At 39.6% G+C, this 72,089-nt stretch overlaps 2 protein-coding genes and 1 long non-coding RNA gene across 3 annotated transcripts; all 3 read right to left on the reverse strand.

The window, feature by feature from the left end:
* Positions 1-8,159: 8,159 nt before the first annotated feature.
* LOC124255010 lies at positions 8,160-9,148 on the reverse strand. The gene is made up of 2 exons (XM_046688849.1): positions 8,798-9,148; positions 8,160-8,449 (listed from the first exon to the last, which is right to left on the reverse strand). The coding sequence occupies exons 1-2, from the start codon at positions 9,126-9,128 to the stop codon at positions 8,337-8,339; spliced, it is 444 nt and encodes a 147-aa protein (XP_046544805.1). The 5' UTR covers positions 9,129-9,148; the 3' UTR covers positions 8,160-8,336.
* A 6,492-nt stretch (positions 9,149-15,640) lies between these two features.
* Positions 15,641-16,214, reverse strand: LOC124254976. Its single transcript, XM_046688818.1, has one exon. The coding sequence runs from the start codon at positions 16,188-16,190 to the stop codon at positions 15,711-15,713; it is 480 nt and encodes a 159-aa protein (XP_046544774.1). The 5' UTR covers positions 16,191-16,214; the 3' UTR covers positions 15,641-15,710.
* Positions 16,215-33,693: 17,479 nt separating this feature from the next.
* On the reverse strand, positions 33,694-57,997 carry LOC124254998. The gene is made up of 4 exons (XR_006892603.1): positions 57,886-57,997; positions 53,123-53,125; positions 42,709-42,716; positions 33,694-33,704 (listed from the first exon to the last, which is right to left on the reverse strand). It is a non-coding gene; the product is annotated as an uncharacterized LOC124254998 (long non-coding RNA).
* Between the last annotated feature and the right edge of the window lie 14,092 nt (positions 57,998-72,089).

Genomic DNA, 72,089 nt, shown 5'->3' on the forward strand with positions numbered 1-72,089 from the left:
AAGTACTCTTTGCTTTACCGCATGTTTGGCAGACATCCAATACTCCAATTTCGCTCGCCGTAAGGGTGTTGGGACAGGATATTATCCCCTGGAAGCTTTCCACACCATGTACATAATGTGTCAAAATGGTGGCTGTTATCACACTCATTATATTGATTGAAACTAGTGGCAAAATTTTCACAGTCATCACAAAACTAATGTTTCTGCACTTATGTTGCAATGGTGATGCAAGGCTGTCTGACAAGTCGCCTCAGAAATCTCTTTGATGGTGTACTATGGAATAAGAGTTTGCATATTTCTTCTTGGAAGGAGGCCCTTTGTCAACCGGTTCACTCATCTGAATATAATATTCTTTCGAGAAAATGCCAAAATTACTTAAAAGATCACATTGATAATGACTACAAGGTATTAACTAGGTGCTTATTATTGGGAGTCATTTGAAGTTTTAGTATTCTTTTCAAACAAAAAACCTTTTTTCGTTGCCATGTCAAATATAGTCAGCAGAAGACGAAATATCCATTGTCTCTCACTAAGTATACAAAACAATTTGAATGATTTTTTACAATTATGACAATCCTTGCCATACCACAGAAAGTTTTTTCGACGACTTTTAAGATTCCGCGTTTGTTTAGACGAGAACAGTTTGACGACTTTCCATAAGTAACTGAATTCAAGTAAGAAGGTAAATATGTTTGTCTATACAATAGTAAAGCTTCGCATTTAAACAGATAATGGAGTTCATCAGTAGTAGGGGTAAGTAGCATGGGAGTTACATACATGTGACGCAATTATGGCGGGAGATAGCATAATGCGGAAGTAAACACTGTACATGTAACGCGGAAGTAATTGCAAAGGAAGTAAGGGCATGGTTTTGATAACCGCATTTTGTGTCACTCACGAAATGTAAATACTGTGAAGAGCCCACGTTTTTTAACTTGATCGGATTGATTGCTCCGGCGTGTTTTGGAGACCCTCTCAGTAGGTTCATCAGTAATCGCGACAGATCTATGAGGTAATTTACCTTTTCCCTAGCGACTTTAGTTGTTTTTGACCTCTGTATTTTGTAAACTCGACGCTCCGCTGAGAGTGTAGCCATAGCTATGTCTCCGTAAATATCGTTCCACAGAAGACTTTAATCCACGAAGGGAATTGGTTTCGAATTCATTACTATCGACCTTTTGGTACACACGATAAATTTGCACATAAAGTTGTGAAGATCCACTGGGGGTATACCACAGAGGCCGTGTTTCGCCAAGCTCGACGAGAAACTGGGACACCAGATTCGTGTCACGAAGAGTGTTTGTACATTCTTGCATCTGTGTCAGATTGTCAACATCATTGTCACTCACTTGTGCGAATGTTGCGTTTACACAGTTGTGGTTAGAATCCTGGTGCGGTAGGGTGGCATATGACATGTTGTAGCTGATATTGTAGTTGTAGTACATGTTGAGGTTGTAGCTAACGATGTCTGCTGACCTAACGTTGTCAATGTGGATGGGGCAATTAATGCTAGTCGAGGTTCCATCACTTCCGCTGACCAATCAGCAATTTTCTCAAAAATTTCCAAACCAATATCTCTTAGAGATATCGCTTGATCTTCTCCAAGTGATATCTCCTCCAGTAACCAGCATTGGATGATGAACTACTCGATGAATGACAAGGGGAAATTGCTGTGTGTCAGTTTTATTGGCTAGACATTGTTTCACGGGATATATGTTTATCATCAATCACCAGCGATCAGTCGGAGGCGGATCTATGGGTTTTAAGCGAAAACGGTGTTACAGAGATAGCCAAGTAATAGTTACTTCATTCTAACATGAGAGCATGGTCCAAATATACCATGGCCTGGTCGCTGGCGATTGATCGATAAATTGTCCCGGGCGTAGCATCTTATGCTTCTCCTAAACTCCCTGTGGAGTATACAATATACCTGACCGTTAGAAACAAAGTATGCATACAAAATGTGTCCATAGACACACCTTTCTGAGAAGATTAATTGCTTACGTTCGACAAATATTTAACAATAAAGTATTTTCTTCACCTGTAAATTTCATTATCAAACTTATCTTACCTTGTGAAGCTTCAACAGATGGCCATGACCGCAGACAAGGAATCTTTGTGACAGCATATATGTCAGCTGATTCAGAGTGCTCTCCTCTATGACCTTCAGGCTGGGCAGCTACCTCTCAACTTTCACATCCCGAAAACTTCGTAGTTCCAGAACTTCCCGAAGATCCTTGTATTGGCTTAAAATACAATCAGTTACAGTGGTACAGAATAAATACACCAGATCTACAACATATCAATTTAATGGTATAGTAACACAGTATTGACAATTGTTTCAATATTTTCCATTCAAGTAAAATAATTATTCACCAACACTTCAGTCAAGAAAGAACTTGAAGAAAAATCATCCAGTTTTGTCTTGCACTTTGTGTCCCACTCGTGTTGATTGAAATAGTTTCTAAATGATGATGTAGCCATTCGTTTTTCCCCTGCGTTTGGTAACATGCAGTTACGCGCACATCGCCATCACCAATCTGTACAACTGAAAATAAATGAATAAATAGCCTGTATCTATAAAACAGACTCGATACCAAACAAATAAGTTTATCACATGAATAACACAATTTTGTTTGGTCCAGATCCACTCGAGGAGAGCTATCTTGATCTACAAATATTACTTATGATCTCGATTATCCAGCTCAAGAAATAACAGCACTACTTCCATGTGGAAGTGGATGATTTGAATGCTGGTGACGAAATACGTTGAGTCTTTTGCTTTGTTCATATGTTGATAAAGTAAACGTGAATGACTTACCTTGGTAATATTTCCACCATTGTGACTTAAGAGTAGCTTCTCTTCATAACTGCTGAGCAAAATAATAGTAAACGTTAAAGCAGATATTTTGGTCAAATTCATGGCTTATCGTGCTGTGTCGTGAAAAACAGTCATTACCCACCCTTCAGTCCGTGGATATGCTTCAGAAAGGTATTTGTAGCCCTTTCCCATTTATCCGCGATTTTCCTGAATGGTATGTACCGTTCAAGGGAAATTTGAAACCAGGGAGTATTGAAGATTTATGGCCATTATGCGAATGTGTCCTTGCCCAATTTAGCCTCGTTTTGGTATAGATATGGATATTCATGAGGCCTCATTAAGACTGGTATATAACATCAATACTATTCAAAGCTGCCCTATCGTTGAGGTATGTCTCCAATTTCTAGAAGATCGAACTTTGTCCAGTTCACACAACCATTTGAAATCCGAAAGGGGTCTATTTTTAACTGCAACTGCATTTCTAAATAGAACTGAATTCAGCACTAGCATTATATTTAATACAAATGTCGCAAGTCATTTTCCCATCGACGAACGTCAACCAACTGTTCCCATTTTTCCATGACGTTTTGAACGTCCGGTCCCGTCGTTCATAATTAGACCGTTTCTCTGATGATTTAACTTCTTCTGTAAGTGGACGCTTCTTTGCAGGGGCCTTTGAAGGCCTAGCACCATGATAATGTTTCAGGAAATTCAACATGACCCTCCTATTTATGTCATTATACGTCGTGAATCGAAAGGTTACGGAAATCCCACCATTCTTGTTGTGATAGTGTCTAAACTAAACTTTCCGTATCATGGAATCTGATTGGTTGATGAAAAGAAGCTGACATGACAATATCCAATCAGATTGCACAATACATTAAATAACTTTGTTAGCCGACCGTGATCGATCGATAAAAATAGCATCAAACGTGTTCCACTTAATATTCCATGAAAAACAACAAAAGCCGCCATGTTTGATTTATTTATTGATGAAAACAAAATAATGCAAGACTTTTCATTGATGTAATATCCTGTCGGACACAAAAACTGGCAGTTCTGCAATATTCATCGGATGATGCTTTTCGTGAACACTGTTTCAAGAGATGGTGTTGTGGGTTCGACAGTGACTAAGTACTGTTATATCTCTCCTCTGCACATGTCTGAGGCTGGGCCAGTGGGGGGAGAAGCCCGAGTCTGCTTGCGTATCTGATAACATACAACAAACATATCAGGGTCATTGCACTATTAGAGGCCCCAAATCACTCCATAGTGTTTAGCACTATGTAAAACATTTAATAATTAATACACAAATTATTTTTTTTGCTAATATGAAAGATGTTTATATATCCTTTACTATGATTTATGCAAAAAATGATCCGGGTAAAATGTCACGACCGTAACAGGTCATTACTGTCAGATGAAGTGATGGTAATTACACGTTCTGACGGTTGTGACATTTGTTTACAAGGCAGTTTTAAAATTCACATTCAATGAACATTTTCATATTCTGCGTGTTAAAACCAATAATAATAACTTTTGTCTTCACTACAATGATGTGTTGTATAGTCCATATGATTCAGATGAGAGCACTGAACCATGAAGGCTTTTATTTGTCCTAGAAAAAGACCTAAATGTAACTACGGAGAGGTTTCACTATTTTTTTATGCCCCCGCCATATATTGCAGGGGCATATAGGCTTACCCTCGGTGTCCGTCCGTCTGTCCGTACGAAACGGAATGTATTCTATCCACTTCTCCACCATAACCGCTCTGTGGAATTCAATGAACTTATACATGGGCTTTCTTGGGACTCTAATGGTGTGCATCTCATATTTTGTTTTTTTATTTTATTTGGTTTTTTTTTGTAAGTTTAGAGACATTTGAACTTAGGTTCATTTTGCTGAATTTCTCTCTGAATAAAGTGTTGTAGGGGGTGAAGTCTATCCACTTCTCCACAAAAGCTGCTCAACAGAATTGATTGAGCTTCTACGTGTGTTTCATTGGAACTCTAAAGGTGTGCATCTCATACCTTGTTCATCCAATTTCTTAATTTTGTCACTTTTACAAATGTTTGAACTTAGTTGAATTTTGTTCTATTCAGTCTGTTCGTTCCATCCAACAGGGTGTGTACGTTATCCACTTCTCCTCAAAAACTACTTTATGGAATTCATTTAGATTACACATGTGCTTTATAGGGAGTCTAAAGGCGTGCATCTCATATTTTGATATTGTATTTTATTTATTTTTTCCAATTTTAATGCCGTTTAAACTTGCATAAATTTTGTTTACCGGTAATTTCTCTCTGAATATAGTGTTATAGGAGATGAAGTCTATCAACTTATCCACAAAAGCTGCTCAACAGAATTGGCCTTCTATGTGTGTTTCATTGGGACTCTAAAGGTGTGCGTCTCATACCTTGATCTTCCAGTTTCTTAATTTTGTCTCTTCTACAGATGTTTAAACTTGAATTGGCTCTATTGATCCAGTTCGTTTGAACTTAGTTGAATTTTGTTCTATTCAGTCTGTTCGTTCCATCCAACAGGGGGTGTACTTTATCCACTTCTCCTCAAAACCAACTGCACAAAACTCATTTAGCTTACATATGTCTTTTATAGAGACTATAAAGGTGTCCATCTCATATTTTGTTTTCGTATATTATAATTTTTTGTATGTTTAGAGAATTTTGAACTAGATAAATTTTCCTGAATTTCTCTCTGATGATAGTGAAATAGGGGATTAAGTCTATCCACTTCTCCACAAAAAACTGCTCAACAGAATTGATTAAGCTTATACATGTGTTTCATTGAGACTCGAAAGGTGTGCATGTCATAGTTGCACAGATGTTTATTGAACTTGTTCGTGAATTTTGTTCAATTATTGATTTTTATATGTCTTATGAATGTCAGCGGGGGCATCCGTGTCCCTGGACACAATTTCTTTTCTTGTTACTTTTCCACCCAAGAGATAGTGCCGTGCTTGCAGTGTGGCTACAAATGGTGAAGATTTGTATGAAGAAATTCAAAATACAAAGGAAAAGATTCAACAAATTGTGAAAGAACAAACAAAGGACAGTCACAATGGCTATGAGTGCAGCAGAGAGAGCGAGAAAATAGAGAAAGGAAAACCAGTGACATACAGAGCTGTTTTCATTCCCATGCGTCCGTCAGAACGCCATCTATCACCGGTGCAAATTACCAGCCACGTACACTCCAGCAGTATAGACAAATTATAACAGGAGATACTTCGCCCACAGGTAGAAATAATAAAGACGTATATGGGTTAAATGGCCTAGAGTGTGGGGGTGCTCGAGGGCTGCTGCATTAGTAGTAATGAAAATGCACCTGCAGCTACCGCTGCCCTAGTAACTACCGTTACTAGGAAACCCTTGGCATGGCGCTACCCGGCACCGAATGTAAAAGAATATTGAGCCAGGGCAACTACTGTTGCCAAGCCAACTGTTTGCTGTAAAGCAAACCCTAGTCACCTGCTGTAAAGCAGAGTGGATATACCTGATCCTTGCTGTAAAGCAGAAGACCCTAACAGTGCAAAATTTAGACGTGCAGCCAAATATAACAGCAGCCCACGAGCACCCCGCCACTAGCACGAAAGTGCTACCCCACACACAGGCCATACAGGAATAAACCCACCAGCTTCTCTACACGAAAATAACGTAAGGAAAAGGTGAAAACGTTTACATATTGCAGTTGCAGTTTCTCAGTTAAGGATAGAGTCCAGGGTTTTAGCGATGTTGTTAATAAAATGTCCATGCCTCTCCGTGACAGGTGTACGCCGTCGAAGGCATACAGGTCCCTGTCTTTGGCGTTGAACTGGGGATGGAGGACCTGTATACCACCAACACCTCGCACCATGTTACCAACCCTTCTGTTCAGTTTGGCTCTTGTCCTTTCCAGCTTGGTAGGGCACCTGGCCACGTGCCAGTACCGGCGAGGTAGCATATCCGACCAGATGATGGTGGTCTTGGGAGCAGCAGGCGGATCGAGGAGCATCGACAGCTCCATCTCATGCGAAAGCTCGCAGGCGGTGACTTGGCCAAGGTCATTCGACCCTAAGTGAATCACAAGGGCCTTGGGGTGGCCGGTTGCCCTGGCCACTTGTCGGTCAACCACCTGTCGGAGATCTGCCCATCGCATCCCTCCCCTCGCCAGCCAGAGGATGTTATCGCTGTCAAGCCGATGGCCCCGCTGGTTACTGACTCTCGCTAAGTAACTGGACCCGATCAGCCAAACTGAAACATGCGATCACTCACAGAAGGAGAATGGACAATACGCAATAAAGCCAAATAGGTTACTTATGAATTGGAGAGCCTATTAGATTATTATATGAAAAATGGAATGCGTATGTAAGTTTTGTAACACTCAGATCCCCACCGACCAAAGTGCTGAATTAGCTCTGAACTTACACCCTTGCACGCTGCCGTGGTAGCTGCTCCTACCCGAAAAGAATGGGAGGTATAGGAGGAAGTGTCAATCCCACTGAAAGCAAGGGATTTCTTTAAAACTGCTTGAAACTGATACCTAGTTAGTGGGGTATGGTCAAAGTGTACAAAGACCTGCTGTGATCCATTTGTGCGCTTACCCAAATGAGCTCTGTATGCCGCTACCGGGCACAGACCATGGGTTGGAGAGCTGGAGATGCTGATAGTAATACCTTTTGAAAGTCTGTCCGACTTTGAGTGACGGAGAGTAACTAACAGGTTGCCATCTTCTATGGTGACCTCTTGAGCCTGACAACCGGGGTGTTGTTGTCCAGTCTGTACCAATTCGCTTACCCGAAAAAATCCAAAGAACGCCACACAGTATACAGCTTGAAAAAGGGAAACTTCGTACGATGAAGAACATACTGACCTTAGATTTGTTACAATTACCTGTAACAGTTCCAGTGTGATTGGTTTGCGCAGGTCCCTTCTTAGACTGACTTCATACATACCTTGTATCATTTTGGTAATGATAAAATGTCCTGTGGTGTCATGCATATTGCGCAGCTTGTGGGTAGTCGCAATACCGGTGACGTACGTCCTTACTGTGTTAGGTGCAAGCCCTGTCATGACAAGTAAGCAATGAAATGAACAAGATTATCAATGGTACTGGCCATGTTTCCGGGATCCCATATGTTGTGTCCTGGATGCTCATAGCGCCTAAACCCCTGCTTGGTAGGTTGACCAGGTGTTACTCGCCAGTGATACTTGTAGCAATCTGTCCGCCTCCCTTGTCAGATGGTCCAAAGGTTGTCCGGAAGTGGGGACGGTTGCGCCTCTGCTGTTGGTGCTGCTGCTCGGAATCGGTGCCACTGAAATCTCGACAAAGCATCTCGCGATTACATTGTTTGTGGTACTGATGTATTTTGCTTTGAACCATATGTTATGGGATAGACAGAGTAGGACTAGCTGTCTGACAAGGGACATGATACGGGGCACCTTACATGTTTGTTTGTTGATGATGGAAACCACTGCTTGATTATCACAGAAGAAAAGTACCTTCTTGTTGGCGAAACAGTTACCCCAGAGCCGTACCGCTAGTACGATAGGAAACAGCTCCAGGAGTGTCATGTCCTTCGTCAGACCGTCCGGTACCCAGGCGTCCGGCCAGCACCCGTTCACCCAGCGTCCCTGAAAGTATGCCCCAAAGCCTGCAGTGCTGGCTGCGTCAGTATATAACTGTACGTGCGAGCTGTCCAACCACTGACTATTCTGAAACACAGATACACCATTAAAGCTGTTGAGGAAAGTAAGCCATATAGCTAGATCTTCCCTCAACGACTGCGTGAGGCGAATGTGATGTGACTGATGCCTTGCTGTATGCGTCAATGAATCTGCGACAAAAAGGTCTGCCCATGGGAATGGCACGGCACATAAAATTGAGTTTACCCACCAGTGATTGCAGCACCTTTCGAGTCGTCTTTGATTTGCCTGCAGAAAGCAGAGATTGTATTAACTGTGAGACATCCTCGATCTTACCCGTTGGTATTCTGACCTGCATATTCCCTGTGTCGATCTCGAGACCAAGGAATGTCAAGCATGTTGCTGGGCCGAGTGTTTTCTCGTGTGCGATGGGCACACCAAAGTCGGACAAGGCCATCAGGCATGTCCCAAGGTTCTGTTCACACTCCCCGGACCCGTGTCGTCCCCCTGTCAGGAAGTCATCGAGGTAGTGCATCAGCTGCCTATTGGGTAACTGTCTCAGGATGTGCAACTGCAAAAAGGTACTGAATTTCTCGAACACAGAGCATGATATTGAGCAACCAAATGGCAAACATTTATCAAAGTAATACTCACCCTGAAAATGCATACCAAGCAATTCGAAATCTTTAGGATTGACTGGCATGATCCTAAATGCAGATTTGATGTCAAACTTGGCTAGCTGAGACTGAACAGGCCTGGTGGTCAATATGGTCGTTTATAGACTTGCCTTGGGGATAGGAAAGATGGTGGATTAATCGAAAATCATCAGCATTCTTACCTATGGAGTCACATGCACATGTTTGCTTCTTTGGTACTAAACCGATTGGCGAAACTTGGAATTTGGGGAACGGAGGTTGAAGAAATGGGCCAGCAATCCGTCCCAGCGTTAACTCTGAGTGTAACTTACTTTCTACAATACCCTGCTTTGTGGGATCCATTGCTGAACGAAGGTTGCTGGACCATCTTTTAGAGCGTTGCCCACTGAACTCTAATTGAAAACCAAACTGAGTGAGTGAGTGAGTGAGTTAAAATTTATCGTCACATCGGCAATATTTCAGCCATATCGTGACGAGAACAATTAATTGGTACACATAGTAAGTAATAGTAAATTATAAAAGACTGCCTACGAAGGACAGTAAAATAACTAGATTATCACAAAGAATAATTTAAAAACTAGTAATTATATCTAAAACAGTTTAACTATAGTTGACAATACAATATAAAACCGGGCTATAGATTGCTAACAACTGAAGGTAGATCACCATACTAGGGACCATGGGGACTTACAGTACTTTTGCTTCCTGCATGGACCCTAGCTGGATTTACACCATCCCTCAGCTATTAGCAATTTTAGATATTCAAGCCACAAATTAAAAGAACATATATTCTACGATTAAAAAAACAGTAGATTTAAATTTACATTGAATGCTTTGGGACTTACGTACCCTCTCAGGAGGACAATAATTTTACCCTACTTCAACCCCCTTTGAGGGCACAGCCACTAACAATCTCAGTTATTAATCTAAACTACCAACAATAAAATATTTAACTATTTACAGATCAGTAAGCAAATCTAATTCTTTTAAAAATTCAATTATTAAATGATAATTAACATTATAAAAAAGATCCTTCAAAGTTTTGACATTGAAATACTTATCCCTTGTGATGGAATATTCAACACAGTCAAGCAGGACATGCTTGACTGTGATTCTTTCATCACAAGGGATACAAAACGGAGGTTCTTCGCCTTTCAGTAAATATTCATGAGTATATCTTGTGTGTCCAATGCGACATCGTCGCATAATGACCTCCTCAAATCTGGACTGACAACCCAAGTAGGTGTAACCAATGTAGGGTTTTATTGCATGTAATTTATTAATACCTACTTGGGTGTCCCACTTCTTTTGCATCAGATCACGGATATAGGATCTTATAGCAGCCTTGCAATCAGAGTAAGGAATAAGAAGTGGTGTGACAGATTTGTTGAGTGCTGCCTTGGCAGCAAGATCGGCCATTGTATTCCCAGAAATGCCAACATGGCTGGGTAACCAACAAAAGACGATGTCGCATTGGCCAGTAGCAAGCTCATTATATAATTCAATAATTTCTAATAAAAGTGGATGTTTACAAGAAATATTTTTAATAGCCTGAAGGCAAGAAAGAGAGTCAGAAAAGATGATATATTGTTGATATTTAGTGTGTTTTTTAATATATTTTAAGGCTGTTAATATGGCGTTTGCTTCAGCTGTAAAAATAGAGCTGTTATCTGGTAAACGAGAGGAGATTGTTCTGGATCCAATGACAGTGGCACATGCCACCGCGCCAACATCCTTGGACCCATCTGTAAATAAGGATTTGTATGTATTATATTTATTTTTAATTGATTATATTCTTGTTTATATTGTAATTCATTAGTTTGAGATTTCTTAAACTTTGTCAGAGTTAGGTCAACTTCAGGCCTCACCAGTTGCCAAGGAGGAGAAGAAAAAGACGGGAAGGAGCTATATTTTCCAGCTCAATGCCGGCTGCAGAAATGAAAGGCTTAATTCTGTGCCCAAGAGGCGGAACAAGAGAAGGTTTTTTATTGTATAAATCCTCATAGACGGGATGAAAGACACAGTTAAATGCAGGGTTAGACTCGCTAGAATATAGTTTAGTAATGTATTGTAAGGATAATTTTATCCAACGTTGTGTAAGAGAAGGCTCATCTGCTTCAACATATAGACTATCAATAGGAGAGGTTCTAAAGGACCCAAGACAAAGTCTTAGGCCTTGGTGGTGGACAGAATCAAGAAGTTTTAAGTTGCTTTTGCAGGCTCCACCATATAGGATGGAGCCATAATCAAGCTTCGAGCGGACCAATGATCAATATAGGTGGAGCAGAGTAGCTTGATCCCCTCCCCACTTTGAGTTGGAAACAACTTTCAACAAATCGAGTGCCTTCAGGCGTTTAGTTTTTAAGGATTTAATATGCGGAAGAAAGGTTAAATGGGAGTCGAAAATCAAACCCAAAAACTTGGCCTCTTTTACAACCTTGATGGGAATGCCATTTAAAAACAGTTCTGGGTCTTTATGTGGTTTATATTTACGGCAGAAATGTATGCAATTAGTTTTGGATTTAGAAAATTTAAAGCCGTTTTCAAGACACCATTTATTTATTTTGTTTAAACACAACTGTAGTTGCCGTTCAATGGTATGCATATTCTTACCGCGACAAGAAATATTAAAATCATCTACAAAAAGTGATCCATCAATTGAATCATTTAAAACCTTTGACAAACTGTTAATCTTGATACTAAATAAAGTGACAGACAAAATACTGCCTTGAGGGACACCCTGATCCTGATTATAATGATCAGACAGGGTTGAACCCACTCGGACTTGAAATTGCCTGTCTTTTAAAAACTGTGAAATAAAAAGAGGTAAACGACCCCTTAAACCAAAATCATGTAAATCCTTTAAAATGCCATGCTTCCAGGTGGTATCGTACGCTTTCTCGAGATCAAAGAAAATTGAGACAGCATGTTGTTTATTTACTATAGCATTCTTAATAAAGGATTCTAAACGTACCAAATGATCAATGGTACTACGATTTTTCCTGAAACCACATCTGTTATAAGGTTATTGGTTTCAAGATACCAAGTTAATCTATTATTCACCATACGTTCCATGGTTTTACAAACACAGCTAGTTAGAGAGATCGGTCTGTAATTAGACGGATCGGTATGATCCTTGCCAGGTTTTGGTATTGGGACTACAATGGCATTACGCCATGAAGGAGGAAATTCTCCAGACGTCCATATTTTGTCAAAGATATCTAAAAGTGTCATCAGACACGGTTCCGGTAAGTGTTTCAGTAGCTGGTAATGTATATTGTCATCACCCGCTGCAGTGTCATGAGCTTGCTCAAGAGCAGTATGTAGCTCATGTAATGAAAACACTTCATTATAATCTTCACCGTTATGCGAGTCAAAATTAAGTTTCGTCTTTTCCTGTTGTTTCTGATATCTCTGAAACTCAGGGACATAATTTGCCGATGATGAATTTTTTGCAAGAGTTTCGCCAATTTTATTTGCAATGCTGCATTTGTCAGTTATTAAATTGTCACCATCTTTAAGATGATGAACAGCAGATTTGGAACCTTTGCCTTTTATTCTCTGAACCATGTTCCACACCTTAGACATTGGCGTGCGTGAATTAATATTGGAGACATATTTCCTCCAAGATTGTCGTTTGTTTTGTTTGAAGGTACGACGTGCCTTTGCATTGAGTATTTTGAATTTATTTAAATTATGGACCGTTGGATGGTGGCGGAAATAATGTTCTGCCTTCTTCCTCGCCTTTCTGGCTTGTCTACAGTCTGTATTAAACCATGGTTTCCGTACATGTGGAGTTGTAGAGGATTTCGGTATACACTCGTCAGCTATTTCATTTAAAACGTCAGCAAAAATCTGAATGGGATCAGTTATATCACTGAAACATTCAGGTCGCAATTTAGATTTACATAAAGTTTGATATAAAGACCAGTTCGCCTTTGAAAAGTTCCATCTTGTATACGATGGAGAATCAGATGGAGTTATTTCTGAAAGGATAGTTGGGAAGTGGTCACTTCCACAAAGGTCATTATGAACAGACCAATCAAAATCATTCAGGAGGGTAGAATCTGCAAGAGACAAATCCAGAGAGGAATAAGTGCCAGTTGTAGGATGCAGATAGGTGCTTGAATCATCATTGAAAATGCACAGGTCATTATTGGAAATGAAATCTTCAATTACCCTACCTTTAGTATTAGTGTTAGTACTCCCCCAGAGTGGGTTGTGACCGTTTAGGTCACCCATAATAACACATGGCTTTGGGAGTTGATCATAGAGTGATTGAAGATCAGTCGGCTGAAGGTTCGATGATGGCGGAATATACAGAGAGCATAACGTAAATGCTACACCCAGAGTAAGTCGCACTGCAACAGCTTGGAGAGTAGTGTTAAGAGTAACAGGGCTGTGAATAACATTCTGCCGTATAAGTATAGTAGAACCTCCAGTAGCTCTATCACCTGGAGGGGAAAAATAATGATAGGCTTCAAACTGACGTAAGTTAAAATTATCTGTCTGTTTCAGATACGTCTCTTGCAGACAGAACACTGATGGTGTTAAATCCTGGATTAATAGCTGTATTTCATTAAAATTTGTCCAGAGTCCTCTACAGTTCCACTGCACGATATTGGTAAATAAACCTATCTTTTAGGCGGATTAATTGGGGATCTACCCGCAAGATTGCGTTTTCGAGGGCGACAAGCTATGTGCCCTAGAATGGACGTTTTCGGACACGTCCATGTCCTCAAGTGATCCGTATTTGTTAAATAACTTGATTTTATCATCTGACCCCTTGGGGGCTCTGCCACTTTGTTTCTTTGAATCTGGCTTCGGTTTGCCTTTGTTTTTAACGATTGCTTGAACGGTTTGCGTTGATTGAGACCTTTGAGTTGACTGAGAAGTGTCACGGTCATAAGATGGTTCTGATTGGATTTGGGGCGTACCAGGAAGTGGTTCTGCAGTTTGTGTAGATGTAGCAGGCGAGATCGGTTTAGGAGATTCTGTTTTGACCCAGGTTAAGTTTGTCTGACAACTAGCAGATACTTTAGTTACTCTAGATGTTGCCTCAGCCGTTGTTCTGGCAATGGAAGCATAACTGTCTGTCTGTTCTGAGCCACGGACTAGTTTCTTGGCATCTGCAAAACTAATGTTTTGCGTGAATTTTATTTGATTGATTGGCATTTGCTGTTTCCATACGGGACAGTCCTTAGAGTAAGCTGGGTGATTCCCCGCGCAATTGATGCACTTTTGACATTACTGTTACAATCTTCTGTCGTGTGTGTCTTTTCACCACAGTGAGCACACACAACAGACAATGTACAAGCATTTACGCCGGTGGCCAAACTTCTGACATTTAAAGCACCTGAGAGGGTTTGGAATGTAAGTCTCCACATTGAGGTTACAATAACCTGCCTTGAGAGATTTTGGAGCAATGGGTAAAAAAAAAAAAACAGATAGGTGTTGGTTTTGATGGTTGTATCGTTTTTACGTGTAGAAAAACGTTTAACATAGAGTACACCCTGTTCCTTCATTTCGGAAACGATATCTATTTCCGACATGTCAGCCAGCAATCGCTCACGATCTCTAACGATTCCCTTGCTCGTGTTAAGGGTCTTGTGAGCCGTGACGGTGACGGAATGCCGACAAAAGTGTCAGTGTTCAATAGGTTGATTGATTGATGTCTCTTGCCACACTCAATTAACAGTGCACCAGAACGTAATCTTTTAACGTTCTTCACATCGCCAGCAATGCCTTGGATACCTTTAGACACCGCAAAAGGATTTAATTTTAATGGCGTATCATCTTTGGTCTGAATTACAACAAAACGTGGCCAGTAATCAGTTGGTTTGGGCAGTCTGAGTTCGTTGTCAACAGGGTCATTGTCAAGAGGACGTTTGGTTTTCTTGGTTGGAGTTTCATAAGCCATGGTTATTTTGTTAGATTTCATCATCCGAGCTCCCCACCCACCACGGAGTATCACAAGGACAATGCTAAAAACAAGTGGAGTTCCAACTTGCAGCACCAAGGATACCGGATGACATACTCCAGCAGAAAAATTAAAAGATTAATGAATCCACCAGATTGGCCCATGAGCCACCGCCTTCTGGGCATACGACTCTAGGCAAAAACATACATGAAATTGTGTAGTTGAAATACAGAAATTCAAAGTTCAAAAATTGCCAAGACTTAAAAATATCATATAATAATTCTCAAATTTTGTGCAACATTTTACAGTTGTAGCACAGGGCTTGGCGTGACCAGCCGATTGATTGAACCGGGCCAGTTCAACCACCCGTCTAGGTGAAGTAAGGGGCGAAGTGGTGTGTTGGGCAAAGGAACACTGTTCCTGGAACCAGTGCCCTCAACCACCAGCCTCCCGTCCTCCACCAACACAGGGGTGCAACCCACGGCAAACGGGTTGGTGGACCATATATCCCCCCGGGTCCACAACGGGGGTTGAAGGGCGCTTAGCGTGACCCAGCACCCACCACGAGGAGGTGGCCCTTCATGGGTGCCGAAAACCAAACTGAAAGCCTTGCAAAAGATAAACAGCATGTGATAAGTTAACGGTCATGTAGGTATGCAAGTGGGGGGTAATCTTAACGAGATCCACTGGGGTTGGTGCTATGGCGGACAGGGGTTGGGTGCAGGTTTGGTGTTGCAGTCATAGGGGGGCGTTGCCCCCCTTTCCCTCGAAAGCATGAATTGGCAGGGTGGGACTGGCAACAATTGGAGCACTTATGTTGGAACTTACATTCTGACCTGGTACAACGTGACCTGTTGAAGTCCAAGCATGCATTGTTGCGAGTCCCCCCAAGGTATGGTACTGTGGCTCGTCCGCTCCTGTCCGCTGGTTGATACCGACTGGGTTGTGGAGTCATGTACTTGAGCCACAGTTCACCGTCGATCTTAGCCCACGACCTTGATGGGTCCCTTGCCATGCGATGACGGAACTGTTCATCATAAAGTGACCAGCCATCTCCCCCAAACCTCACTGCTGCGTTTCTGATGACTTCCATGTACGCCAACATACCCTGAATGGTAGACTGAGAAGCATGCTTTACCATGTATGTACTCATGTAGATGTGGAAAGCAGATGTCCAAGCACCAATGCTCAACTGCTTATTACTTACCTTGGCTGATGGCCTCAACTTTACATTACCTGAAGGATCTAATTCCAATGAAAATTGCGATTCATTATTTGAATCGTCACGGGGGAATCCGTCGTCGGTGACCTTGTCGAAAGGTCGACTATCGTGATTGCATGGGACATAGTTGGAAATGAGTTATCCCTTACCTCGTGTGTTGTTGATGCTGATTCTCAATCCACCTGATCCTGTGAAAGTGATCTGTTGAGGAGAGCTAGTATGCTCTATGATGGCGGCGATACCGGCGGAAAGCTAACGGCATATGACGTTGTACGCAAAATTGATGACGTTGGGGCATGACGTAGCATGTCTGCGTACGCGGAAGAGGAAGCGGAGATATATGATATAATTAAAGCTTCGCATCCCTGCCATAAAGACATTTAGTTTTTAGTACTAAATGCTAATACCTGAAGCAACAACTCTGGTCAGCGTACGTAACATGTTGGATGGACTCTCTTCGCTCGTATGAATTCACCTGTTAACGCTTACAATGCACACTTACAGTATGATGGATTGCTGTATGGTTTTAAGCTTAAGTTTCAGGGTACCCGGGTTTTCAGAATATCTAAAAATCTGTCATCAGCGACGGACGCTGTGGGTGCTGAGGTTGAAATGCTGAACATAGAGATCACCCTAGGCAGAATAGCTTGCCCCTTTGATAATCCACCGCTTCCTGCTTTACAGATATCACCAATCGGATTCATTCTGAAGAAAATACTAGTAGATGGTGGGTCACACAGTTCAAACTAGCTACTGGACCGCTAGCCAAATGCTATCTGATTGTGAATCAGGCCAGTAATATAGCTATCCCTACTGGCTTGCTGAAAATCTCAGATAATTTGTTCTCTATTTAATGCACATGATTATGTTGAGTATCCCAATCTGCTTTGCAGATGTGCATTTTGATATTGATAGTTTGCAGGGCCAGTGAAGTATGATGAGGGCAAGCAACATTGTTTACTTGAGATGAGGTGAGGTGAAATTTAGTTTAACGTCGTGCTTTAAAATATTTCGCTCAAGCGTGCATGGCGTGTGTATGTGTATGTGCGGCTGCTTGTACTAGCCCAGACTGAAGCTGGTTTTATAGTGCTAGCCCACTGAGATATCATGCCACAGTGAAGCATGAATACCCCACTCAGACACATAATACTGACTCCTCGTCATGTTAAGATTGTCAGCGAGATATCTCAAGAACAGTTCACTGGATTTTCTTCATAGACTGTCAAAACTTCCCTTGAATGTTTTTCAATGAGCAATTTCTTTATTACTATTTTTGCATATTTCATACACTAAGACATTCATGACAAGGTCAAAGTGAGTCTTGAAAATATTTGTGTGTTTGAACAACTACAGAGCAAGATATCAAGAAAGGTTGACTGGTCATGTTTTTGTTGACATTTAACTTTATCTTAAATTACGACCTTCACTTTCATTACTTTTTAAGTTTGATTTGATAATTTGCGGCGGGGGAGTATGTCACCTTAGTGACAATGCTTGTTTCTCTCTACTCGCGTCGTGTTGTCAACTTACTTCCAAATTCTCTATTAAATACGCTTTCCTCCGGCTTCTTTCCTGTCATCTTTTCATTCATCTAATTGACTAGATTTAGCTCTACACCACGTGCTCGCAGGCTCACCATGCCTCCAAAGCTCAGAGCTGCAGTCAACCACTCCGTAGTAAAGGGACGAGCAAAAGCGGCGAAACGACGGGCAAAGGTACGTGCGACTGGCGTTCTCCCCATGAGCACTGCCCGCCAGGCCTGTCAGGCCCCACAACCCGAGGCATCCCCTGCGGCAACCAACACCACACCTCCCCTGGAGCCAGCATTCGTCATCCCGCTGGCTCCGTCAGTCAACTCACAAGGTATGTCACCCTTTGATCAAGTTAATATAAGGAAGCAGGAAGCAAATGTACTGTAAGACGCCATAGTTCCTAGTTTGGTGATCTACCTTCAGTTGTTGGCGATCTATAGCCCGTGTTTTATATTGTATTGTCTTCTTTAATTGGAATGTTTTAGCTTTGTTCGCTAGTTTTATAATATCTCTGTGATTATGTAGTATTTTTACTGTCCATCGTCGACAGGTTTTAATCTTAAAAATATTTCACTTTATATTGTATAAATTGTTTTCGTCACGATATGGCTAAGATATTGCTGATGGGACATTAAATATTAACTCACTCAATCACTCATGTAAATATATTGCCCGAATTATTGATTCCTCGTGGTAAGCAGGCACCGGTTGAGTTGCAGCAATCTCATGTAGCTGCCCACGCCTCAGATGGGGTGTTACAGTCAACCCCTCACAAACAATACACTTGTGAACGCGGACATGCTGCCACATCAGCAGCTTAGCTTTAGGGCGGAGACCATTAGTTTCCACCTAAGACAGGCGGTAAAGGAAAAAATACACCAGGGGGAGTTTGTTGACATGAAATCTCTCTTACCATCGGAAATCCAAGCAACACAGGAGAGTCAGAATTTCACGATGGAGCTTGACCCTTCAGGCCAGGTAACATTTAGACCCAGGCAGCAGTCCACTCGTCAACTGAACATTGGGTCTTGGACGTCTGCCTTTTTGACTTACATCAGTGTAGTTATTGAGCGACAAAATGATGTAAATTTTATACAACAAGTGTTGTCATATATGGAGACAAGCCGTGGTGCCGCCGCTCGGTTTGGCGGTGACTACTGGAGGAAATGGAGAGAGATCCATCACGTTCTTGGGGCGCAATTGACCTTTTGCTTGTGGCTGCAGCTAATGCTTCCCTGCAATAAACAGCAGACGCACACACCTTCTGCCAGATATCCCAGGTACCCTCAACAGCGCGCGCCTACCGAGGTTTGTAGGAATTTCAATTGTGGCGTGTGGGATCGGGGACAGACATGTCGTTATGCCCACAAATGCTCGGCACGCAACATAGGAAGCCATGTCGCGTCGTCCTGTTTTCGTGCCAAAAAGCACAACACAGTTCCCGCACAAACACCCAAAACCCACTGCCCTGCCAACCAGAAATGCTTCGCATGGCCCCATCTCCAGTTAAAGTTATATACTTGCGACAGTGGGTGGAGCATTATCATGTTACCAACCCATTAGCAGCTCAGTTACTGGAACGGGGTTTTAGTCAGGGCTTTAGTATAAAATATTCAGGGCCACGGGTTGCTCGGGATGTGGTCAACCTTAAATCTGCGATTGAGCAGCCACTACTGGTGGAACAAAAACTACAGAAAGAAATTCAGTTGGGTCGCATAGCGGGCCCATTCTCACACAGACCAGTGGACTCCCTTATAGTTTCCCCAATCGGCTTGGTGCCTAAGAAATCGGATTCATCTGTCCAGCGTGAGGCTGCTTTCCGCCTCATCCATCACTTATCATACCCTGAAGGATCATCGGTGAATGACTATATACCGCAGGAAGCATGCACAGTGCAGTGCACCAGTTTTGATCAGGCGGTAGCTATGATTCAAACCTCGGCATTGGTGCATATATGTCCAAATTTGATATCAAATCAGCCTTTCGTCTCCTGCCGGTGGAACCGTCGGACTTCCAGCTGCTCGGCATGATATTTTAGGGGAAATTTTTCATTGATAAATGTCTCCCCTTCGGCTGTTCCACTTCAGGTGCTCTATTTGAGTCATTTAGCACTTTCATCGAATGGTCCATTAAGGCCACAACGTGTAGCCAGGATATAGCTCATTATCTGGATGATTTTATCCTGGCTGCGGCGGATTTAAGCACCTGCTCGCACATGCTCAAGACTTCCCTTCAATTCGCCAATCACCTTGGTGTGCCAATCGCACACCTTATTCTTGGAGCAAGGATGGGTTTCCACCCCACTTCTACAGCTTTATACAGATGTAGCAGGAAGCCAGGGTTGTGGTGCATACATCCAAGGCCGCTGGGCTAACACCAAGTGGCCAGACCTATCGCGACAACAAGGTTGGATGAAAGACATGACATTCTTAGAGCTTTTTCCTATAGTCATGGCGTTGAGGATCTGGGGCAGCAGTTTGGCGAACAAAAGAGTGCTAATGTTCTGTGTCAACCAGGTGGTGGTGAGTATTATCAATAGGCACACAGCAAAAGGGGAAAGGGTAATGAAACTGCTCAGGCGAATGGTCCTGATATGCTTACTTCAAAGCACGTTATATACCTTCACAGGACAACATAATAGCAGGCGCTCTTTCGAGATTTCAGTTGTCATGGTTTCGAGCAGCAGACCCTCAAGCGGATCAACAGGCCTCTGCAATCCTGCAATCCCAGCAGACATCTGGCTCATCTAACAGCAGAAGTAAGCAGTCCGGTAGCCAACTCAATGGCGGCAAACACCTGGAAGACATACGAGTCGGCAGTTCAGTCACAGCGGGGATTTCGGGCGGTGTAGTCCCTGCCTGACCTTTGGCCAGTGCCCTTAGTTCATATGCTACATTTTATAGCCTATCTCTCGTTATCAGATAGGTCTCCCGAGCACGGCCCGCTCCTACATTTCAGCCTTGTCCTCCATCCATAAGCTCAACTCCTTGCAATGCATGTCTAATCATTTTCTAGTGCAGAAAGCCATTGCAGGGATGTCCAGGACGGGCATCCGACAGGAGACAGCCTATTACGGTGGATCTGCTAGCGCTCATTGTGCAACTCCTTCCCACGGTTTGTAGGTCTTCATATGAAGCCACCGCTGTTCGAGCAGCATATCTACTGACATTTTACATTTTTTCACGGTAAGCTTAGGTAGTGGCAGGCTCAAGTAATGACTCATCACAGCGCCAAGCGAGTGTTGCTAGCGGATTTATCATTTGCTTTGCGACCAATCCTACCTGGAGGTGGTACTACGGGCAGCCAAAACAGACCAATAGGGCCGGGGCACTCATATTGCCATCCAGGCAGTTCCGTGGCCTATGCTATGCCCTATCAAAGCCCTCGTGACGGTTTTATCAGTGCAACTCACGGTCAGGCGGGTATTTATTTATACATACAAACTCCGCTCCTTTAACAAGATTTCAGTTTCAGGCAGTGCTGAAAAAGACATGTTTAGCAGCAAAGGAACCCATTAATGGTAATCTGTATTCTTCGCATTCATTTTGCATAGGGGGCAGCAACCACAGCGGCGTTACAAGGCATCCCGTCGAGTCAAATACAGGAGTTTGGCCGCTTGAGATCTAACACATACTAGTCGGATATTCGCATTCCTCACCTGAGCGCCCAAATATAATTTAAGCATTTATGGGTTGCAGGGCCAGCTTGGGTGATTGGCTCCAGCTACATGACGAGGCTATAAAACATCTAGGGCCGCAATGGAGCAGCCTGGGCCTCGCCGGGGGTGTGATCTGGTCATCGAAAGGGGGCCTCAAGTGGGCCAGCCTCAGAGGCAGGATTGATAGCCTCATTAGCGCGAGGGGCCCATGCAGATCATTCATTGTGATCCATCTTGTTTCCCACGCTTTACCCGTCTGCTTTGCCACGGCGCAGGGAAGCAATTAGCTAATATACGCATTCGGTCTCGTCAGCGCCATCCACACCGTGCTCTTTGTCATCCACACATCTGTCGTGTTTAGTCTGATTACCTATGAATACCTTTACAAGGTCATTCTCATCTATCTCCTACCATATCAATCATATCAATTTAAAGGTCTGCATATAAATAGACATGTTTTGAGACAAGAAAAGTCTTAGAAGTCGACAATTAAACGATAATCTACGCAATTATTTCAAAATGAAGTGTCCGAATGTGTTTGTTTCTTAAAGAGGAAGTGTACACGAAAAGATCCAAAAAAAATTCTTGCATTAATCAAAATGCAGTTTTAGAATTAGTGAATATTCTTGTTTGGAAATATGCACTTCGTTTTCAGAGCTAAACAGGCCTCAGTTATCCCCCTTAGATATGACGTAATTGGTGCCAACTGGTAGCTTGAATTATCTGACATGAAAGACATCCAGTTCCTGTTTACTGTTAAACAACAGACTCATCGTCTGATTGCGAAGAAAACAATTGAACCAACAAGAAACCGAACAGCAATATGCCTTTGAACCTACACTAACTAATTTCCCGAACTTCAAAGATAAGACGAGATACGGAAGCGATCGTGAAGTGGAAACAAGTGAAAACCTTTCGTTAGTGTCCTCAAACTCCGACTCCTCGAGACCACCGAGACAAGATCATATAATATCCTAACTTCAAGCTGAATATAGCACATTTCAAGAACAGAAACGTATTTGTAGAGATGTTTGTTACACTATTATTAGCGATATTGTTCTGGAGTATTGTGCGCATATTTCCAAAACACATAGTTCTGATCGGTTTTGTTTTCCAATGCACAGCCATTACCATGGACACACCGGAAATATGTTTACACTGTTGATAAATCAGACAGAAACCATGGTAAATACGCAATTTAATCATGTGAGCACAATATCTGCTTATAAAATGTGTTCATTGTATATGTCGATGTGTTTTTGTAATGTGTATTCATAATTTTTTGGTTAAATTAATTTCTGCAAAATCGCGTCTGTAAAGTCATCAGCAGTGCACCAACTTTACTGACCACAACAAGGATCAGAGTACGACTATTAACTCTTTGAACTAGTAATTTTTTAGTTGACAGAAAATGGACATAATTTTCTAGTACCATAATTTTACTCGATAAAGACACGTTACATCCAGAAGTTATGGACTTCTTATCTGGGTAACACGAAAATAGGGTACACCCCACTGACATATTTTATGTTTGTAATAAGGTACATTCATGATCAATGGTTATTCTTTGTTCTCATCTTTGAATTCTAATGAAAACATTGAAGTTAACCCTAGAAAACTGTTCAAAATTTCTTCATTCAGATATTATATATATTCGATAAATATAAAGGCAAATATGAAAGTTTGCCCCAGGAAAAAACAGCTTTTTATGAGTATATGATTCAATATTATTATATTCCAGGAAAGTTATTTCTGATCGATAATGTTACAGGTGCACTTGTGGTTACTGTGTTCAAGTGAGGTCTGAAGCATAGGAGCTGTGTTGTCTGGATGTTACTCCGATCGGGAAACAGCTTGATCATGTCTTATAGGCTGCATCACCTCCAATCCTCACGATGATGTATCCTGCAGCAAGTGCAGTATGGAGGCATACTACAATGAGTTCATTGACAACAGTGGTCCCATAGGTGATGATGAATCAATACACAAGTACTATACCGAAACACGCATATAATTTCAAAAATACATCTTTCCTTTCTTAATACATTTGAAACAAGATATTTGTTTTTCCATTTCCCTAATAGTGTGTTTCCAGAGAAATAATATAAAAGAGTAGGACCTCATTGTATGGGTAAGTCATGAAGCTATAAAATTACTCCAAGTGAATAAATTATACAGCTGTAAACATTAAAGGAAAATTAATGTTACAAAAAAAGTAACTTGTTAACCAAAGACTTCATTGGTAACATTAAATGCAACAATACATAAATTAATCAATGATAGAATTTGAAAAGTTGAATTTCAGATGCTATGATAGCTGTCGAGACCACTAGGGCAAATCCAGTTCCAGTAGGAGGTGATTGTATGATTTTATTAAAAGTGTACATTATTAAATCGTAATTGATGATATTTGTACCTACTCACATGGGATCAAACAAAGACTGTCATATCTAATTCTATTTTTTAATGAAAAACATATTACACTCTTTTTTTTAAATAATCACACGATTGTAAAGGTATTTAAACGCACAGCTGTGTTCATCTCAGGTATCCATGTTACCTGTATCAGTGTTAATATTTATAGTTCTTTCTTTTGTTGAACGCACACGTTTGGCGTGAACAAATTCTTGATCTTGCCCTATAATTCTTATCATAATTTTCATTCTTACACAATTACTTATAAAAATATGATTATATCTCACATCTAAACTATCTACTTTGGAAGCCAGTTTTGGATGATAGAATACAATAATTGTGAACACAGATGAAAATGGAGTATGAAATGATTATATATTAATGCATTCTTTATTTCAGCCCAAGTTGAGAAACTATAGCCTTAGTCGTCTAAACAGATTCCTGCTTCCACTGTGAGTGGTAAGTTATTCGAGTATTATAATTTCTGTACATCTAATTCATCAATAATGCTATAGTCTTTCAAGCATTATCAATATAGATCCACCTTTATGATTGGTGAGTGAACTGAAATTTGGAAAATTAATGACATAAGAATTGTTAATGTTGTATCATCTGATGAACTTTTAGACACATCAAATTGATCCATACATTTATCTGATGTTATTCTTCCATAAGTTCAAAAATAAGAAAAAATCCTAATCATATTATCTCAGGATACATTTACAAATCAATTAATTGATTTAATCATACACCGAGCATGGTAAATTACTGCATTTGTATAGATACCTGCCCACAATCATTCATGGATGTCAATATTCTTTAAGATCATACATCATATGCTGCCACGAGGAGTCTACGAATTCTGCCATTTCTTTTCGATTTATATGTAAATGAGCAATACCAGTATTCAATTACCTAAATCCTATTGATTTTATTAATTGAATTGTTATTACATATTTCAGTCTTACCAAAGACACAAATTATCTGTACTGAGAAGAAGCTGAAAGTGCTGGCTTCTCTGCTGGAAAACCAAAAGGAGCTTCTTCGTGTGGAGGGTGGAAGGGGAGAGGCTCGCAGTGGAGGAAGTGAAGCAGGCTTTCTTGAAAACAATGAATACATGTCCATCTGATTTCTCTCCAATTATCATATTTTATTGATTGATTAAGGATCCATATTACCGTTAACATTATACTGTTTTATATAACATGCCGGATGAAGGATCAGGGTGTACTGTATGTCAAACGTTTCTCAACACGTAAAAATGATACAACCATTAAAACTAACACCTATCTGTTTTCCTCTTCTCTACCAAATGCTCCAAAATCACTGAAGGCAGGTTATTGTAACCTCAATGTTGAGACATATATTCCAAACCCTCTAAGGTGCTTCAAGTGTGAAAAGTTTGGCCACGGCGTGAATACTTGCACATTGTCTGTTGTGTGCGCTCAAAGATAGCACACCCTTAAAGTTAAACCCTTTTGCTGTGTCTAAGGGTATTCAAGGCATTGCTGGCGAGGTAAAGAACATTAAAAGACTACGTTCTGGTGCGCTGTTGATAGAGTACAGCAAAAAACCACAGTCTACCAACCTGTTGAACACTGACACTTTTGTTGGCATTCCGGTTACCATCACGGCCCACAAAACACTTAACACAAGCAAGGGAATCGTGCGAGACCGCGATAGATTGCTGCCAGACATGTCGGAACTTGATATCGTCTCCGAGATGAAGGATCAGGGTGTACTGTATGTCAAACGTTTCTCAACACGTAAAAATGATACAACCATTAAAACTAACACCTATCTGTTTTCCTCTTCTCTACCAAATGCTCCAAAATCACTGAAGGCAGTTTATTGTAACCTCAATGTTGAGACATATATTCCAAACCCTCTAAGGTGCTTCAAGTGTGAAAAGTTTGGCCACGGCGTGAATACTTGCACATTGTCTGTTGTGTGCGCTCACTGTAGTGAAAAGACACACACAACTGAAGATTGTGTCAGTAATGTCAAAAAGTGCACCAACTGCGCAGGGAATCACCCATCTTACTCTAAGGACTGCCCCGTATGGAAAGAACAAATGGCAATTAATAGAATAAAATTCACGCAAAACATTAGTTTTGCGGATGCCAAGAAGCTAGTCCACAGCTCAGAACAAACAGAAAGTTATGCTTCTATTGCCAGACCAACGGCTGAGGTACCATCTAGGGTAACTAAAGTGTCTACAAGTTGTCAGACAAACTTAACTTGGGTAAATACAGCATCTCCTAAACCTTTCTCGACTGCTACAACTACACAAACTGGAAACTCACCTCCTGGTCCATCTCGAATCCAGTCAGAGACGTCCTCCCGTGATCATGAACCATCTTCTCAGTCGTCAACAAAGTCAACAAGATATCACTAAACCCAAAAGTAACAAGCCAGATTTATCTAAAAAGCTAAGTGATAGAGCCCCAAAAGGGTCGCAAAACAAAATTCAATTATACAACAAATATGGATCTCTTGAGGCCATGGACGTATCTGAAAACGTCCAAAGGGCACATAGCTTGTCGCCCTCCAAACAAGGGCGGGGTAGATCCCCAATAAATCCCCCCAAAAGATAATGTCTTCTAATAATCTTGTACAGTGGAACTGCAGAGGGCTAAGGAATAATTTCAATGATTTGCAGTTATTAGTCCAGGACTTCACACCATCAGCCATTTGTCTCCAGGAGACATATTTAAAACAGACGGATACATTTGACCTACGCCATTTCAATGCATACCATTCTTGTTCGGGCCACTGGAGGATCTTCGATCCTTATCAAACAGAATGTTATCCATAGCCCTGTTATACTTAATACTGGTCTCCAGGCAGTTGCAGTACGACTGTCGTTAGATGTTGCGTTCACATTATGCTCATTGTACGTCTCACCGTCTTCAACTCTTCGGAAGACTGACCTTCAAAATTTATATGACCAACTCCCACTCACTTGTATCATTATGGGAGATTTAAGTGGCCACAACCCGCTCTGGGGTGGTACAACAACTAATGCTAAAGGTAAACTATTAGAAGACTTTTGTTCAGATAATGATGTATGCATATATAATGATGGTTCTAGCACATATTTACATCCTGGCACAGGAACTTATTCAGCCCTTGATTTATCAATTACAGACTCAGACTTATTGAATGAATTTGAGTGGTCAGTCCACGACGACCTGTGTGGAAGTGACTATTCCCCAACAATACTAAAACCCGTGAATCCATCTGATTTTCCTCCATCATCAAGATGGAACTTTAAGAAGGCTAACTGGCCTGTGCTGACAAACTCAAACCTGAACTTTTTCATGATCTTCCTGATGCCATCAAATGTTTTTCAGATGAGCCCAGACACATAGCTGACAAGTGTATCCCTAAATCCTCTGCAGTTCCTCATGTACGTAAACCATGGTTTAACGCTGAATACAAACAAGCTCGCAAGGCACGGAAGAAAGCTGAACATTATTTTCGTTGTCATCCTATGGTCCACAATTTAAACAAATTTATAATTTTAAACGCCAAAGCACGGCGTACTTTTAAACAAAATAAACGCCAATCTTGGCGAAACTATGTCTCAAACATCAATTCGCGCACGCCAATATCAAAGGTGTGGAACATGATTCAGAAAATAAAAGGTAAGGGCTCTAAATCTAGCATTAAGCATCTAAAAAATGGAGATGAATTATTAACTGATAAATCTGACATAGCAAATAAACTTGGAGAAACTTTGGCCAAACATTCTTCCTCATCAAACTTTGTACCTGAATTCCAGAAATATCAAAGACAGCAGGAAAAGAAATCTATTAATTTCAATTCAGACAATGGGGAAGACTACAATGAAACCTTTTCGATACATGAGCTTCATACTGCTCTTGATCAAGTTTCACGATACTGCTTCAGGACCTGATGGTATACATTATCAACTCCTGAAACACTTACCTGAATCATGTTTAGAGACGCTCTTATCTATTTTGATGACATTTGGACATCTGGACAATTTCCTTCATCGTATGGATGCTATAATTGTGCCCATCCCTAAACCTGACGTGATCATACTGATCCTTCCAATTATAGGCCAATTTCATTAACTAGCTGTATCTGCAAGACCATGGAACGCATGATAAATAATCGACTTGTTTGATACTTGGAAACTAATAACCTAATAACTACTATACAATGCGGTTTCCGTAAAAGCCGTAGTATCATCGATCAGATAGTGCGCTTAGAATCTTCTGTGAAAAATGCCATAATTAATAAACAGCATGCAGTGTCGATCTTTTTCGATTTAGAAAAAGCATACGACACAACATGGAAACATGGGATTTTAAAAGATTTACATGATTTTGGATTACGAGGCCGTTTGCCTCACTTTATATCCAACTTTTTAAATGACAGGCAATTTCAAGTCCGAGTGGGTTCGAACCCTGTCTAACCATTACAATCAGGATCAGGGAGTCCCGCAAGGCAGTATTTTGTCTGTAACATTGTTTAGTATCAAGATTAACAGTTTATCAAAGGTTTTAAATGATTCAATGATTCTTGTCGCGGGTAAGAATATGCATACTATTGAACGGCAAATGCAGCTGTGTTTAAATAAAATACATAAATGGTGTCTTGAAAACGGCTTTAAATTTTCTAAATACAAAACAAATTGTATACATTTTTGTAGAAAATATAAACTGCATAAAGACCCGGAACTGTTCCTCAATGGCACTCCCATCAAAGTTGTAAAGGAGGCCAAGTTCTTGGGTTTAATTTTTGACTCGCATCTAACTTTTCTTCCCCATATCAAGTCCCTAAAAACTAAATGCTTGAAGGCACTTGACTTGTTGAAAGTCGTTTCCAATTCTAAGTGGGGAGGGGATCAAGCTACCCTCCTACAATTATATCGATCATTGGTACGTTCCAAACTTGATTATGGCTCCATCGTTTATGGTGGAGCCTGCAACAGTAATCTAAAACTTTTAGATTCTGTCCACCACCAAGGTCTAAGACTATGTCTTGGTTCCTTTAGAACTTCACCTGTTGACAGCCTCTACGTCGAGGCTGATGAGCCATCTCTTACACAACGCCGTATAAAATTAACTTTACAGTATATTACAAAACTTTATTCCAATGAGTCAAACCCTGCATATAACTGTGTCTTTAATCCACTATATGAAGAAGCCTTCTCTTGTTCACAAGTTGACCTAACATTAACTACATTTAAAAAATCAGAAACAAATGAATTACAGTATTAACAAGAATTTAGTCAATTAAGAAATAAATATAATACATACAAATCCTTGTTTACAGATGGGTCCAAGGATGGTGGCGCAGTGGCATGTGCCACTGTCATTGGATCCCGAACAATATCTTCTAGAATACCGGATAACAGCTCTATATTTACAGCAGAAGCAAACGCAATCTTAACAGCTCTTAAATATATTAATAAACTCCGTAAATATAAACAATATATCATCTTTTCAGATTCTCTTTCGTGTCTTCAGGCTATTAAAAATCTTTCTTGCAAATACCCACTTTTATTAGAAATTATTGAATTGTACAATGAACTTGCTGCTGGCCAATGCGACATCGTCTTTTGTTGGTTACCCAGCCACGTTGGCATTTCTGGGAATGCAATGGCCGATCTTGCTGCTAAGGCAGCCCTCAACAAATCTGTGACACCACTTCTAATTCCATACTCTGATTACAAAGCCAGCATTAGAACATACATCCGCGATCTAATGCAAAAGAAGTGGGACACCCAAGTAGGTATAAATAAATTACATGCAATAAAACCCTACATTGGTTACACCTACTTGGGTTGTCAGTCCAGATTTGAAGAGGTCATTATGCGACGATGTCGCATTGGGCATACCAGATATACTCATGAATATTTATTGAAAGGCGAAGAACCTCCGTTTTGTATCCCTTGTGATGAAAGGATCACAGTCAAGCATGTCTTGCTTGACTGCATTGAATATTCCATCACAAGGGATAAGTATTTTAATGTCAAAACATTGAAGGATCTTTTTTATAATGTTAATTATAATTTAATAGTTGAATTTTTAAAAGAATTAGATTTGTTGACTGATCTGTAAATAGCTAAATATTATATTGTTGGTAGTTTATATAAGTAACTGAGATTGTTTGTGGCTGTACCCTCAAAGGGGGTTGACGTAGCATAAAATTATTGTCCTCCTGAGAGGGTACGTAAGTCCCAAAACTTTCAAGTCAATTTAAACTTGCCAGGATTTTTAGACGTAGCATTCTTGTCTTTTTAATTGTAGCTAACATTTCTTACAATCGCCAGCAGCTGAAGGGATGGTGTTAACCCAACTAGGGTCCATGCAGGTAGCCAAGGTACTGTAAGTCCCCATGGTCCCTAGTTTGGTGATCTACCTTCTGGTGTTGGCGATCTATAGCTTGTTTTTATATTGTATTGTCCAAATAGTGCTATCAGTTTTAACTCTCCATACTACTTTAAGTTGTAATTGTAATATTCTAGTTTTTTTACTGTCCTTCGTCGACAGGTTTTACAATTTCTCTATATATTCTATTTTAATGTCAAGTGTTCTCGTCACGATATGGCTGAAATATTGCCGATGTGACGTTAAATAATAACTCACTCACTCATTCGGAGTTATGGAAAGTATAAGTTTTGCGGGTTCAGAAACCAATGCCAAGTCTAGCCTTTAGTAAACGTCAGCTAGCTAAATATATATGCAAGGAATGTCAGGTCAGAGGTTAAAGGGCGGTCCTCCAAGGAACTGACCAATCAGGAACAAGTACATTGTATTGTCAATATGGCTGGCGTTTTCTATGATCTAGACGCGAAGCACAGAAGTCATATTTTCAAGCGAATTAAACTTAACACAATAGTTTACATATCACAAGTTTAATTATCATAACACGTTTGTCCTACATTATCACTTATCAGCAATATATTTTCTTGAGTAACAAGCGAACTCGGTAGTGTAATGCAAATTAGGGGGCGGAATTTAGACATGTTTGTAAACAAACTCGCACTACCAGGTTATCAATCAGACTATGTAAGTTCTACACTTGTACTTTCGCATGCACAAGGGTACATATTTTAGTGACTCTTGAGCATCGAATAGCATACCCTCCCCTGTTTGGCGTTACAGTATATAACGTAGTTCAAATAACTCAAATCATAATAGGTCTAATTTATTTAATTTAGAGCTATTATAATCTCGTTATATACCTCTGATTTTCCAGCACAGTGTGTTTATCTCCTAACTCACTCAATCCTCACCACACACACGACTCTTTCCGCAATCTCCAAGAGTCTCGATGAATGTTATGTGCGAAAATACGATACACGCGCGACAGGATTCGGGTGATTTCATACAATAATCCCGAGTTCTTAAGTGATTAAGCCACTTGTTTCAAAAATCGTGAACAAAATACATCGTTATTTTGGCACTTCAAAGAACATGTCTAACAGAGTGTTGATGCCAAATATGAAGTTGTATTTCTGAAAAACTAATAAAGCTATTTGTTTAATCACAACTTTAAAACGTAGCTCGGATGTGCATGGTGCAATGACAAATAAATTGTATTAAGATTTCATTGATTTTCAAGATTTTCACTCACATTTAATTTTATTCTAAAAGTCACGGAAAAAAGTCCATAAAGTCTGTCTGTCATTGCATAAAGTAATCACTTGCTTATACGTAAACAAAATACCATTCAAAATCAGGCCATTAGCAGTTGAGAACTATGTTCACTGAGATCGAAAATGTGTGTATGAAGGAAATAAGTTTGTTATGGTGTTTTTCTACTATAGCACTACATAAACAAACAAAATATCAGTTTATTAAAGATATGTATTCCAAACACTTGAAACAATACATTTAAAAAAAGAAAGAAAAGAAAAACACGTAAAACTTCCCTGCATCATACAACAACCCTCAGTTGCCTCAACACAAACTCTCTTTTTATGGTCTCCCATTTTGCTCTGCCTTCAGCCCTGGGTGCTGCCTGGCTTTACTTCCCTTCTTTCAGGGTTCTTACTTGACCAGGTCTTTCAATAAAATTGCTGTCAGTTCATTAGTTTTTATTGCAACCTTTTTCATTACCTGTGTAATGTGACAAGTTCCCTCGTTGAAGGTGACATTTGCATATGCGACTGCCTCTTGCCGAAAAATACATTCTTTGGACAGCGGGACCAGATCACAGAATGCAAGCATTCATTAGCAATCTGTGTCCTGCCCTTTTGTGACCTTCTTCGATACAAAGGAACTGTAACAGGTTGGGTGTGGGCAACGTGGTTGTCAGGATGTTTGCTGTCCCATCACAGAGATATAAATAAAATGGATTTAAAAGAAAACTCTAACAAATAATTAAAGTCATTGATAATTTTACTTGTTATTACAATGGCAAATTGTGGAAGAAAAAAGTGCAAGACGCAGAGCTGTCAACCCCTAAAGATGGTTTGGAGTGAGACTGAAAAAAATAAGCCGGGGTCTATCCGGGGTCATGTCGAGGGCGACGCCCTGGTGGGGGGTATCTGGGGGGGCGAATGAAGTTTAGTGATTTTCAGGAGCATTTGGAGCCTTCTGGTGGCATTATTTTGACACTAAAAGATGCATGCTAATAAATAATAATAAGCCGAATCATTCGCAATTACTTCTATAATTTCTAGATTTTGATTAATCTAAAAGGATAATTACTGCGCGCTAAGGCAGATCCAATAATGCTGCACGGTAATTATTATACAAAAACTCTAATAAACGTCTATGCAATCGTAAAATTTCCTAATATCTCTCTCGGCCAAAATCTACAACTGAAGTTCAGTGTGTTATGTCTAAAACTCATTTGGACCAAGATTATAAGTGACGTCATTCTACTTCCGGAAATACGTTTAGCAGACGACGTCGAACCGTTAGAGCCAGAAAAATGCAACTAAACACCAATTAAGACGTGACTTTAAATTACACGGATGTAGACAACCAAATACCATTTCCAGGAACATGCTTGCGTATATATTGGTAGAAGCGATCTCGGTATCGACAACACATTTTCTGATGACGTAATCGCAGGTAGATCGCGGGACAATTCAGGCCGCTCTCTTGTGCGAACTATAACCAGTGTATGAAATAAGCCCAAAACCCAGTCATGCAGATATCAGGGCTGGTAACTTCAAAATGTTACCTGCCCAAAATGGATTTAACCAGACTAGACAATCCAAAGAAAATAACTAAAGTTTTTAGTTACAATGAATAATTTAATGACCCTGAGACATGTATTTACTCTCTAACAGTCTATTCATTTTCTGATAAATCCGACTAAAAGTTTCTATAAAACATTTGCAAGACCATCGGGCTGGCCAGCTGTAAATTTAGACCGTCCGTTAGAAATCTAACCCGACTCGGACGGGGCATATTTCATACACTGCTATAACTGTTAAATCTTACGATAATAGATTAAATTGATCTTATAACTACAATATACATTGTTTTTACATACAAGACGTGTATGTAATAATAATAATACTAATAATGTATCAAATAGTTACAAAATCATGAAAACTACAAAGGTCTCGATTGTTTACAGATCACAGATCTTACCATCTGTTCGGCAATATGTGCATCAAGGTAACGTCTCATGTTGTCTTCATGAGCAGGAGGCTCTTGATCATTAGCAAGTGCTCTATTTAAAACACCAGCTGGAGGGGCCAGTGGGACCTACTATGATGGGGAGCATCATCAGTTGACGTTCCTCGTGCCATCGATGTCACCAAACATTGTTAGTGATGGCAAAGCGGTAATAATACTACAATTTCAAATCTTTTTCTTAGTAAGTTTCCCTCAGCCCCTACCGCCCAATCTAAACTCTTTTGACATATTATAAAAGCCGTGCCCATCCTTTCAGGAGCATGGTAATGCATCTTCCTTGTCAATACTGATGTCTGGTTCAAAAGGTTGAAGGTCGGTGACAGCCTTGTGAGTTTTGAAGTCAAACCATCGACAACTGCTCCAACACCATAATTTGAAGTGTGGCGTCTCTTCTGTCATGATCCGTAATAACTAACAGTTATTTCTAAGGGTACATTATTTGAAACAGTCACCACAGGTCTGTTCAATCGTACACTGACAGAACGTCTTCAGTATTTTCAATAACAACTTTTCAAAGAATGTCTTGTTAGTGTTGAAATGTTTTGGCATGAAGACCTTCCATTCCAAAAGCCAAACAAATGTTTTCATTGCAGCATGACCAAGTCCACTCCACCTCTGACAAAAAGAGCATAAAATATCATTGACTTGAAAGGGGCTGTTACCAGATTGATTACCTGACCTTTGTAAGGTGTAGTTCTTAGCCACATATATCTGACAATGTCGACATATCAATATTGTCACTTTTTCAATCATCAAAAGAATCCTGTTCATGACATGATGAACACTCAGTCTCTTGACAAAAGTAAATTCTGCCTCATATGAAGAATTTCAGGTTGACGTTCCTGATTGTCAAGGACTTGAGATCGGAGGTTTTCAGCAGTTTTAAATTTTGAAAGCTTTATGTCACTGCGTGAATCTCCATTCAATGAAACCGATTTCTCACCTTTCATGGCTCCAATGGGAACGTATTCCTCACTAGCATGGTCCCCAAATGATTCCGATGCATCTAAAATATCGAAGCTGTCAAAAGCTAACACAGGGTTGATCGCGCTGTCACCACTTGTCGGATCTCTGACACCGCATTTTAAACGTACCTGCCGCAACGTGACTTATTCTTACCGTATGCATGCTTTGACCTGGGTTTTTTTTTGGTTTTTTTTAAAAATGCAACAATCTTCTGCCAGGTATATATAAAAAATGATGTCAATATTTCCGCTAAGCAGCCGCCATTTTGTATACCTGACACTTGGCATCGTATTCCAATTAGATCGATGCTCATACAGTTGGTCACTGGATTGTCTGGTCCAAATTTGATTATTTACAGACCGCCACCAAATAGCTGCGCTACTGCTGTGTTCGGCGTTTAACAACAAACAAACATGGCCATTGGGGCTCAGGCTGGCGCCACGGTCCTTTGTTCTACAAAAGAGAACCTTTCTCCGCGCTTGTTCATGTGTTTCATGGTGAATGTTTACTCAATGATTAATAAATAATACCAATGCTGTTTAAATTTCAGTACAGGGGGAGGAAGAGGGTATCGACTGAATATGCATATTTACACATAAAGACACGTCGACGTTTAGAAGGAAGTATTTAATCATGTTTGTTATGTACTCATTGTATTAGTAATCATTAGTACCATCATTAGATCTTTTATAAACATTCCATAACAAAACTATTTTAACATGTTCAAAATATGTATACAAATATTTTTAAAATGTCCAGTACAGTAATTTTAAACCAATATTAATCTACCACTCTTAAATGGTGGAACGCGAACACATGAACTATTTCTGTGGCGGGTGAGGCAGAATCTGAATTTCATTACGTCAATGACGACGTTGCAATATTTTTGCCTTGAGAAATGAAGAGTTGTTAACCTACGCCAGTCGAGACTGGAGTAGACAAACAAGTGGTCAATAGTATGAGCAGACAGATGAGACCTCTGAGAAGTGGCCCTCCAGGTACATATGCCAAATCCTTGCACGTTATACTCGTGCTGCCCGACGAACATTTTTGTCGTCTGTTACAACAAGCATGTAGTACTGGGACCTATCTTGGCATGTCCGAAATGATTGTATCAGAACATAGTCACAGCAGCAATCATTATCTGATGCCTACCTCTTAACAGATCTCCTGTGGTAAGAGGAGGCATTTTAGGCTGCAGAGACAGACGACGTTGTGGCAGTAGTGGTGGCAGGAGGAAGATGGATTGTCTTGTTGCCTCCTCTTCTGAGCCACCCAACGAATCCGACCGCCGTTCTGTCCTCTGGAGGTGCCATATTTCTTTTCTTCTCCTGTGTGGACAGCAGACATCTTTCTCGTTTTTCCTGATCTCAATCGTTGATCTGTGAAAACAATAGCATGAACAGTACACATAATCCGGTCATACCTTTAGTGTTTTTTGGTTTTGTTTACGACGTTAAACAACAGACAAAACATTAACAATATGACCGCATTGTGTGCATTATGTATACTATATCCTAATCCTCGTATGCCAAACAACCGTGAAGATCCGGGGTAGAATATGCCTTTAGTAACCCATGCTTGTCGTAAGATGCGAATAACGGGATCGGGTGGTCAGGTTAGCTGATTTGGTTGACAGATGTCATCGGTTCCCTATATGCGCAGATAGATGCTCATGCTGTTGATCACTGGAATGTCTGGTACAGACTCGATTATTTACAGACCGCCGCCAAATAGCTGGAATATTGCTCAGTGCGGTGTAAAACTAAACTCACTCACTAAACAACAACAAACAAAACATTATCAATATATCCTGATTGTGTGCATTATTTATTATTAAGTAATACTCGGATACCGAATATACATTATGTTTGGCAGTTGACAAGATATTTCTAAAGCAAAATGTCCCAAGAAGGAAGACGACAACAGGATTCGGCCTGAAACGTGATGTTTATGGTTCACCTACCAGCTGGATGTCGCCAAGGCTGAGTCTGGACATGAGGGATACCAGGCGGCGATTGGCGACCCCGGTGTAGGGGACGAGAGGGGCTGTGGGGGACAAAGTCGATGTTGCGAGTCTCTATCACGTTGTTTTAATGTTTCTATGATGTTTTAATGGAGATCATGCCCAATCATGCTTAGATGAAGAACCATATTCATACAATGATAGTAATGTTTAAATGTTGTCTCAATCACTGAAATCACATTTTATCGACGCTTTGTGCATACCTGATTCTCATCAAAGAAGATCGTAAATGCTCGTGGTTATCGTGGTACACCGGCGCAGTTGCTCGTGTCTCGTGTGTGTCAAGAAATTGAATTAATGTGACCTGCTCGTGCCATGGAATTAAATATTACCAACTACATACACATTGCCGTTGGTTGGTGCATATCCCAATAGTCCTATCAACTATTGAGTAGGGTGTGTCACTTACCTGAGACTGGGAGAATCTCAGTTTTATAGTTTTCTCGTCAATGTCAGAGGCCCACGCTACTTGGCTGAATCTGACCTTCTTGATTGGCGCTTTGGCAGGGGTCTGAAAGGAACTGTTTCATTACGTGCATACCTAATTATTGTCCTTATGTTTTTACTCACTTCTAGAACAATGCTAATGATGGACAGATGGTCACTATGTTTTGGTCGAAGTACACAGTTTGAACTTCGTTCTTAAAGCTGCACAATATGTTAAGCATATTTCTGGTCTCCCCTGCCGTGATATTGCTGGAATATTGCTAAAAGCGGCGGAAGCAGCGTTTTGTTTTGTTCTTTTTCTATATGGGGATCACGATGTCTTACTCATCTGCTCATGAATGGCAAATTTCTGCAAACTCTGGAGCTTTCTCTTTCTTTAGTTTGACTTAGCTCCTAAAGCTGTGTTCGAAGTTCAGGATTCTGTATTTTGTAAATTTCCTTTTAGCAGCCTTCTCCTTTTCTCATACTGTATTACAGCCAAGGAGTTCCCCCTCTTTTCCTTATTTGGTGGCACGCTTGAAGACGGTTCTTTTCTCTTTGAGCATCAGATGGGTCTTTGTCACCTTGCATATCCTTGTTTTATTTCTGACCCGTGGATAACAAAATCACAACATTAATTGAGAATGTGAATTTACACCACAGAATCGTACAGGCAAAAAATATCGTGTCCTTACAAGATTTGCATATAATATTCACAATACTATTTGACCCAGTGAATGTGAACTCTCACGTTTTACACAAATTAAGACTAATAACATGTACCTAATGAACATACATCAAGAGTTGACTATCACTGACTAGACAGTACATGGATATTTAGAAAACAACAATACAGACTGAATGAAATGGAGGGATAATACTGGATTTATTTGACACATATTAACAATCGTACTGATCACTAACCTATTTTGAACTGCCTGCCATCCAGGTCCAGTCTAAACACTACACACAGAGGTGCTAGAATAAAATGGAACCTTTCTATTGTGATGAGTGCGTGAGTGAGTTTAGTTTTACGCCGCACTCAGCAATTTTCCAGCTATATGTCGGCGGTCTGTAAATAATCGAGTCTGGACCAGACAATCCAGTGATCAACAGCATGAGCATCGATCTGCGAAATTGGGAACCGATGACATGTGTCAACCAAGTCAGTGAGCCTGACCACCCGATCCCGTTAGTCGCCTTTTGTGGCAAGCATGGGTTGCTGAATACCTATTCTACCCCGGATTCTATTGTAATGAACAACATATATACACGAAGCAAAAGTAGTAATCACAGCAATAGACTAGATAGTAACACATGAAGTAACGAATGAGATATGGAAATTAGAAATATAATGGTCACATTTGTTTACTTTGCATACTTGAATTTACCTAATCATGTTGTTATACCACTATATAAAATAATACAATCGAAACCGGTAAACATTTCAACTTGTATTATGCCGTCTGTACAGTACAACCAGAAATTATTGAGAATTTAAAGATTGTATTTTGTTCACTCATTACTCACGTATTAAATGTGAATATAAGCAGAACATAACTCCAGATTCAAAGACAGGTGAACAGTTAGTATTTTGTCAAGTCACCATGGGCAGCAATGCGGCGGGGCATACTACTGATCAAAGAAGTTAACCAGGCCTGTGAATGCTTTGAACGATGTTTTGGGTCGTTGTCCTGCTGGAAAATCCAAAAATTCCATAGAACACGTGAGCAGATAGAAGTAAATGTCCCTCGAGAATATCTGTGTACCGCTCACTGTTCATATTCCCTTCAAATACACAGAGGGGCGTTGCCCCTAACACAGATAGGGATTTCGGACTGTACTTTGGGCGCTGATACAAAGGTTTTTCAGTTTGTTTGGTCCAGAATTTCAGTGTATTAGGAAACAGCCACACAGAACTTTCATCTGAGAAATTCACATTGCCCAGTTAAGATTTCTATGCTGTAAGCACCAGTTCAACCTTCGCTCCTTTTGTTCAGGTTCCATGATCGGTGATGGAATTCCTCGACTCTTCTGCCAACCCATTGCATGCAGTTCAGTTGTAATTGTCTCCTTACAGACAGCCACAGTTCCACTATCAATCATATCCAGCCTTAAGTTTTCTAGACTCCTTCGTTTGTTTTTAGAAACAAGAATACCAAGCCGCCTTCTGTCACCGACAGTCAATTTTCTGGGCCTACCTGAGCCTCCCTGGTGCTCAATGCCATATCCATGTGCAATAGTTTTCAAAACACGATAAACAGTGGACAAAGGGATGCCTGTCCTACATGAAATCACTTTAGCTGATCTCATGTCCTTGTTATAATACTCTAGACAATCCAGTGATCAACAGTATGAGCATCGATCTGCGCAATTGGTCATGGGTGACAGCATGTTCCCCTCTGGATCTGACATAATTGCAAAATCAAATATCAACCATACTATCGTTAGCGTGTAAATTGCTTTGTAATCAGGGCTACATATGTAGTATAGTATAATTAAGAATTGAATGTCACTTTGTGTGTTTGCACTGAAAAATGAACGATGTCAAAGCGTTGTTCAAACTCGTGTGAACGAGCGAGTTTACACGAGAGTTTGAACAACGCTTTGACATCGTTCATTTTTCAGTGCAAACACACAAAGTGACATTCAATTCTTATAGTTTCGCACTTTGATGTTTACACATGCGTTTTTTACCCACTTCTACATGATCATTGTTTACAGTGATGTGTTTTAATACCTGTAAAATGTGGTAATGTCATTCTGTTCAAGACCGTATTATAGCGATGTTTGGCCATTTTTTTACACATGTATCCCAACCCATGAAGAAATAGTTCTCAAAGTATTCCTTAAAATATTACAACAAATCTGTCAATAAGTTTGAAACTGCTTTAATAAGCATAACATCAATAAATTTATCAAACAGAAACAAATATCAATAACAGTATCATTTTAACAAACTGCCATAGTACCTATAAAACTATGACGGATTCGTTTGACTGCGTAATAATACACTGACCGACTTCGAAATTTTGCGGCGTGGCGAATTGGAAGCAGATTTCGTTGGTGTATTCTATTTATTTGTGATTGTTTATTGTGAAAGTTAATGAGCAGTTTTGAAACAGATCACGGGGCAGAACCCGCAAACCGCGAGAGATTAAACTCTTGTGTTAAGGAAGAATGCTCGGCAATTGGAAATCCGTTTGGTCGTGAAGAAGCGACATTACCAAAATTGGGGTGACTTGAAACAGGATCGCTCGCTAAAGTGGCATCACCAAATGCAGCAAGATCATTGGATGTCCTTGAAACCGTAGCGGAAATTTGAAAATTAGGTGGTTTAAACATATTTATTTCTGATACATTGTTCAGAAACTGGTTCGGCAAACAAGCAAAACGCTTATATTAATGCCTCTCCAGACGAAACAACATTTATGCGACTTACATTTCATAACAATATTACAAAAATACATGGTATCATAAATAACAATAAGCATACAATATACATGAATATGAACATCCACACAGCCACAAATACTGCAAAGGGACAGATGAAAACTTAAGACAGATTAAATCTTTTTGAACTGGTAATAAAGGTATGTACAGATTTGATAATATCATGATTTATAGATCTAGGTAATTCTAAGTTACCATACAGAGCGTCATTTATGTTATATCCATGTTTGAAATAAAATAAATCGTTTCTTATGGCATCATAATTGGGACATATAAAAAGATAATGAAGGGTGTCCTCGAAGGCGGCACCACAAATACATGATGGGTTGTCGGATATAAATCTACTTACTTTAGGGGCATTTAAATCGCTGCATTCTAATCGGAGTCTACAGTGGATTATTTGACAGAACCTGTTTCCAATGTTGATATCAAATCCGAATGAAGTATTACAATATAGTGTAATCTTGTTTTTAAATTCACTTGGTGACTGTATAAGTCTGAGTTCTTCAGGTAAAGAATTCCAAAGTTCAATAGTACTGGGCAAAAATGATTTAGCATATGAAGTAGTTCTTATAGGGATTTTTTGCAAATTAGAAGAGTTTCTTAAGTTATATGGATTTGCAACAGAGACAGATTCTGGCACGAGACTGTTTAAGTAATCTGGTGTTTTGTTATGTATCATTTTATGGAATAGGGTCAGTTTCTGAATGCGCCTTCTTTCTACTAGAGGTAAAAGATCAGTTTCTGAATATAATTTATTATGACTTGTTCCCCCTGTAGCCCCACATATTGTTCTTAGTGCATCAAGCTGCAATTGTTCAAGCATTGATGCCTGACTAACTGTACAGTTATCCCATATACAACTACAATAATTAAATAATGGCAGAATAAAGGATTTATACATAACATATAGTGTTTTTCTTGAAAAATTAGGTCGCACTGGCTGGGACTTGTTGTCGGTCAGATTTTTGCAAAACTGTGTTCAGTTGGCGCTTTTTGTTACGTACAAAAACAAGTAAGTGATATGTATAAATTAAAAGGAGTGTGAATGCAAATGATTTATTTTGTTTGCGTCAAGCTGGACAGCGAGTATCCTGGGGAAAACCCGGAAAGTAGTTCCGGCAAAAGTTCACATGACCCAGATCGGCTCGAAAACGTTCACACACGTATGAACGATGTTTACACATGTATGAACGATTTGAAGGGTTCAAGGGAAATGAACCTTGAAGTTTAGATCACATGACCGCTCTCTCAACCAACCAACGTTCGGGAATCTGTGTAAACTTCAAAGCACGAAATTATATAGGTATCAACTTCATAGTTTGTATGTACATGCTGCATGTCACTCTTTTTAGAAGGACCAAAACCTGGCAGGGATCATACAGATCCGTCAAATTACAGACCGATATCTCTAACTAGCTGTGTCTGTAAAACCATGGAACGTATGGTGAATAATAGATTAACTTGGTATCTTGAAACCAATAACCTCATAATAGATATTCAATGTGGTTTCACGAAAAATCGTAGTACCATTGATCATTTGGTACGTTTAGAATCCTTTGTTTAAAATGCTATAGTAAATAAACAACATGCTGTATCAATTTTCTTTGATCTTGAGAAAGCTTATGACACGACCATGGAAGCATGGCATTTTGAAGGATTTACATGATTTTGGTTTGAGAGGCCGTTTGCCTCTTTTAATATCACAGTTTTTAAAAGACAGGCAATTTCAAGTCCGTGTGGGTTCAACCCTGTCTGGTCATTACAATCAGGATCAGGGTGTCCCTCAAGGCAGTATTTTGTCTGTCACTTTATTTAGTATCAAGATCAACAGTTTATCCAAGGTTTTAAACGATTCAATTGATGGATCACTTTTGTGGATGATTTTAATATTTCTTGTCGTGATAAAAGTATGCATACTATTGAACGGCAATTGCAGTTGTGCTTAAACAAAATAAATAAATGGTGTCTTGAAAACGGCTTTACATTTTCCAAGCCTAAAACTAATTGTGTACACTTCGAACAGCTGAGCTTTGTGCAGTACAATGGGAACGTTCATGTGAGATGTGTGTGCATCTATCGTCCACCTGTATCCAAACGTAATGGTTCTACTCAACAGGATTTCATTGAAGATTTCTCATTGCTTCTGTCAAATCTCACACAGAAAAACATATTAGTTCTGGGAGATTTCAACATTCATTGGGATAATCCACAGGATGCCGTCACGAAAAAGTGGATTAAGCTCCTGGAATCTCATGAGCTTGTGCAGAATGTGGCTTCTTCTACCCATAGATCAGGACATACCCTTGACTGGGTTGTTACTCGACAGGACCGGGATATCTTGGATGATGTATCTGTGTTGGACTCCCAGATGTCTGATCACCACGTTATCACCTGTATCCTATCTTTAGTGAAACCGCCAAAGTCTGTTAAAACTGTCAAATCTCGCAATATTAAGAAAATTGATAGGGAGGACTTTAGATCAGATTTACTAAACTCACTACTTTTCACGAGCCAAACTGATGATCCGGAAACTTTATGTGAATTGTATAATGACACCTATCCCATCTCCTTGATAGGCATGCACCCTTTAAAGAGAAGAATATTCCCGACCGTTCGTCGTTACCATGGTTTAATGAAGAGATCGCTTCCTTAAAAAGAGAGCGTCGTGTCATAGAACGGAGATGGAGACAGTCGGGTTTAGAAGTGTATCGTCAAATGTTCACTGCCGCTAGAAACTGTGTAACTAGGGCAGTACGGAGGGCAAAGTCTGCATACACTCTATCAGCTCTACAGTCAGTAAGATCCAGCAGAGAGATGTATCAGCTCCTAAACCGCTTAGTTGGCAAGGCTAAGGATTCTGCTCTCCCACAGACGTCTGATCTGGGGGAACTTGTGGATAACTTCAATAGCTTTTTTGTTGACAAAATCTGCAAGATTCGAAATGAACTTGATTCATTGGATATACCTGTAACGCATCATGAACCAACGCCATTGGGTCAAGTACACTTCATCAGTGCTTTTGCACCATTTTCAGAAGCAGAGGTCCTAAAGCTTTTAACATCAGCAAGACCAACATTTTGTATGTTGGATCCAGCACCAACACGATTTGTTCTTGAGTTCATTGATGTTTTGCTTCCAGTGATCACACGGATAATAAACAGCAGTTTATCTTCCGGATGTGTCCCCAAGTGTCTGAAGGTCGCTGTTGTTAAGCCACTCCTGAAAAGCCTGGCTTAGACGCTGACACACTATCGAACTATAGGCCTGTCTCTAATTTATCCTTCATATCAAAATTGCTTGAGAAGGCAATCAAGGTACGCCTTGTTGATCACTTGACCTTGAATGATCTCTATGACGTGCATCAGTCTGCATATCGCTCCGATCATTCCACAGAGACCGTACTTCTGCATGTGATGGAGAGACTTCTTGCTGCAGCTGATGCGGGCTATGTTACAGTTCTAACGCTGCTTGATTTATCAGCGGCTTTTCATACCATTGACCATGTTCAACTAACTGAGTGTCTGAAAACAGAATTTGGTATTCATGGCACAGCTCTTGGATGGTTTGTCTCATACCTCAATAATAGGACACAATCTGTGGTCATTCAAGACGTGAAATCGTGTACGCATCAGCTTACATACGGAGTGCCACAAGGTTCCGTTCTTGGGCCCATTCTCTTTTCACTCTATATGAAGAATCTCGGCAATATCATTCGGCATCATGTTGTGATGTACGAGTCATATGCTGATGACACCCAGCTGTTGCGTTCCACTAAACCGGACTCACTTCCAGCCGATATGTCTATAATCGAAGACTGTATCCTTGACTCCAAAGCATGGATGATACAAAGGAAGCTGAGATTAAATGACAGTAAGACCGAGGTTTTGCTGTGTGGATCACCCAGTAGCACTGCTAAGGTGGATGTGTCTTCGTTGGTAGTGGGTAATGAGAAAGTTCCTTTCAGTGATTCCGTGAAAGACCTTGTGTGTTTTCTAGACTCAAATTTATCCATGGAAACACACGTAAACTCTGTTTGTAAGTCATGCTATTTTCATCTCAGAAATATTGCTTCCATTCGTGATATTCTGACATTTGATGCAGCTCACCACCTAGTTCGTTCACTTGTTCTCTCACGTTTGGATTATTGCTGCAGTCTTCTTGTAAATATCCGCCAAGATCTATTGTCCAAGCTCCAGATTCAGAACTCAGGAGAACTCTGGCGCGATTGATTTGCCGAGTCAACAAGCGCAGTCACATTACACCATTGCTGATCGCTTACATTGGCTGCCCACGAAACAGAGAATAGAATATAAAATCCTCACTCTCGCTTTCAAGTGCCTCCATGACAAAGCTCCAATCTATCTGAAAGATCTCCTCAGTGAATATGTCCCACCACGGCTTTTAAGATCAAGTTCTAATTGTCTGTTGAATGTCCCCAAGGTCAGATTAAAGTCATATGGACATAGACAGTTCTCTTACACAGCTCCCCTTTTCTGGAACTCACTGCCTCTTCACATCCGACAAGACGCGTCCGTGGAATCTTTCCAGTCCCAACTGAAAACTTTCCTTTTTAAACAAGCTTATGAACTTTAATCCTTTCTTCAGATCACTCTATCTTTTAGCGCCTAGAGAAATTGCCTTGCAGTTTGATTTGTGCGCTATACAAGAACACTTATTATTATTATTATTACTTTTGTAGAAAATATAAGCCGCATAAAGACCCAGAACTATTTTTAATGGCACCCTGATCAAAGTTGTCAAGCAGGCCAAGTTCTTGGGTCTAATTTTCGACTCTCATTTAACTTTTTTGCCGCATATTAAATCCCTTTAAGCTAAATGCCTGAAGGCCCTTGATTTGTTTAAAGTTGTTTCCAACTCAAAGTCGGGAGGGGATCAAGCTACCCTCCTCCACCTATATCGATCATTGGTGCGCTGGGAACTTGATTATGGCTCCATCAAATATGGTGGAGACTTCAAAAGCAACCTAAAACTACTTGATTCTGTAAGACCTAAGACTTTGTCTTGGGTCCTTTAGAACCTCTCCTATTGATAGTCTCTATGTTGAGGCTGATGAGCCATCCCTTAACCTACGTCGTATCAAAAATATATCTCCTTCCCGTCTTCTTTCTGCTCCTCCTTGGCAACTGGTGAGACCTGAAGTTGACCTAACTCTGACAAAGTTTAAGAAATCTGAAACTAATGAATTACAGTATAAACAAGAATAATATCAATTAAAAAATAAATATAATACATACAAATCCTTATTTACAGATGGGCCCAAGGATGGTGGCGCAGTGGCATGTGCCACTGTCATTGGATCCAGAACAACATCTTCGCGACTACCAAATAACAGCTCTATTTTCACATGGGAAGCTAACGCCATATTAACAGCTCTTAAATATATTAATAAACACCGTAAATATATACAATACATAATCTTTTCCGATTCTCTTTCGTGTCTTCAGGCTATTAAAAATCTTTCTTGTAAACATCCACTTATATTAGAAATTATTGAATTGTATAATGAGCTTGCTTCTGGCCAATGCGACATCATCTTTTGTTGGTTACCCAGCCACGTTGGCATTTCTGGGAACACAAAGGCCGATCTTGCTGCCAAGGCAGCACTACACAAATCTGTGACACCACTTCTGATCCCATACTCTGATTACAAAGGTGCTATTGGATCTTATATCCGTGATCTGATGCAAAAGAAGTGGGACACCCAAGTGGGTATTAATAAATTACACGAAATAAAACCAACTATTGGTTACACCTACTTGGGTTGTCAGTCCAGATTTGAAGAGGTCATCATGCGACGATGTCGTATTGGCCACACCAGATATATACATGAATACCTATTGAAAGGTCCTCGAGGATCCTCTGTTCTGCATCCCTTGTGATGAGAGAATCACGGTCAAGCATGTCTTGCTTGACTGCATTGAATATTCCATCACAAGGGATAACAATTTTAAATCACGAACTATGAAGGATATTTTTAATAATATCAGTTCTCATTTAGTTATTGCATTTTAAAAATAATTAGATTTGTTAAATAGGTAAGTATTTTATGATTGGAAGTATGAATTAATAACTCAGATTGTTAGTGTCTGTATCCTTGAGGGGGGTTAAAGTACTGTAAAATTATTGTCCTCCTGAGAGGGTACGTAAGTCCCAAAACATTCCCAGTAAATTAAAACTCCACTTTTTTAATCGTAAAGTATGTGTAATTGTAATATATGGCTAGATTTGTCTCAATTGCTAACAGCTGAAGGGATGGTGTCAATCCAGCTAGGGCCCATGCAGGAAGCAAATGTACTGTAAGTCTCCATTGTCCCTAGAATGGTGATCTACCTTCAGTTGTTGGCAAAATATAGCCTGTTTTTATATTGTATTGTCATCTATAGTTAAACTGTTTTAGATCTAATTACTAGTTTTAAATTCAAATCTGTGATAATCTAGTTATTTTACAGTCCTTCGTTGACAGGTTTTTACAATTTACCATTAATTACTATGTATAAAATTAATTGTTCCCGTCACGATATGGCTGAAATATTGCCAATGTGACGATAAATTTTAACTCACTCACTTATTAGGAGGGTAATAACAATTTCAGCATGATGTGGTATTAAAGGTTAGTAGCTACTGAAGAACAGGAATTGTTGAAATATGAACTGGATACTTGCTAAACATACAGAAGTTTCAAATATTTCATCTTTCTTTATTCTTTGATACTACGTTTCGGGGCCTGTTCCTGTCCCATCATCACTTAAAACTCATAAACAGTTAACTGTGCCCATGGCGTCACAATGCTATGGCGACGCAATACACAGGGACGTCATGGTGGATACATATAACAGGGCTAATGGGAATACATGTTATTATGAACATATAAAATATCGTTTACTACAAAATTGGAAATTTCACAAGCACACGTAATTAATTGAATTAATTTAGAAATGAACAGATACTTATATATACTTGTAAAGTAATTACAGTGTATACATAGAAACTATGGATTATACATGGGTTCAGTGTTTTTATGAAACAGTGACGAAGGTAGAGTATTGTCTATTGTTTTATGAAACATGCACTCGGGAGGTACACACCCTGCTTTATTGCTGGTTTTGTACGTTTGATGAAAATAACTTTCAATCAACCTGCGTTTCCGCCAGTCACTACTGTTTCTTTGGGTTTTTTTGTAATTTTTTATTTTGTTTTTTGTTGTTTTGCGAGTACTTCAGTTTCGCAGTCAATTCCATGAATAGGATTATTCACAATGTGTTAAACTGCAGATTTCAGATCCATCATCATCTTCTTCTTTATTTCCTCCACTGTAGGAGATTAGATGCGTATTACATCATGTGTATGAACATTGAGAAGAGAGTTAGTTTACTGATAGAGAAATGTGAGGTTATGGTATAGATAAGGTAGAGGTGGTTGAGGCAGCAACCATTACATGTATATAATACAAAGGCCGTATTCTGGCACGACTTTGCGGTCAGGTTTCACTATCTCTTGGCGTTTGCCATTGCACCCCTACCTCAGTCAATTAAAGCAGGATACTTTAATATCGGAGTGGACGTGTATATCCCCAGTCCACTCCGAAGAGAAATGTTGTCGTGACTTGTGGTGTGTCATCGCAGTCATGAAAATACTGACTTTGACAACGAGTTTAAATGTGCAAACTGTTCTGGTCCACATGATTCTTTATCTAAATCCTGTCCTGTTTGGCAATTGCGTTGACACTTTGCAGCTTGTATGCCCTTCCATCTTCTGATATCCGACTGTCAGACCTGCTAATCTGTATGATCAGCTCCCAAAGGCATGTATCATCATGGGCGATCTGAACGGACACAACCCGCTTTTGGGAAGTGCCCGTACTAATAATAAAGGTAAAATCCTTGAGTAATTCATTACAGATAATAACCTATGTATATTCAATGACGATTCAACCACCTATTTACATCCAGCTACGGGAACATATTCTTCCCTAGTTCTGTCACTCGCCGATTTCATCTTATATAATGGATTTGAATGGATGGTCCATGATGACCTATGTGGGAGTGACCACTTCCCCACCATTCTCAAAACAATCAACCCTTGTGATGATCTACCGTTATCATGAAAGAACATCGCCAGGGATGATTGGTCATTATATGAGACTGTGTTGAACACTTAAAACATGACCTATTTAGGAACAGTAAAGATCAATTTCAGTCGTTTTCTGATATACTTAATGCCATTGCTGATAGAACAATTACACAGTCCTCTGTAATTCCACATATTCGTAAACAATGGTGTGATAATGAATGCAAGCAGGCCAGAAAGTGTAGGAAGAAAGTATTTTCACCGATATCCTTCCGTGCATAACTTACATACAGTAAAACTTTTAAACGCCAAGACTCGACGCGCATATAAACAGAATAAGCGTCAGTCTTGGAGAAATTATACTTCCAAACTAAATTCACATACACCAATTTCAAAGGTGTGGAATATGATACAAAAGGATTAAAGGCTCTACATCTACTTTTCACCACTTTACAGAGGGTGACAATTTACAAAGTGATAAAGGTGACATTGTGATCAAAACTTGATGAAACTCTCGCCAAGTATTCTTCAACGTCAAATTATGTCCCTGAGTTTAAAAATATAAGAAACAACAGGAGAAGAAAAGAATAAATTATAAAACGGATAATGTCGATTCAATATCCTTTTGGAAATATTTGATCAAATATGGACTTCAGGGAATTCCCCACCTTCGTGGCATAATGCCATTGTAGTCCCTATTCCAATGCCTGACCGGGATCATACAGATCCTTCTAATTACAGACCCATAGCTCTAACCAGCTGTGTCTGTAAAACCATGGAACGAATGGTAAACAATAGATTAACATGGCATCTTGAAACCAATAACATTACAACAAATATTCAATGTGGTTTCAGAAAAATCGAAGTACCATTGAACATTTGGTATGATTAGAATCTTTTTGTTTGTTTTGCTATAGAATCAAAACAACATGCAGTATTGATATTCTTTGATCTCGATAAAACATATGATGCCACATGGAAGCATGGAATTTTAAAGTATTTACATGACACATATCACAGTTTTAACAGGCAGGCAACTTCAAGTGGGTCGAATCCTGTCTGATCATTTCAATCAGGATCAGGGGGTCCCACAAGGCAGTATTTTGTCTGTCACACTGCTTAGTATCAAGATCAACGGTTTATCAAAGGTTTTTAATGAATCAACTGATGGATCACTTTTTGTGGATGATTCTAATATTTCTTGTCAAGGTAAAAAAAGGCATGCTATTGAACGGCAACTGCAGTTGTGTTTAAGCAAAAAAGATAAGTTGTGTCCTGAAAACGACTTTGAATTTTCTAAATCAAAAACAAATTGTTTTACTTTCTGCCAAGAATATGAACCGCATAAAGACCCAGAACTATTTTAAAATGTCGCTCCCATCAAAGGTGTCAAGGAGGCCAAGTTCTGAGGTCTGATTTCCGACTCAATTTACTTTTCTTCCACATATAAAATACCTCAAAGTCGTTTCCAATTCTAATTTGTGAGGGGACCAAGTACCCTCCTACACTTATACAGGTCACTCCTCCGTTCGAAACTAAATTACGGCTCCATCGTACATGGTTGAACCTGCAAAAGCAATCTAAAACTTTTAGATTCCGTCCACCACAAAGGTCTGAGACTTCGTCTTGGGTCCTTTAGAACTTCACCTGTTAGTCTTTACAGCGAGACTGATGAGCCGCTTTACGAGTCTCACCCTGTAGTTAACTGTGTTTTTAATCCCCTATATGAGGATCTGTACAACAAGAAGTCTTCTCTTGTTCTTCCAGGCGATCCATATCCTGTTTTTATATTGTATCATATGTTTATTGGGATTACACGTTTTTATGTTGTGTTGACATGTATAGTTAAAATGTTTTATATTTAATTACTAATATTACATTTATATCTGTGATAAACTAGTTGTTTTACTGCCCTTCGATGACAGTTGTTTACGTTCAAAATTTATCGATTTTAATATTCATATATATTAAATTGTTCTCGTCGTTGCTAAATATTTATTCACTCACTCGCTCTTGTTCCGCCTCTAGGACTGTGAGTCAAACCTTTCCTTTTTGTTGCTGGCATTGTGCTAGAAAACGTCCTTCTTCCCGCCTTCTTTCTTATCCTCCTTGGCAGTTAGTGAGGCCACAAGCTGACCAAACACTGTCAACGTTTACAAAATCAGAAACTAATGAATATAAAGAAGAATTTAATCAACTAAAAAGTAAATATACATGTAATGCATGCAAATCCTTATTTACAGATGGGTCCAATGATGGTGGCACCGTGGTTTGTGCCACTGTCATTGAATCAAGAACAGTATCTTCTAGAATACCGGTCACGATATGGCTGAAATATTAACTTTAACTCTAGAATACTGGATAGCAGCTCTATTTTACAGTCAACGCCACATTAAAGGCTCTTAAACATATATTTTTATAAAAACACTAATAAACATAAGCAATATATAATCTGTTCAGACTCACTTTCGTGCCTTCAAACATTCACTTTTAATTGAAATTATTGAATTGTATAGTGTCCAAATCTGAAGAGGTGATCATGTCTGTCGTATTGGCCATACCAGATTTACCCATGAATACCTGTTAAAAGGCAAGGATCCTCCGTTTTGTATCCCTTGTGGTGAAGGAATCACGGTCAGGCTTGTCCTGCTTTGTATTGATTTTTTCATGACAAGGGATAAATATTTCAATGTCAAAACCGTTAAGGACCTTTTCACTAATGTTAATTATCATTTAATCAATGACATTCAGTTGATGAAGAAATATAATTGATTGATAAATTTTGATTAATATGTTTTGTGAAGAGATAAATGATATTTATCATCCAAAACTGTGTTCTACAGTAGATTTTGTACAAAACCCTGACAATGCTATGACGTCATGAACCTGATGACGTCACAAGGCTATGACATCACTGCACTGCAAGCCTAATGTCAGTACCGTGTTCAGAGATGCACATTTTTTATTTAAGACTAATAAAGAGTGACTTTTCATGATAAATAGAATCTCACACTCGTGTCTACAGATAACAATTATATCAACACTTGTTGATAAAAACATCATTACTTTATCAACTCGTGTTGACATAATTGATATCAGTAGACACTTGGGTGAGATTCTCTATGTAATCGGTAGAATAAATTAGCAATCGAGATAGTTAGTGGCTGTATCCTTACAGGGGGAGAGGGGGTGTTTAAAGTATTGTACAATATTGTCCTCCTGAGAGGGTACGTAAGTCCCAAAACTTTTAAAGTCAATTTAGCTCAACCAAGCTTTTTAATCGTAGCAAATTCGTTTGTTATAATGGCTAAATATCAGTACAATCGCCAGTGGCTGAAAGGATGTCAACACATAGCTGGATATTGTTAAAGGTCACATGCAACGTAAAACACAAATTTGCAGATTCTGATACCTTTCTGTATGGACTTACCGAAACAAATCATCAAAAATGCAAATTCAACTTATAAAGTTGAAAAATAATTTCATTTGTCTATTTCACCACACGTTCTTCTTACCGAGTCACTTTCTCAGTTCCATACTTAAAAGCAATGTCATTAATTAGCGTTGACAGAATTACTAACTGTGATATAGATATGTCGTTGTCACAGACAAAACTCAATATTTGTTTTATTGACACCTATGTGTCTGTCTGCCTGTCTGCTAATGACAATATTCAATACACAACTTCGATCACTGACCACATGCAATTTGAACTTAACACCTATCAGGCTATACACCATAAACAAAACGCATTGATTTATGGCTCGAGTTCGGTCTCTGTCACATTATGTAATTACACAGACAGGCAGGTGTGATACCTGTACACATCACATGTTATGATGTCTGTTGATTGCAAAATGTTATACACAAAAAATGAGCATGTATTTACAAAACCCAGCATCTCTATATATACACACACAATGAGCCGTGAGGGCGTCTGCAAATGAACAAGCCGTTACACTTGAGTGCACACCCACCCGCTCTGACTGGGTTCGGTATCCCGGCTGCTTCGTTTCTTGGGAAGTAAACCCAAGGACAAAATAATGCACTTTTGATTTGCGATTGTACGCTTATAATTTTATTTATATGTTTTTCTCATAATCAGCAATGTATATTATATGTCATGAATAAGTGATAATTGTGTTTTAATTATGTTTCAAATTTTGGTTGCATGTGACCTTTAAGTGAAGGGTTAAACGACAAAAACACAAACAAATAAGGACAGGGTAGATTCAGAACCATACTATTTTCTACTCCTAAGACAGTAACAATGCATTGTCAAACAGGTGAGACACTATTGGGGAAAAACGCTTCATTTTCTTCTACTTCTATTTTCGACCCGTGATGGGTTAAAATTGATCTTCAGTAACCAATCCTTGTCGTGAGAGGCAACTAACGGGATCGGGTGATCAGGTTCGCTGACTTGGTTGACCCACGTGTCCTTGTATCCCAACTTCGTAGATCGATGCTTATGATGGTGATCACTGGGTTGTCTGGTCCAGACTCGATTTTTTACAGACCGCCGCCATATAGCTGGAATATTGCTGTGTGCGGTGTTAAACAACAAACAAACCAACTTTACTACACCCTGCATCGTCATGGGCCTCCATCTTCAACTCTTCACCAGTCCGATCTTCAAGATTTATTTGACCAACTACCTAAACCCTGTATCATAATGGGTGATCTCAATGGACATAACCCACTGTGGGGAAGTACTGATACCAACAACAAAGGGAAAAGTCTTGAAGATTTTATCTCTCATAATAATTTATGCATATTCAACGACGGCTCTAACACATATTTACATCCTGCAACGGGTAAATATTCTTCGTTAGATTTGTCAATCACTGATTCAAATGTTTATAATGAATTCGAATGGTCAGCCCATAATGATCTTTGTGGGAGTGACCTTTTTCCAACAGTACTTACAGCAATTAACCCTACCGATGATCCTCCTTTAGCAAGATGGATTTTTTCCAAGGCTACCTGCCTCGAAGAACTCAAACCTGACCTTTTCATGGATGTTCCTGATCCAATTAAAAAGTTTTCTGACAAACTAAAACATATAGCTGATGACATTATTCCTAAGTCCTCTGTAAACCCACACATACGTAAAAACCATGGTTTAATGACGAATGCAAACAAGCTAGGAAAAGTAGGAAGAAAGCAGAGAAATATTTTCGCTGCCATCCTACAGTACATAACTTAAATAATGTAAAAATCAGTTATGCTAAAGCTCGACGAACGTTTAAGCACATTAAGCGTCATACTTGGAAAAATTACGTTTCCAAAATAAATTCCCGTACTCCTATGTCAAGAGTATGGAATATGATCCAAAAAATCAAAGGCAAGGGTTCCAAATCTAGTGGTATTCAACATCTCAAAGATGATAATGACATCCTAACTGCAAAATGTGATATTGCAAATAAGTTGGGTGAAACTTTGGCTGAACATTCGTCTTCCTCAAATTATAATACAAAATTTCAGGCTTATCAAACACAACAAGAAAAGAAAAGGTGAATTTTCAATCTGATAATGGTGAAGATTATAATGAGGTCTTTTCATTACATGAACTTCACACTGCTTTATCACAAGCTCATGATACTGCAACGTGACCTGATGATATCCATTACCAACTTTTAAAACACCTGCCTGAATCTTGCCTGGAAACTTTACTTAACATCTTTGTCCATATTTGGATAACGGGATATTTTCCTCCTTCATGGCGAAACGCCATAGTTGTTCCTATCCCAAAGCCTGGCAGGGATCATACAGATCCATCTAATTATCGACCTATTTCCTTTACTAGCTGTGTTTGTAAAACCATGCAGCGAATGGTCAATAATCGCTTAGTTTGGTTTTTAGAAACCAACAATCTAATCACTGATATACAATGTGGTTTCCGTAGAAACCGAAGTACAGTTGACCACTTGGTTCGTTTGGAATCATTTGTTAAAAATTCTTTTATTAAAAAACAACATGCTGTATCCATCTTTTTTGATCTTGAAAAAGCTTATGACACCACTTGGAAGCATGGTATTTTAAAAGATTTACAAGCTTTTGGGTTGAGAGGTCGCTTGCCTCAATTTATAACTAATTTTTTATCCGACAGACAGTTTCGAGTTCGTGTGGGATCAACCTTGTCAGATTTCTTTAATCAAGACCAAGGTGTTCCACAGGGCAGTATTTTGTCTGTGACTTTATCTAGCATTAAGATTAATAGCCTTTCAAAGGTTTTAAGTGATTCAGTTGATGGATCACTATTTGTGGATGATTTTAATGTTTCTTGTAGAGGTAGAAATATGCATACAATAGAGAGACAATTACAACTTTGTCTCAATAAAATCGACAAATGGTCACTTGAAAACGGATTTAAATTTTCTATAGCAAAACTAATTGTATACATTTCTGCCGAAAATATAAACCGCATAAAGCTCCAGAATGATTTTTAAATGGCACCCTATCAAAGTTGTAAAGGAGGCCAAGTTCTTGGGTCTTTTTTCGACTCACATTTAACTTTTCTGCCACACATTAAATCACTTAAAGCCAAATGCCTGAAGGCACTTGATCTGTTAAAAGTTGTTTCAAATTCTAAGTGGGGTGGGGACCAAACTACCCTACTACACCTATATAGATCTCTCATCCGGTCGAAACTTGATTACGGCCTGTACAAGCAATCTCAAAATACTTGATTCAATTCATCACCAGGGTCTAAGACTGTGTCTTGGGTCTTTCAGAACTTCTCCTATTGACAGTCTGTACGTTGAGGCTGATTAGCCATCTCTTAGCCAACGCCGTATAAAATTATCCTTACAGTATATAACCAAATTATATTCTCACGAGTCTAACCCTGCATTTAACTGTGTTTTTCATCCTCTTTATGAGGATCTCTGCAATAAAAAGTCTTCTCTTGTTCCGCCTCTGGGACTAAGAGTCAAAACTTTCATTTCTGCTGCTGGTATTGAGCTAGAAAATATATCGTCTTCCCGTCTGTTTTCTTCTCCTCCTTGGCAGTTAGTTAGACCAGAAGTTGACCTAAATTAAGAATCCTCGCACAGGGCTAACTGGCGCGCTGTTCTATCGATGTGTCTGCCCCCTACGTTCAGACGAACGTTACCAGAAAAAACAAATGATAACAGTTTGATGACGGTTTACGTTCGGATTAAATATCTTCTCTGAATTATTTTAATTACATCTGTCATTAACGTAAATTCTAAGATGCCTAGCGGTTAGAACAATCGAAAAAAGAATACATTATCAGACAATAAAGGTATAGTTTTTTGATGACGTAACAATTAAATGACGTTATCCCGTCACTGCGCCATTCTAGTGTGCCCCCTCGTAATCGAACCATTTTACATTACGTCACAATGTAAGCGACGTCACGATGCATGTCAGTTGTCATCGCCTCGTACGGCCTCCTACAGTACTCTTTACTCTAATGTATTCTTTTTCGATTGTTCTAACCGCTAAGCATCTTAGAAGTGGATGTAAACCTACTACCATTTTAATCGTAGAATATATGTTCGTTTAATTTGTGGCTAGATTTTCTAAAATTGCTAATAGCTGAAGGGATGGTGTAAATCCACCTAGGGTCCATGCAGGAACCAAATATACTGTAAGTCCCCATGGTCTCTAGTATGGTGATCTACCTTCAGTTGTTGGCGATATATAGCCTATTTTTATATTGTGTTGTCACCCATAGTTCAAATATTTTAGTGGTTTAACTGTCCTTTGCTGACAGGGTTTTATATATTATATGTATGTATTATGAATTTAGAACTAGTTTTAGTCACGATATGGCTGAAATATTGCCGATGTGACTTTTAATCTTAACTCACTCACTCACTCACTCGTCATGGGCAAGTGGAATATAATTGCGACTGTCTGTGACAGTTTATTTGTAAATACTGTTCTAGTTCTCTCAATCTTTGAATTATGTCTAATTCACGGTGATGGGGTTAAACTCTTTCTCTTGCTTACTATCGAATAGTGGGAAATAGTTTTAAGCATATGTCTGTTGTAGTGGGGGACTGGGACCATGTATCTTTATATATTATAAGCACCCTAAATACACCTATTATCTCGCCTCTATCCCTGCACTTTACTATGACGATAAACTGTTGAAAACGTCAAGTGTTTCGGAAAATATTGCCCTTTTTAAATGTTCATTATATTTTCTTGCTCACTGTAACGCCAGTCTAATTACGTATTCTGAACATCCTCGAAGGGGGTTAAAGCACTGTAAAATTATTGTTCTCCTGAGAGGGTACCTACGTCCCAAAACAATTAAAGTAAATGTAAACTTTCTACTATTTTTAATAGTAATAGAGCTATATATTATTTTAATGCGTGGCTAGATTGCCCAAAATTGCTAACATCTTGAAGGGATGGTGTAAAACCCAGCTAGGGTTCATGCAAGAAGCAAATGTACCACAAGTCCCCATGGTCCCTAGCATGGTGATCTACCTTCAGTTGTTGGCAATCTATAGCCTGTTTTAATATTGTATTGTCATTTATAGTTAAACATTTTAGATTTAATTACTAGTTTTAAATTTATATCTGTGATAATCTAGTTGTTTTACTGCCCTTTGCAGACAGGTAAGTATATTATACAAATTTGTTTTTATTCATTTATTAATTTACAAGTTTCATAGTCACGATATGGCTGAAATACTGCCGATGTGACTTTAAATTTTAACTCACCCACGTATTCTGAACAGCCATGAGCCAGCATTATTTAAGTAGTTTGTAATGCTCAAATCGTATACTTTGTTACGCGGATCAGAACATCTCGTGATTTCCCTCTCTCCAACCTTCTCCCCCTTTCCAACTGAAACGTGATAGCCCCGAATCGTGACCCAGAATGGCCGATACTCCTTGCAGGAAAGAAGTCCAGGTGTATGTTTACGGGCACAGCCACTGATCCACGAATATTTATTTCCACCACCTCCCAAGATAACAAAATCAAAACCTTGGTCATTTAATTCGCCCGTGTTGAAGTTTGCATCATGGCAGGTTTTCACTTTGAAGATGATTCTGAAGTTGATGTAGATGGACTTCAGTGTTTCAGTTGTCAGTTGTACATTATTGAGGTAATCGGTGGCGGGAATTTCTTTTCGGATCCAAGGGCCTGTAACGGTGATTAATACCCATCAAGGCAAGTAATAACTCGTCCAACAAACAGTATGACATTTATCTGACTGCCGTATTCCATAAAAGCAGTCCTACCAGCCTTTCAGAATATAAATAAAAGCGCAAGGATATTATATATCATTTCAATCACTTTCCGAGCAAAGTAATGTCTTTTTTAATATTTTATCCCGTTGTTTCAGGTTTTTGAAAGTGCGTGTATGATTATGCAGGTTCATTAATAAACAATGCACTGCTTTCCATTGTATTATAAACCGACAGTCACGTCAATATTGTCCCTCTGCCCCGGGATATTACTTCAATAATACTTGTTTTGAAGATTGATATAACTTTGTCTTACTATCACTAAATGCGATCGTAAAACATCACATTATTAAAGAAATTCCAACATAAAGTGCCGATATCTGGTTTCGAACCTGCAACCCTTCGCCTATTAGCTTGGCGGTTTTATCCACTAGGCTACGAAGGATTGCTGTGAAGAATACGATTCTCAGCATGAACCGTGTGTTCCTCACAAGACGGGTAGTGCGGGCAGCGCAAGTGCAGGAAACGGGTAGCGCGTGCATTGCGCGTGCAAGACAAGGTGTCGGCTGCCAGTCTCATCCCAGTTGATTTCAACGATAAATACCAAATATTGAAATTTTATCTTCTGTCGGTTTATAAGTTGGATATAACACGACCCGTGGGCATTATTAAAAAGTAAGGTTTTTTTCAATAATGTCCGCGAGTCATGTTATATCCTACACATATAGCGTAAGGGTTGCGAAAAGGAGTATGGAAAGGAGCCACGACATCTAGACTAAATCCTTCTTACCCTAACTCAAATTAGGCCGTGGCCACACCAGGCCATACCAGTCCACACCAATGAGGGCGTGATATCCACATTTCAACCGATAAGCATTTAGGCTTATCACTGTATCATACTCACAAGATGCGCACTCGACTGGACCTCATGAAGTAAATGAGGATGTTCTCCATAACTCAACTGACCTCACCTGAACAATTAAGAGGCGCACGGCTCCATGTAAGGTTTGTAAGACATGTAGTGGACACCATATATGTATCAGCGGAAGTGTCGACGAAACCATGTCGGCATGTGTAGTTTCGGACACTTCCAACCATTTGCAGGCCATCACTGACGATGGCGTTAGTTACAGACGGAGGTGGATGGGGACATCTCGACGTTTCTGCAGCTTCAACTGGAAGATTAATATACATCCTTTTTATAACGTGTGGACAACAATTTGTCACCATCAATTTATCATGTGCAACATGTTATGAGTCACTTAGTCTTACACTAGGAGTAAATTTGCACTACCGCTGGAGGTAGTGCAAAAGTAATGTTGCATATATGTAAATTAACACCTAATGTAAGCGTCTCCATGTAAAGTATACCACTATGGCACCTTTGTAGTGAATATCAAGGCGCTTCCTCACTGGAGTTGAGTCTTTGTGGAGAAAGGGTTGAATTCTTCTCAAAGAAGGTCAAATGTAGCTTCAGACATTCGAAAATTTTCAACCCATTCATTTTCTGAAAATTGTCATTTTGACAGTGTTTTGCTACCAATGACTTGATCTCACTTTCTTCCAAACATCTCTGTGTTCTATAAAGCCAAAATAAGTGCAGAGTTCAGAAGCAGAGGAAAATTTTGATACTTTTGCACCAACATATATCTCTCCATCACAAGCTTGCCTCAGATGTCGAAAACTCAAATAAAAAGTGTCCATGTAAACGGGATGAATTATTGCGTTTACATGGACACATTTGTATACGTCAGTAAATATACACACGCGTGTAAATTTACTCACGTATGCAAATGGGTCCATGTTAACGGGGTGTTGTAGATTATCTCCTTACCAGTTGTCAGTGCAACAACAGGGGTGCAGACAGGGACCCTTGTCCTGTACACAATACACTCTTCGTCCACGTTACACTGCACTCCTGAACAGGGACCGAGGATAGACTAAATAGAAGTCAAACAATAAAGTGAAAAAAAATGCATGAGCAAACATTTCAAATTACTATCGTCTTGTAATTAGTAACAGAGGTTTCAACATGTTAATTCTTTAGGCTAATCCCAGAACGAGCATTCAGTATCATGGCAAGGTTTAACCTCGATGAAAGGCAAGAATGTCTTACAAGTCCATAATGTAGATAAAGTTGCAATTACCAATGCCTTAAGCAGAATAAGCGTCTGTCTGGAGAAACTGTGTTTCAAAAATACATTCTGGTATGTCATTGTCAAAGACCTGGAAAATGATACAAAGGATAAAAGGCGAAGCGAAACTCTAGCCAAACATACTTCATTAAAACATAACAAACAAGAGGAGGAGAGAATTTCAACTGAGACAGTGGTGAAGCATTATAATGAATTATTTTCACTAGATAAGCTACATAACGTCCTTGAGCAAGCTCATGTACAGCAACAGGGGCTGACAATATACACTGTCAGCTCTTGACTTGAAGTATTTGCCTGCATAATGTATGGAAACTCTTCTAGATGTATTTCACCAAATATGGACTTCAAGGAATTTGCCACCTTCTTGGCATAATGCCATAGTAGTGCCCTTACCAAAGCCTTGCCAGAATCACACAGATACTTCTAATTACATACCAATATCTTTAGCTAATTATAACCCATGCAACCAGTTGTAAATAATAGATTATTCTAGTATCTAGAAACCAATAGCCTTATCCTTATGATTTCCGGACAAAAATAAAAGTAATATTCATAATTTAACCTAGAACAACAAATAGTAAGTTACAATTCTCATTTCATTTTTTGAGGCCTACGATACTAATTGGAAACCCGGCATTTTAATGGATTTGCATTGAGGTCACAAATGGTCACTTGAAAACGATTTTAAATTTTTCTGAATCGAAAAAACTAATAAAATATAGGCCGCATAAGGACCTGAACTACTTGATTCTGTCCACCACTAAGAATTTTTCCGTTTATAGTCTTTGTGTTGAGGCAGATGACCCTTCGCTTAAACAACGCCGCCTTAAATTGTCTTAATTGCAAAACTTTGAGTAATCCAAACCAACATTCAAGTAGGCACCCGTGAAGAGCCACCTCCTCGTGGTGGGTGCTGGATAACGCTAAGCGCTCTTCAACCCCCCGTTGTGGACCCGGGGGTATATTTGGTCCACCAACCCGTTTGCCGTGGGTTGCGCCCCTGTGTCGGTGGAGGACGGAGTTCTGGTGGTAGAGGGCAATAGGATCCTGGAACCGTGTTCCTTTAGCCCAACACACCACTTTGCCCTTACTTCACCTAGACGGGTGGTAGAACTGGCCCGGTTCTACCAATCGGCTGGTCAAGCCAAGCACTGTGCATGGTGAATATTTTTTTGCACATTTTAGTCATATTTGGGTGTTGGCTTTTTCAATTTCCAATTTACAAATTATCAATATATTACAATGCCTAGAGTCCTGTGCCAGAAGGAGGTGGCTCATTGGCCAATCTGGTGATGTTGACCTCCAAATTCAGTATGTGTCCAATTTCTTGTCATGTGCAAGAACCAGCCTGATATTTAATTGGTATACAAATATAGCTATTTGTGTCATACTCGCTGGAGTATAACATCCCTGTATCCCTGGTGTCGGCATCTTGGAGATTCGGTGCTATTTGACATCGTCCTTGTTGACACTCCATGGTGGGTGGGGAACAGGGGTGCTGAATCTTTTTTCCTTTCATTATGTCAACCCAACAAACTGGTTCAAATCGCAATGAAAAAAAGTGACGATTAGACGAACTAGATCGTTCAAATGAAACAAATCCTTCAAACGTTGATTCATGGCCTCGGTTTCTTGTGATTGAAGCTACAGACTTTCTGCCGATCAAATTAAAAACCGTTTGCCATTTCCAAGGCTATTTCCGGAATTTGTGGAGAGGTGCAAAATGTTACCCGTCTCCGTAGTGGATCGCTTCTTGTGGAGTGTGCACGGAGACAGCAATCTCTCAATTTGTTGTCAGTCAAGATTTTTGCCAATATCGAGGTTGCTGTGTCCGTGCACAGAACGTTAAACTCTTGCCGAGGTATCATACGAGACAGGGCTCGTTGTCTCTATAATATGTCAGAAGAGGACATAGCTGCAGAGCTTGAAAATCAAGGTGTCACGGCGGTAAAACGTTTCACTTTTAAGAAAGAGGGCATCATCACTAAAACGAACACCTATATGGTGACCTTTTCTCGATCTTCCCTTCCAAAATCTATTAAAGCAGGTTATTTTAACATCGGAGTGGATGTGTATGTCCCCAATCCGCTCCGATGTTACAAATGTCAACATTTCGGTCATGGATCTCAGTCATGTGGAAACTCTGTCTTGTGTCACCGTTGTGGTGACAACCATGAGAATACCACTGACTGTCAGAAGGATTATAAATGTGTCAACTGTAACGGTCCACATTCTGCGTCATCCAAGTCCTGCCCTGTCTATCAAAGGGAGTCACAAATCATGAAAATTTCAACTGAAAAACACATCTCGTACTTTGATGCCAAAAAACTATGGAGTCATCATTCCACAGCTCCGTCAACTGTCACATACTCTGCTGCTGTCACTCGTTCTGCAGAAATGTCCTCTACTCCATGTCAGACTGACTTGACTTGGGTCAAGTCAGCTCAACCTATTTCTTCAACTTCAGCCCCGAAACCAACTACAACAGTCACTCAATCTTCGTCTAGTTCTCAGACAGATGAAACTGATCCCGAGACACCATCAAAACCAGCGAGCAATCATTACAAAAAGAAGAAAGGAAAGCAATTAACAAGAGACAAACTACATACTGTCCCTTCACCTTCAGAGGTTCCAACACAGAACACATTCGGGCCTCTTGATATGGAGATTACACTGTCCTCAAAGGACAAGAGGAGAAATAGTTCCTCCTCACATTCCCGTGAACGATCGCTAATTGAGCCACCATGACTCAATTGTCGACCTTAATGCAATGGAACTGCAGAGGACTTTAAAGAGATACAATTATTAATACAAAAGTTTAAACCTTCAGCATTATGTCTACAAGAGACATATTTAAAAAATACAGATAACTTTAATTTAAGACAGTATAGTGATTATCACTCTTTTTCACCTCCGGGAGATAAAGCAACAGGAGGTGCATCCATTTTGGTACGACAGGGTATAATACATAGCCCTGTCCCTCTTAATACCAATCTCCAAACTGTAGCTGTTCGTATTACACTGCACATGGCACTCACGTTGTGTAGCTTGTATATCCCCCCGTCTTCTGATATTCGACTGTCGGATCTGAAGAATCTATATGATCAGCTTCCGAAGCCATGTCTCATCATGGGCGATCTGAACGGTCACAACCCGCTTTGGGGAAGTGACCATACTAATACTAAAGGTAAAACCCTTGAGGAATTTATTTCCGATAATCATCTATGTATATATAACGATGATTCTCCCACTTATCTACATCCAGCTACGGGAATATATTCTGGATCTGTCAATTGCCGACTCCAGCTTGTATAATGAATTTGAATGGGTGGTCCATCATGACCTATGTGGGAGTGATCACTTCCCCACCATTCTCAAAACAGTCAGCCCTGGTGATGATCCACCTTTATCGAGAAGGAACTTTGTCAGGGCTGACTGGTCATTATATGAGACTCTGTGTGCTGAACACTTAACTCATGATCGTTTTATGAACAGTGAAGATCCTATTCAGTCGTTTTCTGATATCCTTGATGACATTGCTGACAGAACAATTCATCAGTCCACTGCAGTTCCACATATTCGTAAACAATGGTTCAATAACGAATGTAAACAGGCCGGAAAGTGTAGGAAGAAAGCAGAAAAATATTTTCGCCGACATCCTACTGTCCATAATTTAGATAAAGTTCAAATTTTAAATGCCAAGGCGCGACGCGCTTTTAAACAGAATAAGCGTCAGTCTTGGCGAAACTATGTTTCCAAAATAAATTCACGCACACCAATTTCAAAGGTGTGGAACATGATACAAAGAATAAAGGGCAAAGGTTCCAAATCTACCGTTCACCATTTAAAGGATGATGATAATTTGTTAACTGACAAGGCTGACATTGCCAATACGCTTGGTGAAACTCTCGCCAAACATTCGTCTTCATCCAATTATGTCCCTGAGTTTCAGAAACAACAGGAGAAGAAAAAAATTAATTTTACCTAAGACAATGGAGAAGAATGAATTATTTTCAATGCATGAGTTACGTACTGCCCTTGAGCAAGCTCATGATACAGCAACAGGAGCTGATAATATACACTATCAGCTCTTGAAACATTTACCTGAATCATGTTTAGAAACACTTCTAAATAATTTTGATACACATGGACTTCAGGGAATTTTCCAACTTCGTGGCGTAAAGCCATAGTAGTCCCTATACCAAAGCCTGGCCGGGATCATACTGATCCGTCTAATTACAGACCAATCTCTTTAACGAGTTGCGTCTGTAAAACCATGGAACGAATAGTAAATAATAGATTAACATGGTATCTTGAAACCAATAACCTCTAATAAATATTCAATGTGGTTTCCAGGAAAATCGTAGTACCATTGATCATTTGGTACGTTTAGAATCCTTTGTTAAAATGCTATAATAAATAAACAACATGCTGTATCGATATTCTTTGATCTCGAGAAAGCGTACGATACCACCTGGAAGCATGGCATTTCAAAAGGATTTACATGATTTTGGTTTAAGGGGTCGTTTACCTCTTTTATATCACAGTCTTAACAGACAGACAATTTCAAGTCCGAGTGGGTTCAACCCTGTCTGACCATTATAATCAGGATCAGGGTGTCCCACAAGGCAATATTTTGTCTGTAACATTGTTTAGTATTAAGACCAACAGTTTATCCAAGGTTTTAAAATGATTCAATTGATGGATCACTTTTTGTGGATGATTTTAACATTTCTTGTCGCGATAAGAATATGCATACTATTGAACGGCAACTACAGTTGTGTTTAAACAAAATAAATAAATGGTGTCTTGAAAACGGCTTTAAATTTTCGAAATCAAAAACTAATTGTATACATTTCTGCCGTAAATATTAACCGCATAAAGACCCAGAACTGTTTTTAAACAACACTCCCATCAAGGTTGTAAAAGAAGCCAAGTTCTTGGGTCTGATTTTCGCCCCCATTTAGCTTTTCTTCCGCATATCAAATCCCTTAAAACTAAATGCCTGAAGGCACTCGATTTATTGAAAGTCATTTCTAATTCAAAATGGGGAGGGGACCATACTACCTTCCTACACCTATATAGATCACTGGTCCGCTCGAAACTTGATTATGGCTCCATTGTATATGGTGGAGCCTGCAAAAGCAACCTAAAACTACTTGATTCTGTCCACCACCAAGGCCTAATACTTTGTCTTGGGTCTTTTAGAACCTCTCCTACTGATAGTCTTCATGTTGAGGCTGATAAGCCATCCCTTAACCAACGCCGTATAAAAGTATCATTACAGTATATTACCAAACTATATTCTAACGAGTCTAATCCTGCATTTAACTGCATCTTCAATCCTCTTTATGAGGATTTGTACAACAAGAAATCTTCTCTTGTTCCGCCTCTTGGGCTCAGGATTAAGCCATTCATTACTGCTGCCGGCATTGAGCTGGAAAATATATCTCCTTCCCGTCTTCTTTCTCCTCCTTGGCAAATGGTTAGGCCACAGGTCGACCTCACACTGACTAAGTTTAAGAAAGCAGAAACTAATGAATTACAATATAAACAAGAATATACTCAATTAAAAAGTAAATATAATACATAAAAATCCTTATTTACAGATGGGTCCAAGGATGGTGGCGCGGTTGCTTGTGCCACTGTCCTTGGGTCCAAAACAGTATCTTCCAGATTACCCAATGGCAGTTCAATTTTCACAGCAGAAGCAAACGTAATACTAACAGCTCTTAGATATATTAATAAACACCGTGAAATATAAACAATATATCATCTTTTCCGATTCTCTTTCGTGTCTTCCAGGGCTACCCAGCCACGTTGGCATTTCTGGGAACACAATGGCTGATCTTGCTGCTAAGGCAGCACTCAACAAATCTGTGACACCACTTCTTATTCCATACTCTGATTACAAAGCTAGCATTAGAACTTACATCCGTGATCTGATGCAGAAGAAGTGGGACACCCAAGTAGGTATTAATAAATAACATGCAATAAAACCCTACATTGGTTACAGCTACTTGGGTTGTCAGTCCAGATTTGGGGAGGTCATCATACGACGATGTCCTATTGGCCACACAAGATATACTCATGAGTACCTATTAAAAGGTAAGGATCCTCCGTTTTGTATCCCTTGTGATGAAAGAATCACGGCCAAGCATGTCCTGCTTGACTGTGTTGAATATTCCATCACAAGGGATATCTATTCCAAATCCCAAACGATGAAAGATCTTTTTAGTACTATAAGTTCTCATTTAATTATTGCATTTTTTTTAAAAATGGACTTGTCAACTGATTTGCAAATAGATACATATTATATAATTGGTAGTTTAGATTAGTAACTGAGATTGTAAGTGGCTGTACCCTCAAAGGGGGTTGAAGTAGCTTAAAATTATTGTCCTCCTGAGAGGGTACGTAAGTCCCAAAACTTTCAAAGTTAACGTTTTGTTTACCCGATTTTTAAACGTAGTATATTTGTTCATTTAAATTTTGGCTAAACTTGTCCTACAATCGCCAGCTGCTGAAGGGATGGTGTAAATCCAACTAGGGTCCATGCAGGTAGCAAAAGTACTGTAAGTCCCCATGGTCCCTAGTATGGTGATCTACCTTCCGTCGTTAGCAATCTACAGCTTGTTTTTATATTGTATTGTCATTGCTCGTTCCAATATTTTAGATTTAATTGCTAGTTTTAAATGGATATCTGTGATGCACTAGTAGTTTTACTCTTCTGCGTCAACAGGTTTTTAATTTCTAACTTTATTCATCTTTAATATAATATTAAAATGTTCTCGTCACGATATGGCTGAAATATTGCCGATGTGACGATAAATATTAACTCACTCACTCACTCCTAGTATGGTGATCTACCTTCAGTTGTTGGCGATCTATAGCCCGTTTTTATATTGTACTGTCTTCGTAAATGAAATAGTTTTACATGTTCATGCTAGTTTTTAGACTCCATCTGTGATACTCAAGTTATTTTACAGTCCTTCGATGACTGATTATTTAGCTACTCAACATTCAAGTATGTGTTTGATCCCCTGCATATATATATATATATATATATTGTTAAAAATCTTAATATAGAACTTGGCAGTGAGTAAAACCACAGGAAGACCTTACACTGACTAACTTTAAGAAATCAGAAACAAAATCACTAACAGTATAAACAAGAATTTAATCAATTAAAAAGTAAATATAATACATACAAAAAAAATTAGAGATGGATCCAAGTTGCTCGTGTCATTGTCATTGGACCCACAATAATATGATTAAATTACATAGTAATCTTGCTATTGGAGTGAGTGAGTTTCGATTTAACGACACATCGGCAGTATTTCACCCATATCGTGACGAGGAAAAGAAATATCACACACACACACACACATATATGTGTATATATATATATATGTGTGTGTGTGTGTGTGTGTGTATGTTTATTTATTAAAAGGTGAGAATCATCCGTTTTGGTTACCTTGCGGTGAAATAATCATATCCTGCGTGACTGCATTGACACTTCCATTATAGGGGATAAATATTTCAGTATGGACACAGTCAAGGATCTTAAAAATGTTAATAGACATTTAATCATTATTTATTTTAAAGTAATAGAATTTTCGTTGATTAATATGTTCTTTAAATAGATAACGGCATTTTACAATCGGTAGATTAGGTTAATAACTTAGAATGTTAGTGGTGGTATCCTCAAAGGGTCTTACAGTATTAGGACTGTGTGTTGGCAAATAAATTGTATTGAAATATATTGTGATTCTGGTACCCTGTATTGCGATATATTGGGGACTTAAGTGTTAGACAGTGAGTGACACTAATTGTGCATGTCAGTCCTATTTTCTACTTTAAAAGTCCCTAACCATACATGTCATGGTTCTGATAACAGCAATCTCAATCAGTCAGGATTCTATTTTCACTTGTATACAATTTATAGTATTACACTAATACAATGTGCCGTTTTGTCATTGAATGAAGAAGGAAAACATTTCTTGTGAATGAAAGTCTGTGCAGCTTTTGATTTAGACCATAAAGATAATCACCAAAACTTCATATATGTTCTTTTCCCAATATACCGGTTTTCAGAAAAAAAATATTACAATGCACCAAAACGGTAATACCGTGCAGTCCTATATTGTTCTGATAGGGTTTAAGACCACGTCCAGAGTATATTTAAATAGAATATGTTTTATTCATGGTATCGTTTACATTTTTCATTTTTCGTGCAGCCAACGTCTGTAATTTAAATCCAGCATAGAATAAAGTACTCACGGAAATAGAAATAAAAGGTTTTTTGGTTTTCATTTTATCAACTTAAAACCAAGAAACATTATTTTGTAAAACATTCAACAATCACCGTTTTCCCCAATTTTTACTCTTTGTCATAATTGGTAAATTCTTCCGAGAAAGATTTGTTCACAGAAGAGAAAATCGTGCACATATTGTATTTGCAATAGTATGCAAATAAGGTGTAACCTCCATATGTCTGGTAATATTGTTTCACAGTATTTTTCACACTTTAATTCTGGTCACAAGATAGATTATCATACCAACATATTCACAGCGTTGATTGTCGCGTGGACACTCACAATGAGTACGGACATTGAAACTTTCATAGCCAATGTGTTCAACTTCTTTAGTTTAGAGAAAGATCGGGGGAAACCTCTTGTATGTCCCGACAGAGTGTTTTACCGCACTAGTCGAGTATTGGGAGTTCCATGCCACAAAGGTTATTCAATTGTAAACAAAACAAAGCAGGTAGGGGTTGTCTCAAAAGGTAAACCAGGGAGAAAACAGAAGCTCGACAACTTTGACAATTCGTGGAACGGTTGTCAGGCTCTATGACCAGAACGTACTACCAACATGTCGTAGAACCCAGTATTGAGGAGTATCGTCTCTGGGGTTCCAGGTCATCTACCTGGATGAGACATGGGCAAATAAAAAAACATTCCACTGACTCCATGTGGTTGCCCACGGGCGACTCCAACAGAGCGCTCACAGTCCCATCCGGTAAGGAGAGAATACTTATTGTACCCCATGCCAGTACACGTAAATTGGGGTTCATTGATGGATGTACACTTGTGTTTGAGGCGAGACAGTCCAAGACTGGTGATTATCACCAAGAAATGAATGGACTGGATGGAACCGAGCCTCATTGTAATGGACAATGCCAGCTATCACAACCTGCGCGAACCCGACAGTGGCTCACCCACAATGACCCTGATAGCTGGCATGCAGGAGTACTTGAGGTCATGTTTAGTGCCCTTTAGGCCCACAGAGACGAACGTCCAGTCGATGGAAAAAGGTACGAGTAAAATATCCTAGTTGTTTACATGACGGACAGCATAGCCTTGCGTCAAGGTCATGTTGTCCTTAGAACGCCGTTCCGCCATTGTAAACTCAACCCCATCGAGTTGATCTGGGCGAATTGGGAGGGGTTTGTGGCAAGGCATAACACATCTTTGAAACTCTCTCATGTGAAGGAGTTGGTTCATGCTCCGTGTGGGAGGATAACTCCAGACGTTTGGCGGAAAGCTGAGGATCACGCCATTGCCACTGAGAGAGAGAGAGTACTGGCGTCGTGACGGTACTGACATTTGTCAAGTTCAACCAATCGTCATCTCTCTGGCCAACTCTGAGACCGATTCCAGTGACTCCGACATTAATGAAACCTGATTCTGCCTCATATAGCGATGAATCATACTTGAATCATCATGCAATATTCACATCCCCTGCTTTTGACTTTTGAGAACTCGTAAAGCACAGTATATAAAATGTCACATTTCATTATGCTAAAAATGATTTCATTTTTCAATATTCTTAAGGCACCCGTGAACAGCCACCTCCTCGTGGTGGGTGCTGGGTAACGCTAAGCGCTCTTCAACCCCCCCGTGTGGACCCGGAGGCATATTTGGTCCACCAACCTGTTTGCCGTGGGTTGCGCCCCTGTGTCAGTGGAGGACGGTAGTCTGGTGGTTGAGGGCACTGGTTCCAGGAATAGCGTTCCTTTGTCCAACACACCACTTTGCCCCTTACTTCACCTAGACGGGTGGTAGAATTGGCCCGATTCTATCGATCGGCTGGTCACGCCAAGCCCTGTGCATAGTGAGCATTTATGCATATATTTGGAATTTTAAAATGTATCCTGTGGTCTTGGCCATTAAGTTTTGACAATAACATAAATTATTGATTTGTTAATTTGCCTAGAGTCCTATATGCCAGAAGGCGGTGGCTCATGGGTCAATTTTTTAGGATCTATCTTTTCAGGATATGTTCCTGCTTGAGTATACCCTCCTAGTAACCCTGGTGTCGTCTGCTGGAGACCCACAGACATGAGACATTGTCCTTGTTGACACTCCATGGTGGGTGGGGAGCTAGGGGGATGAATCATATATATTTTTATCATGGCACCCCCACTCAAAAAACGCTCACACGAATCTGATGATTCGTTGTCTTCAGAAGATGAAGGTCAAGCAACTTTAACAATCCTGATATCAACTTGACCTCGTTTTTTTGTTATGTGTGCCCCTGACGATGGCTCTCTAAAATTTAATCCCTTTGCTGTATCAAAGGGCATTGAAGGTTTGGCCAGAGACGTAAAGGAAGTCAAAAAGTTTAGATCTGGTTCCCTGATAATCGAGTGCAGGAAACAAATACAGTCACAAATTCTGCTCAAAACAAAATCGTTAGCAAATGTTCCTGTGGAGGTGTCCCCTCACAGGACGCTAAATAGCAGCAAGGGCATCGTCCGGGATACTGGAAGTTGGCTTTCAGACATGAGCGAAATTGATATCATGACTGAATTGCACTCCCAAGGAGTAAGTCTGGTCAAACGCTTTACAGTAAAAAGATGACGAAGTTATCAAAACTAAAATCTATTCACATTTTGTCTACCAGTACACCTACAATCTCTGAGGGTATTGCAACTTGAGGGTAGATACTTTTATCCCCAATCCCTTAAGGTGCTATGCTTGTCAGAATTATGGTCACATGTGCTGGAACATGCGAAGACAGTAACCTATGTGACAAAACACCTGTTTGTGTCAACTGCGCGGGTTGCCATCCTTCTTCATCCAAGGAATGTCCTTCCTGGAAGTTGCAATCAAACATCTCGCGAGTAAAGCATGAGCGAAACGTGTCATTCTTTGAAGCAAAACAGATTGTTCTTACACAAGAACATTCAGGTCCGAGTTATGCTGCCACTGTTTCTGCAGGCCTCTACATCAAAACATGTTTCATGTACTTCAGTAGGTTGTCAAACCAACTATACGTGGGCTAGGATTTCTGCCCCAACCTTGGTAACTCCTGAAATTCAAGCGAGACCTCCAAAGATGACTTCCAGTGCACAAATTATGCCTTTACAAACCATCATTCAGTCCAAGGCATCCTTATGGGAGAGACAAATCCTCATCTCAGAAACAACCATCTCAATCATCTACACAAGTGTGAAAGTGACTGTAAAACATCCATCCAAACCAAACTATGAAAACAAAAACAATCAAAGTATTAGAGCCCCAAGGGGTCGAATAACCAGGTCCAAATTTATAATAAGTTTAGATCCCTTGAGGACATGGATGTGTCCGACCATAGCCATGGTAGGGACTCATAGTTTGTCGCCTTCAAGGAAGGTGAGGGGTAGATCTCCTGTTCATCCGCCGAAGAAGTAACGTCTTCACCTTTAATTTAATGGAATTGTAGAGGACTGTGGAATAATTTAAACGATTTACAGCTATTAAACCAAGATTTCAAACCGTCAGCGTTCTGCATCCAAGAAACTTATCTGAAACAGACAGATAACTTTGACCTCCGTCAGTTCAATGCATATCACTGTTTTTTTCTCCTCCGGGTGATAGAGCTGCTGGTGGATCATCCATCCTGGTGAGGAACAATATTATCCACAGCTCAGTTCCACTTAAAACAAATCTTCAAGTCGTTGCAGTTCGACTTACGTTACAGGTTGCTTTTACTTTATGGTCTTTGTACATTCCGCCTTCATCCGCTGTCCAACTAACCGATCTGCACGCTCTTTATGATCAACTACCTAAACCCTGTATAATCATGGGTGATTTAAATGGCCACAACCCGCTCTGGGGTGGCACTAATACAAACACCAAAGGTAAATTACTGGAGGAATTTATTTCAAAGAATGATTTATGCATTTATAATGACGGCTCAAATGCGTATTTACATCCTGGCACAGGAACTTATTCAGCTCTTGATTTGTCTGTTACTGACTCCATCCTATTGAGTGAATTTGAATGGTCAGTCCATGACGATCTCT

The sequence above is a fragment of the Haliotis rubra genome, unplaced genomic scaffold (genome assembly GCF_003918875.1).
Source record: "Haliotis rubra isolate DU_JTF1 unplaced genomic scaffold, ASM391887v1 Scf59, whole genome shotgun sequence".
Lineage (NCBI taxonomy): Eukaryota > Metazoa > Mollusca > Gastropoda > Lepetellida > Haliotidae > Haliotis > Haliotis rubra.

What these genes read in the sequence shown, in the direction of transcription:
- LOC124255010 (XM_046688849.1), bottom strand. Translation starts at nt 9,128, where the DNA reads ATGCATTTTCAGGGTGAGTATTACTTTGATAAATGTTTGCCATTTGGT. An exon ending in GCAGGTCAGAATACCAACGG is followed by an intron (nt 8,450 to 8,797) that starts GTAAGATCGAGG and finishes GCATACTTTCAG; the next exon opens with GGACGCTGGGTGAACGGGTG.
- LOC124254976 (XM_046688818.1), bottom strand. Translation starts at nt 16,190, where the DNA reads ATGAGTACATACATGGTAAAGCATGCTTCTCAGTCTACCATTCAGGGT.